General features: G+C 50.3%; 3 protein-coding genes across 8 annotated transcripts in view; 2 read left to right on the forward strand and 1 right to left on the reverse strand.

Annotated features, from left to right (window-relative positions):
* Positions 1-4127: 4127 nt before the first annotated feature.
* Positions 4128-42926, forward strand: CEP250 (centrosomal protein 250). Its single transcript, XM_021689106.1, has 32 exons — positions 4128-4313; positions 4778-4834; positions 5781-5863; positions 6094-6259; positions 6979-7085; positions 7326-7577; positions 9549-9645; positions 11402-11503; positions 12250-12411; positions 12970-13148; positions 13492-13674; positions 15859-16003; positions 16847-16993; positions 17911-18141; positions 19026-19219; positions 19442-19569; positions 19768-19937; positions 23263-23430; positions 23825-23959; positions 25487-25630; positions 26662-26795; positions 28574-28712; positions 29902-30241; positions 30874-30995; positions 31958-32078; positions 33120-33241; positions 33685-36300; positions 38981-39094; positions 39276-39431; positions 39901-40002; positions 41012-41074; positions 42663-42926. The coding sequence occupies exons 1-32, from the start codon at positions 4128-4130 to the stop codon at positions 42924-42926; spliced, it is 7329 nt and encodes a 2442-aa protein (XP_021544781.1).
* A 1575-nt stretch (positions 42927-44501) lies between these two features.
* On the reverse strand, positions 44502-51890 carry C10H20orf173 (chromosome 10 C20orf173 homolog). The gene is made up of 5 exons (XM_021689302.1): positions 51585-51890; positions 51197-51375; positions 50922-51116; positions 45515-45682; positions 44502-44595 (listed from the first exon to the last, which is right to left on the reverse strand). Exons 1-5 carry the CDS (start codon positions 51888-51890, stop codon positions 44502-44504), a joined length of 942 nt encoding a protein of 313 aa, XP_021544977.1.
* A 9308-nt stretch (positions 51891-61198) lies between these two features.
* Positions 61199-68886, forward strand: part of ERGIC3 (ERGIC and golgi 3) — a 14377-nt gene continuing 6689 nt past the window's right edge. The window contains exons 1-7 of one of the 6 annotated variants that reach the window (XM_044918958.1): positions 61199-61338; positions 61476-61546; positions 61652-61739; positions 61953-62072; positions 67309-67365; positions 68300-68370; positions 68498-68555. In XM_044918958.1, the coding sequence (XP_044774893.1) occupies positions 61251-61338; positions 61476-61546; positions 61652-61739; positions 61953-62072; positions 67309-67365; positions 68300-68370; positions 68498-68555 (553 nt within the window). In that variant the 5' untranslated portion in view covers positions 61199-61250. Of the gene's footprint in view, positions 61339-61475; positions 61547-61651; positions 61740-61952; positions 62073-67308; positions 67403-68204; positions 68371-68497; positions 68556-68886 lie in introns of all 6 variants that reach the window. The other 5 variants (XM_021689268.2, XM_044918959.1, XM_044918957.1 and 2 more) reach the window with 5 other exon arrangements.

Below are 68886 nucleotides of genomic sequence, written 5' to 3' on the forward strand. Positions count from 1 at the left end.
GAACTTAAGTTTTATGGGGATTTTGTTTTGTTCTGTTTTGATCGTAAAACACTTCAAATCATTTTTAAGATAAACTATTTTTAGGACAATTTTAGATTTATAGAAAAATTGCATAATACGGAGAGTTCCCATATGCCCTACACCCCATTTCCCCTATTCGTAATATCTTACATTTGTATGGTACATTTGCTACAATTCCAAATCATTTTTTGAGGTAAATGGAGCATATAAATAAAACATGAACAAAATGAAGTTACTGCATTTCTGGAGGCCTCAGTTTCCTTATCTGTAAAACGGGAGGATTGGACTAAATTTTTAAATAGCTCTAAAATTTTTAAGTTATCTGAAGTAAAATAATCATATAATTCTTTTTTTTTTAAGATTTTATTTATTTATTTGAGAGAGAGAATGAGATAGAGAGAGCATGAGAGGGGGGAGGGTCAGAGGGAGAAGCAGACTCCCTGCTGAGCAGGGAGCCCGATGCGGGAATCGATCCCGGGACTCCAGGATCATGACCTGAGCCGAAGGCAGTTGCTTAACCAACTGAGCCACCCAGGCGCCCAATAATCATATAATTCTAATATAATTCCACTTCTTTACTGGAGTATTACTATCACCTTCCCAAATAATGTATACATGTTAATACCAGCCTTTTTTTAAAAAAGATTATTTATTTGAGAGAGAGAGAGCACACATGTACAAGCAGGGGGAAGAGCACAGGGAGAGGGAGAGAGGAAGCCGACTCTGTGCTGAGTGCAGAGTCCAACGTGGGGCTCGATTTCACAACCCATGAGATCATGACCTGAGCTGAAACCAAGAGTCGGACACTTAACTGACTGAGCCACGCAGTCGCCCCTCCATGTTAACAGCGGCCCTAGCCTCATCCTAAGAGATGGTTTAGTATGAGAATTCTGGGGACTGTGGCAGAGCTGCCTGTGGAGATAATAGGTTGAACTATATGACATTATCATTTTTGTAGGTTAAAAAATGGGCAAATATTGGCAATTTTGTATGGTTCAATCAAACATCGGGGGGTAGGAACTCCAAGGAGGGAGAGGGAGCCCTTGGGACCTCTGAGACTCCCAGTGCGTGCAAAAGCCCAGCGCCAGCCCTCACAGTATCCAGAGAGAACGGGCCCATCAGGTCCCCTGAAGCAGCTCAGAGCTACTTCTGCTGCTGGCAGTGTTGGCAGCAAGAGTGGTTTCCCAGCAGGGTTGTGCTACAGCAAATGCTCAGTCTCTCCCTACATAGGGAGAGACTGAGCCAGCATTTCTCAGAGCCACGGTGAGCTGGTTGACACAGCCGTGGCGGAAAGGAAGGGCAGAAAAAGAGGATCTTCAGAGTGTGGGGGAAGACTGCATTCACCCCGGTCAGAGGCTAGGAAGAGGCAGCCCGGGGTTTTGGTGCCACTCTACTCTTGTTGCTTTCTGCATTTTCCTTATGGGCTCCTACAGGCTCTTCTGTTGTCCGGGAGGTAATGTAGGTTAGTAAACAGTTTTCCTCCATAACTCTTACAAGAAAAGCAACAGCACAAGTGCAATGATAAATGACAACTAAAATCTGCTATCAGTGTGAGGGAGAGAATAGGCTGGGGCGGGTGGGGAGGTGAGGGGGATGGAGACCAGTGAACCAGAGAGCATATTGCCCTCTCTAAGGGGGCAAACACTCTTAACTGCAGCTGGTTGTTGCCTTGTAGGAATGCGGGTCACAAGTCACTAGGTATTCTGATTTTCCAAAGGAGTCAGAAATGAGAATTTTTTTTTAAAGATTTATTTATTTATTTGAGAGAGAGAGAGAGTGCACGTGCACGAGTGGGAGGGGCAGGGAAAGGGAAAGAGAATCCAAAGTGGACTCTGCGCTGCACGCAGAGCCGGACTCGGGGCTCAATGCTACGACCCTGAGATCTTGACCTGAGCTGAAACCAAGAGTCAGCCCCTCAACCGTCTGTGCCACCCAGGCACCCCCAGAAATAAGAATTTTGTATGCATTCTCCCAGTGGTAAATATTTGTACCTTATTTGAATTCTTTTTTTTTTTAAGATTTTATTTATTTATTTATTTGACAGAGAGAGAAGACAGCGAGAGAGGGAACACAAGCAGGGGGAGTGAGAGAGGGAGAAGCAGGCTTCCCGCTGAGCAGGGAACCTGATGTGAGGCTCTATCCCAGGACCCTGGGACCATGACCCGAGCCGAAGGCAGACGCTTAACCTAACCCTAACTCTAACTGAGCCACCCAGGCGCCCCCCTAATTTGAATTCTTAAAAGCTTGACATAGGCCACATAATGGTTGAAAAGAACCAGCAGGCCACATTTGTAACCTCTGCTAAGGGTTTAGATCTGCCTGGAGTGAGGCCCACATGCATTTCTTCAACGTACTAATGATGGAAATGAATTAGACAGCTTCTGCTTTTGAGGAATTCACAGATTAGTAGAAAAGATAGACAATAATGATAAAATGTAATGTAGTCATTAGGCTCTCTCTATTATATATATAGTTATGCATACAAATGTTATATATATATATATATATATATGTAGTGTCATACATGTAGCTATAAAAGTGATCAACTCTTCCTGGGTACATCTGGGATGACATGATAGGAGGTGGCATTTGAGCCAGGATGTAGGAAATCAACAGTTTGGTGCATGAAAGGAATTTGGGGCCCCTGAAACTCCCACTGTATATGCAAATGTTAGATTTGCATTTGCTGTATATACTACTTTCTTCAGATGGTCACACTGATGGAATGCTGGCTGGACCAAGAGGGCAGCTCTAATATTCTATTTTCTTGATAGGTAATTGGGAAAACAAATATTCCTTAACCCTTCTGGTGGGTGTCTCATGTTTCAGGGTTAATAAAATAAGAACTCTAACCTACCCACCTCCTCCCAGGTTATCGTGTATTTTAGAGGCCTCAGAAACTCAGAGGTCACGTGGCTGGGAGCCCTCATCTTTGGATGAGGGCCTGAAAGGGAAATGGTATGTCTGAGGTCCCAGAGCCCATTAGAGGCAGAGCTTGAATTGGCACCCCAAACTCTTCCTGACCACCATGCCTCCCCCTCTACTATGCCTCTCCCAAGCTCTCTGCTTAGGCTGGTGTCCCTCCCTCCCCATCTCCCCTCTGCCCCTGTGGGTGGTCCGTTGCCCTGTTTTGGCCCAGCTCCTGCTGCGTGAGGAGGTTTGCTATCCTACTGAAGCTGATTCCTTCCCCCGTGCCGCCCCCCCACACCCCCACTCTCTTAATGGATCCCCGGCCTGAAATGCCTGCTACTGTGTTCCTTTGTCAGAGAGTCAGACTTGCTTGTATTCAAATCCCTAATCAACTGAATGCCAACTATACGAACTTGGACAACTTGTTTAACCTTTTTAATTTCTTAACTGAGGCTTAACCTTTGTAAGCTTCAATTTCTTCATCCAGGTACAAAGGGTTATAATGTTACCTACGCTGAAATGGGATAGGAAGGCATTGGAAGGTTCCAAGATTCTTGTGATGACAAAATGACCTCGTACGGGTAAAGCACTTAACTGACTGACCCGTAGACGTACTTGACAAGGATTAACTGTGGTGATGATGATTCACACAGTTCACAGACCACCGGATTGGGTTAAATGCCCTTCCACTGTTTTCCCTTACTGTCCTGTAACGTCTCTGTTATGATTACACAGACTTCATTGTGTTGTGATTGTGTCTTTCTCCCCTACTAGACTAGAACGCCTTCAGCGATTCCTTCCACAGATGGTTATTAGGCACTGTGCCAGGCACCAGGGATGGGTGGTAAACCAGGCGCTCTTGGTCTAGTGCAGAGTTCCAGAAGGCGTGCCAGAAAACACTGGTCCCTTAGCACCCCCCCGCCTTAGAGATTAGGGTCCATGTTAGTATTTTAAAGGCCCTGATGGGTCCTGTCGTAGAGGAACCCACTTACTTTGCCCAACCCAGCTTTGTGAGACCTAGTGAGTATTTGATGAGTAAATTTGAATCACTTACACATTCCTTTCAACTCTTCTGTGTGCTTTGGTCCCCAGCTCAAGAGGAGGTCCAAGTGGCACAGCAATGATTAGAGACCTTACTGGGAGTGAGCAGCCTCTGGCTGGATAGGGGCCCGTGGGCTTACCTGTCTGGTGCTCCCATGGAGACGGGAGGCCCTGGGGTGAACGATATGAAGCCCCACGGGCTGCAGCTGGTGCTGGAGGAGCAAGTACTAGCGCTGCAGCAACAGATGGCGGAGAACCAAGCAGCCTCCTGGCGGAAGCTGAAGAGCTCCCAGGAGGCCCAGCAGAGGCAAGCAAGCCTCGTGAGGAAGCTGCAGGCCAAGGTGAGGCAGCGGCCTTTGCAGGGAGGCAAAGAGAACACGGCCGAGCGCTAGGTGCTGAGGGGGATAAGGGTTCCAGGAGACAGAGCCCTGTGGTGGGAATGCCCCTAAACAGCCCCTCCTGTGATGCTCACAACTACTCCATGAGAGATCTGTCCTGTTGCTTTTAAAGATGGCGGTCACGAGGGCTAAATGAGCTGTCTGTGTTTGCTCTCCTCGGCTACGGCTAGGACCTGGCCCTGTGTTTTCTGGTTCCAAAGCCTCTAATCTTACCTCTCCAATACCACAGGCATAGAGAGAGTATTATTAACCGACCAAATAGAAACGACAAGATGTTATGGCCTTACCCCACTGTTATCACCCAGACTCTGTTCACAGCAGGTCCGCCCCAGATCCTCCCGGGCGTTTGGTTTGGGCTGTGTGTACCAGCCATGACCGTCACCCACACCCTGCTCTGTTGGCTTCAGGTGTTGCAGTACCGGACCTGGTGCCAAGAGCTGGAGAAGCAGCTGGAAGCCACCGGGGTGAGGGAGGCTGTTTTGTGTTCCCCGGAGTCCTCAGGGACTATACCTGTAAGGAAGGCCTTGTTTGCTGACTGAGGGAGGTTGGGGTATGATAAGGCCGCATTTGGTGGAAGCCTCTCTCTCTCTTCAGCCCCTGGGAGCTTTATCACACAGATACTTTCATTGGATTGGCTATTCCAGGCCTGTCAAGGTGCCAGCCCTTGGCTCTCTGAGGACAAAATGCAGCTTCAGGAGATTTAACCAGACTGGAAAGGGTGTGGAATCAGAGGGAAGAAATGCATTTTTCCTCCAGAAGGTGTCACTGTTTATCTGTCTTAGATGTGGGCCTCAGCAGGCCTAAACATGCCTGTGGCAGAGGATTTATTTGTGCCGTTGGCTGGGTAGAACTGGCTTTGAAAAACCAATCGCCTTTGTTCCAGCTCCCTCTCTGCACCTTCTCACGTTGCCCTCAGAAAAGTTCTCTCAGAGGAAGGGAAGAACCAAAACTTACTGAGCACCATTCTGTGTAGGCCAGGCACCGTTAGGCAGTCGTATATAATGACATCACTCAATCTATGAGGCAACTTTCTGAAAGGAACGGTGTCGCCTTCATTTTGTAGTGAAGACTGACTGTGTGGCTCAGAGAAGTTGAATAACTTCCCGAGGTCCAAAATGTGGGATAGTAGAACTCAAGGCCGTTAGTGAAAGCTCTATCTTACGCTTCTTGGGTTGAAAGCTCTTTTCACTACCCAACGCCATCTTTCAGGAGACGTCACTGGTCCACTTTTGGAGAAGGGGATGCAGTGGATTTACCTTCAGGATGGAGTGACTGAGAAAAGAGGCATATTGCTAACATAGCAGAGGAGGAATAAAAAGATAGCGGGTGGCTGCAGAAGGGGGCATCAGGGAATTGGTCTGAATGGTGTTCTCCTCGGAGGTAAATATGGCTTGTTTCTGTCTGGCTAAGGGACCAACCCCTCAGAGGTGGGAAAGCGTGGAGGAGCCGAACCTGGAGCAGCTGCTGGTCCGATTAGAGGAGGAGCAACAGAGGTGATCAACCCCAGGTTCTCTGGCGGGGGCGATTCTGGTGGCCCGTGGGTCGAGAAGGCGGAGGGAGCACCTACGCCCTGAGCGCTAACAGGGCTCAAACCACAGACCTCAGCCTTAACCCTCCAATTCCTGGCAATGGAAAATTCCAGTGTTTGTCATCTTACTCTGAGAGGTCCAAGGGTTGGATTAAGCCTTTATTTTGCACTTGCTCCTGCCCCTCCCCAGTGCAGGTGTGAGAGTCTAGCAGAGGTGAACACCCAGCTTCGACTGCACATGCAAAAAGCTGACATAGTGAATAAAGCACTTCGGGAAGATGTGGAAAAACTGACAGTGGACTGGAGCCGAGCCCGGGACGAGCTAATGAGGAAGGAGAGCCAGTGGCAGATGGAGCAGGAGGTAGGAGGAACAGGAGGGCTTGCACTCTGGGGCCTGGTCCGCGCTGGAAAAGGGTACCTTCAGGACCTGGATGGAAGCTGATCTGTTGCTAGGGTCCCCGGCCCTCCTCCCCGCTCCTGCTGGTGGCTTTGCCCTGCTTCGGCTCTCAGCTGACTTCTGTCCTTACCTGCCTCGTCGAGGTTTTGCTGGCAGGTGGCATGACACTCAGAGCAGCTCTGTTCCTGCCTGAGGGACTAGCTTCAGTTCTAGAAGGATCTGAAAGCTTACTGACTCCCCTCTTCTGGAGGTCTACATATCTAGATACTAAGGAGGTAGCTGTTGAAACCGAATGGGGAAGAAAGACCGGATACAGACCCTGGGGAATTTTCAGATCCCAGTGCCAGGAAACGAATGTTTCCTGAGCCTTTGCTGGGTGCCAGGTACTATGCTAGTCCTCACTGTAAGTCTGTGGTAATGATCGCGGTAGCAGCTGCTGTTTATCTTTTTCTAATCAGCTCGGAGGAGGGTCATATGCCATCTCAAACCCTTTGACCTCTTGACTACCACTGCTAGCTTTATTAAATGCTTCAGTGTGACCTGAATACAGACACCTGTTCATAAGCTATCTCCCGTAAGTCCCTCCTGCCCTCCCCCGAGTAGTCAGGAGGAATCCAGGACTCCTGTGCTGGCAAAAGACAGCCCTCTGCCCTTCGATATGACCTGGGTTTCTGAATACACAGTTCTTCAAGGGCTACCTGAAAGGGGAGCACGGTCGCCTTCTTGGTCTGTGGCGGGAGGTGGTGACCTTCCGACGTCACTTCCTGGAAATGAAGTCAGCTACTGACAGGTTAGTGTGGGGATAAGAAGGGAGGTTTGCCCCCCCGCCCCGATTCTAGACTTAGGACAGGGGGCTGCTGTGGAAGCAGGGGACAGGGGTGGGGGGGGTGGAGGAGTGGGTGGGGAGGGATGATGTTGTTGGATTCAGATGATTTTCCGCAGACCTGCTTCTCAGGCTTCACTGGGCCTGATCTCCATGCTCCCTTCCCCCATCCCCACTGGAGTCCGCTCTTTCCTTGCTTGTACTCAGAGACCTGACGGAGCTCAAGGCTGAGCATGTGAGGCTTTCAGGGTCCCTGTTGACCTGTTGTCTGCGCTTGACTGTGGGTGCCCAGTCTCGCGAATCCGATGGATCTGGGAGACTGGATGGGAGTGAGCCAACCCAGCTGCTGCTTCTACTAACCAAGACCCAGGAGCTGGAGAAGGAAGCCCATGAAAGGAGCCAGGAGTTAATACAGCTGAAGAGTCAGGGCGATCTGGAGAAGGCTGAGCTGCAGGATCGGTGAGATGGACTGGGGTCCTGGGAAGGGGTTGCTGAGGGAGTTGACTCTCATAGGGAGATAGAGCTGGTGCGGGTCGGGGGTTGTGAAGAGCGTTCCTCCCATCAGAGGGGAAGGAGAGATGCCAGACGGAGTCTGGCTTGGAACCCAGTGCTACATGGGGCCATGTCACTGCCCTCTGCCCTCAGACTATCTTACAGCTCAGTTTCTCTCCTGTGATTTATACAGCTAGCTGTGACTTTCATCTGTCAACACCAAACTACTCCCATTCGCAGAACAGCCAAGCTCTTCCATGCTTCCCTGCCCTGGTACATGCTGACCTTAGGCTGGAACGCTTCCCTCCCTTCTGCCTCCACCTTATCCTTTAAGGCATGGTTCTGAGAAGCCTTCTCTGACCTCAGTAGCCTGTTAAATTTCTGTGCCCTGGTGTAGTCTTTTGACCTGCTTGCTACAGCATTAATCTCACTGTTTCTCTCTGATTATTTAGCTTCTTATTTTTGATTAGGTTCTTTTTTTTTTTTTTGGATTATGACAAAATAGATTTTTTAATAATAATAGTAAGAAGGGCAGGGACCTAAGCAAAGAGCCCCACTTGAATTTCTGGACGGGCTTGGGCTAGGGTTGTGTCACCACCTATTGGTGGTGTATGTAAATAGCAGTTTGTTTTGGTTTGGGTTGGGAAGGCACTGGGAACATAAGGTCAGAGACCATGGCTTAGTAAGCACTTAGTAAGTGCTTTGCGCTTCATCTGCCATATAGTAACATTCAATGAATGTTTGTTGAAAGATACAATGATTAAATGAGTGGCCATACAGTGATGAAGGCTCTTAGAGATGGTACAGAATAAAATTAAGACTTTGAAAAAAAAAAAAAAGAATTTTAACTCCTGAATAACATTCGTTCAAGAAATATTTGTTTAGGGGCCCTGGCTGGCTCGGGAGAGCATGCACCTCTGGATCTTGGGGTCATGTGTTTGAGCCCCACGCTGGGTGTAGAGATTACTTAAAAAAAAAATCTTAGGGGCGCCTGGGTGGCTCAGTCGTTAAGTGTCTGCCTTCGGCTCAGGTCATGATTCCGGGGTCCTGGGACCGAGCCCCGCATCGGGCTCCCTGCTCAGTGGAAAGCCTGCTTCTCCCTCTTCCCCACTTGTGTTCCCTCTCTCGCTGTGTCTCTCTCTGTCAAATAAATAAATAAAATCTTTAAAAAAAAATCTTAAAAAAGAAATATTTATTTAGCTACCCATATAATACCAGGCACTGAGCTCCAGGATATAGCATTAGGTGACAGTTGTATGATGATTTCCCTGAACTTTTTTTTTTTTTTTGAAGATTTTTATTTATTTATTTGACAGAGAGACACAGCGAGAGAGGGAACACAAGCAGGGGGAGAGGGAGAAGCAGGCTTCCTGCTGAGCAGGGAGCCCGATGCGGGGCTCGATCCCAGGACCCTGGGATCATGACCTGAGCCGAAGGCAGACACTTAACGACTGAGCCACCCAGGCGCCCCGATTTCCCTGAACTTTAGTCAATATCATAGAGGTTGACCATAATCTCCCCCAAATTGCCCCTCCATTTTCCTCATCAGAGACCCTTGGGCTGGAGGGACGTTGGGACTGTCCCATTTGGCAACTCTGGTATTCTTATTGGCTTCAGGGTGCTTGACTTCAAGATCAAGCGGGGCCTGGAAGGGCCTGGTCCAGGGCTTTCCTTCAGCTCTCGGGCCCCCAAACACGAGTTCCAGCCTTGAGTTGTGGTAAATCCCTGCATGTGTCTGAGTGGCTTTTGACTCCTCCCCTTGCCCCCAGTTCAAGGCTATAGCATCATGTGGTATTCAGGGAGTGCAGGGGCTGGGGGTGCCCAGGGGTCTCTGGGGGGCTGCAGTGGGAGTGTCTGTTGGGGCTGGGGTGTGCTGCGTAGTAGCTCTGTCCATCTCAGTGGGCCGCCCACATGACAGTGTTGTGCTCTTCTCTTCAGGGTGACCGAGCTCTCTGCTCTGCTGACCCAGGCTCAGAAGCAAAATAAAGATTATGAGAAGATGTTAGAGGCTCTGAGAGAGACAGTGGAGATCCTGGTACATGACCCTTTGTTCTGGAAAGGAGTTGGGAGTGGGCCTATGGGTTCCTTGTCCTTTATGGACAGATGATGCACGATACCAGTTAAATATTCCTTGAATAAAAGCAAAAAAAAAAATGTTGGCTGAATCTCAAAATTAATTAACTCATTCATTTATTCATTCATCAGTAAATACTGTGTACCGTCCCTACTGTATTCCTGGGGAAACTACCATGACGTGCGCGTGCAGTGTGTCCTCATCAGAGAGAGTGGGCCACGCGTTATGAGGCACACTGGCAAAGGATGGGGATGTGTGAGAGATTCAAGACCTAGTCATATGGGAAACAACTGAGGAGTATGGCAACGGTCAGCCTGGAGAGAAAAGGGCTTGAGGAGGACATAATGGCTGCCGTCACAGATCTGCAGGACTGACAGCAGGGGAAAGAGTTGGCTTAGTTAACATTGTCCAGCCAGCACAGGCAGTGTTGGTGACCAGAAGCTGCAGGCTGGTAGAGTTTGTCTAGCAACGAGAGCGGCTCAGTAGCTGAGCAGTCTGTCCTGTGGAAGAGTGAGGTTTGTGTCCCTGGCTTCTCATCTGCCAGAGATGTTACCAAAGGGACTCTGTAAGGTTGGGCTAGTTAAAACCTCTGACTTGATTCCACATTTCCTTTCGTTTCTAAGAATTTTCAGATCTCTCTCTTTAGGCAGATCCTGAATGACCATCTACATGCAAACCTCTAGTCTTCTTATCCAAGCCGGGATCAGCGGGGACTCAGAGTTATTGATACCTTTTTGGTTCCTTTTGGTCAGAAATTTGCAAATTCAAATGTCCACGGTGCCCAGATAATGCCAAAGAGTGCAGTGGGTTCAGTTGTAAGGATTCTGGTTGTCCAGCACTGTCATAGTTAGTTTTGAGTACAGTAGAGGACACTTGATCTCAATATTAAGGAAACGATGAGGCGTCGTAGGGACCATGGGACCCCAAAAAATACATGTCTCCTCTGAAGTTGAACAACCCATTGTTCAACCTCAGGAAATTATTGCTGTGTAGGAATGGGGGCTGGTGTGGCCCATCTGTTAACTTTTTGAGGAAAGCCAGAAAGTCAGCATTTCTCAATTCACAAAATCTCTTGAAATCTCTCAATTTATAAATGTCGGTTCAAGTTTTGTGCAGGCCAAAGAAAACATTGCTGCAGGTCTGTGTCTTCAGGCCTTCACTAACAATATGATCAGAAGGAACTGAGGACATCTTGACTCTTCAGGTTCATTGCCAGCTCCAGGGCTAGGGGTTTCTCTGGTCTAGCCTTAGGTCTCCAGCATTAATTTGCTGTTCGGAGACAACTGCCATCCTCTCTCCTATGATAGCTGACATTGATTATTTTCTTTGTGCCAGGCACTGTGTTCAGTAATTTACAAGCATCTTTTTCATTTAAGCCTCAACACAAACCTGTGAAGTAGTTGCTGTTAATTACTCCTTTTTTTAAGAGAAAAGAAGCTCAAAGAAGCAGTTGCCTAAGGTTGCTAAGCTAGGACGTGATAGAGTAAGAACTCCATTCTAGGCAATCCAGTTTGGAGCTCTGATTCACTTACTCTGAGCTCTTACTCACCACATCACACTGTCCTCAGAGTCCTGGGACAACAGTAGCATTCACGTGTGGTCAGGGAAAAAGTAGGGTTGACCAAAGAGACAGAATGAGATTCTGGTTGATTTGGGGCCTGGAACGGTAAATACTTCCACAAGTTTGGCTCACAGCTCTATCTTGTTCCCTGTTCAGGAGGCAAATCATGCAGAATTAATGGAACGCGAGTCATCTCTCAGCAGGAATGCCCAAGAGGAGAAGCTGTCTTTACAGCAGGTGATCATGGATATAACCCAGGTACTGGTAAGCCTTCTGTTTGTGGAAACCGGGTCATGGCTTACGCCTCCGCAGGCCTCAATGTCCTCTTAGTTGTGCCTAGATTTCCACAATCTGAGACGTTTGGGCTTAGGGTCTTTGAGGAATGAGTTCTCGGGCGCCTGGGTGGCTCAGTTGGTTAAGCGACTGCCTTCGGCTCAGGTCATGATCCTGAAGTCCCAGGATCGAGTCCCATGTCGGGCTCCCTGCTCGGTGGGGAGTCTGCTTCTCCCTCTGACCCTTTCCCCCCTCATGCTCTCTCTCACTCTCTCTCTCTCCAATAAATAAATAAAATCTTTAAAAAAAAAAAAAAAGAGGAATGAGTTCTCTGAGTGTGTCTGAAGACTGGCACCCTAAGGGATAGCTAAGCATTCACATGCTGGCCCCGCCTGCTGGAACAGGCCCTCTTCCTTATTGCCACCTGCAAGTCTCAGGCCAGTGGCTGGATTCTGGTCTCTGTTACGTCAGTATCCTCTCCTTTCTTCATTTCTTCATTTATTATTACCTCAGAGAGTGCTCTAGCCTTGTTGCTAGTCCTAGGTTTGGGTGACCAAAGGTGAGGAGTTGGAGGACGCAATCCTTTTTGCTCTCAGATACCCTCCTCCCACCCGCAAGGGAGAGGATGTGAGAAGGAAAACGTCAAGTTTGTCCAGGATGTAGTGTTAGTCTTCCGTGTGGACTCTAGGCCTTGGTCAGTAGGGTAGCGACTCTGCTGTATTGGGTTTCAGGTCATGGTGGAAGAACGGGACAATATGGCCCAAGGCTGTGGTCAAGATTGCTCCTTGGAGTTGGACGCTCGTGGCTTCTCCTCGCAGTTTGATTCCCAGGACCCAGACAAGGCCCTTACTCTGGTGCGTTCAGTGGTGACTCGAAGACGCCAGGCTGTGCAGGTGAGGACCCCACATTCCTCCTCAGCCACGGGTGTGGGTGTCTGAACTGATCTGTGCCCCAGGTACCCTCCTCTCCTGGACTGCCCCTTTCACTATGTTGACCAGTTATGAGGTGTTTGGTCAACACTCCCGAAGTGCTCTTTAGAATCTCCATGTCTGCCCAGTTGTGCTTGTGGCTAATGGGCACACTCTGTGTGCCCAGTGGTACGCTTCACTTTGCATGCCATCTTCGTATAGCACTACACAAAGATAGGCAACCAGAGCCCTGGGAGACCATAGGTAAGTGTCCCCGACTCTGAGGGTCCCAGCCACACTTAACCATCTCCGTGACGGCCCCTTACCGCACATCTGAAGATGATGGACCCTGAGACTCCAGGCACCACAGAAGTCCAGTAATCTCTGATCCTCTGTCTTCTCGACTGGCCACATCTCTATTCTTAGCTCACCCTTGTACCAGCCCTCAGCCCCGTCGCCCAGCCCCACTCTCAGGCTTCTGACACCCCTCCTTCACTCTGCCCTCTTGCTCACCATCTCACTTCTGTCACTCTCCCTCCACAGGACCTGAGGCAGCAGCTTTTGGGCTGTCAGGAAGCTGTGAGCTCCTTGCGGCAGCAGCATAATCAGTGGGAGGAGGAGGGCGAGGCCTTGAGACAGCGGCTGCAGAAGCTCACCGGGGAGCGTGACACTCTGGCAGGGCAGACCGTGGACCTCCAGGGAGAGGTGGAGTCTCTTAGCAAGTGAGCAGCGGGCTGTTCATCCCCCCCACCTCCTCCCCGGCTCAGTCCTCCTCCAGCCATTTACCCACTCCCTGCACGTTTCTGGTTGCCTAACCCTGCTGTCCCTGACACCCAGGGCTATCTTGCTTTGTGTTCTGCTTATTCCTGCTCACTCACTTTGGGGTCTTTTGATGATTAAAAAACAGCAACAACAACAACAACAACAAAGCAGTTTCCTGCTCTAAAGGGAAGATGAGATTTTTAAAAGAAACAGACACCTCTCTCCTTTGATCCTGTGATGTCTGCTTCCAGGAAGGATTTGAGGCTCCAAGGTTTCTGCTCATCTGTGGTCTCCTTGTTCCAGGGAGCGAGAGCTCCTGCAGAAGGCCAGGGAGGAGCTGCGGCAGCAGCTGGAGGTGCTGGAGCAGGAGGCGTGGCGGCTGCGGAGGACAAACGTGGAGCTTCAGCTGCAGGGGGACTCTGCTCAGGGTGAGAAGGAGGAGCGGCAGGAAGAGCTACACCTGGCCATCCGTGAAAGGGAGCGCCTGTAAGTGGGCCCAGCCCCCTCCTCCCTGGGGCTTGGTTTTCCCTGCAATCCCACACCCTCCTCCACCCATTCCCAACTCGAAGAAAGTGGAGTAAATTGAAGCCTGGCGTGCAGTGGGTTCACATTAGCTTCCTGCCCCTTCTTTCGCAGAAAGATGAATACAGGAGGTTCAGCCTGGCTTTTCTGAGCACTGCTAAGGGCTGAGACACCGCGGGGGTACAGAAACAAATAAGACACAGGCCCTGATCTCAAGCAGTTTGTAGTCTAATGGGGAAAACAGACAAACAGCAAACTGTGGCATGAGGCCAAGTGAAGTATGAGTGAAACAGAGCTTCCAGCTACGGCCTTTGGGAGCATGGGAGTGACAGTTAATAATTGAAAGTCTCATGGAGGAGAGAGGGTGGCCTTTGAGCTGGGCCTTGACATATTTTGATTGGTAGAGAGTGGAAGAGGGGCGAAAGGGGCAGATTAGCAAAGAAAAGGAGGTTCATGGCATGGTCAGAGTAGGCTAGGCTGGCTGAAGGGTAGGATTTATCCCAGGTGGTAATGGGAAATGAGTTGGTCAAGAAAGGGAATTTCAGAATCAAGAGACCTAGCGAATCTATGAATTCCTCTATATAATGTCATAGAAAAAACAAGGACTTTCGAGCTGGCGAAAGCTTGGTTAAAATTATGGCTCCGCCACTTGGGCAGATTATTTTAGTTGTGAAATGGGGATGTTAGTATTTACCTTGAAGGATCACTGGGAAGGCTAGAGCGCTGTTTTGCAAAATGCTGGCATAGAGCCTGGCATGTGGTAGGTCTTCAGTAACTGGTAGCAGGGACTGTGTTCTTCACCTCTGGTAGATCCCCATCCTCTCCTGCACTCTTGCTCCTTGCAGCCGGTAGGCACGAATAATGGAATCTTGGAGGACTGCTATAAGGATCATGACTCATGCAAGGAATGGTCTCCCCTGTACCAAGGAGAAGAATAGACAACCCACAAAGATAATTATATGTTAAATTTAATTAGTGTGAATTGAGCACACATTTATCAATATTTATTATGATCTGAAAGTCAAAACTATTTAAAAAACTATTAAACTATTAACTATTTAAACTATTTAAAAAGACGAACACAGGGGTGCCTGGGTGGCTCAGTCGGTTAAAGCACCTTTTCGGCTCAGGTCATGATTTCAGGATTGTGAGATCGGGCCTTGCGTCGGGCTCTGCGCTGGGCATTGGAGCCTGCTTAAGAGTCTCTCTGTCCCTCTCCTTCTGCTCCTCCCCTTCCTTCCTTTCTCTAAAAACTAAATAAATAAATAATAGACAAACACAGAGATCCTCCTCTCTGTTTCATCCATCCCATTTCCCTTCCTTCTGTAGGCAACCACTTAAATTGCTTTTTTTTTTTTTTTTTAAGATTTTATTTATTTATTTGACAGAGAGATCGAGAGAGAGTACAAGTGGGCAGAGAGGCAGGCAGAGGGAGAGGGAGAAGCAGGCTCCCCGCTGAGCAGGGAGCCCGACGCCGGGGCTCGATCCCAGGACCCTGGGACCACGACCTGAGCCGAAGGCAGCCGCTTAACCGACTGAGCCACCCAGCCGCCCCTTAAATTGCTTTCTTGTTTATCTTTCCAGGTGCTTCATGCAAATACTTGCATATATTCTTTTTTATAACTAAATTTTATTTTTTTTATTTTAAGTGAGCTCCACCTCAACATGGGGCTTGAACTCATGACCCTGAGATTAAGAGTTTCATGCTCAACCGACAGAGCCAGCCAGGCACCCCTATGCATATTCTTATTTCTCCCAACGTCTGGCTTTTTTCACTTAGTATATCGTGGAGGGCTGGTTGGTTTTTATTTTTTTTATTATTTATTATTTTTTTTTAAAGATTTTATTTATTTATTTGAGAGAGAGAATGAGAGAGAGAGAGAGCATGAGAAGGGGGAGGGTTAGAGGGAGAAGCAGACTCCCTGCTGAGTAGGGAGTCCGAGGCGGGACTCAATCCTGGGACTCCAGGATCATGACCTGAGCCGAAGGCAGTCGCTTAACCAACTGAGCCACCCAGGTGCCCGGCTGGTTGTTTTTTAGAGACCTTCTTCATTCTTTTGCATGGCAAAGGTAATCACACTCCTGTTACCTTTTGGAGTGTGGCCACTCCCTGAGATTGCCCCCAGCCTCCTCTCCTTCCTATCCTAGTCAGGAGTCGCTGGCGGGCCTGGAAGCCAAACAGTCAGAATCGCTCAGTGAGCTGATCACTCTTCGGGAGGCCCTGGAGGCAAGTCGCCTGGAAGGAGAGCTGCTGAGGCAGGAGCAAACAGAAGTGACTGCGGCGCTGGCCAGGGTGCGTGGGCCTCCACCCCTCGCTTGCTGGGGGTGGGGAGGGGGGCTTAGAAAGTTGTGTTTCTAGGCAAGGGGCATGCAGCCTGCTTCATTCTTCACCTTCCCAGCCACGACCCTTCGTATTCCCTGCATCACTTACTCACCTCTGCTTTTGGCTTCTGTCCCTCCTAATGTACTCTCTACGTTGGGGTCAGAATGGTTTTTGAAAGTGTAAATCCGGTGACATTGGTCTCCTTCCTGTAACCGTTCAGTGGCTTCCGAGCTGCTTGGGGACACGTTCAAAGCCCTTTGCATCTGCCCCAAACTGCTTCCAGCCTCCTCCTCTCTCCATATCCTGTGCTAACTCCCTGTTCCACCTCAGCTCCTGCCACCCAGCACTGATTACATCCTCAGCTTCGCCCTGCTCTTTCATGACTCCGCTGCTTCTGGAGTCCTCCTCCCTTTGCCTGGACTGCGTCTTTCCTCTCCCTCTAAGCACAAATTCTTCCTCCTCTCTCAATACCCACCTTCATTGCCAGCTCTTCTACCAAGCACTTTTGATTCCCCCAAACTGAATAAACGCTTTCTTTGAGTTTCCAGAGCACTGGGTGCTTACATTGTCTACGAAGTCATTGCAGTTCTAGTTGTTTGTACATCCTGGTGTCTGGTGCTTCTGTACTGTGAGCTCTGCTCCTACTTCTCGATGATTGAATGAGTGAATGAATGAGGGAAAACTTGTTTCGAATGTAAGGGAAAGAATGGTCTGATCTCTGTACCAGGACAGCAGCAGGTGCTGGGGACGTGAGCTGCTCACCGTGGTGAGGGAGCTGGCACAAGACAGTCCTTTAACTCTCTTTGTTTTTAGGCAGAACAGTCCGTTGCAGAGCTGTCGAGTTCTGAGAACAGCCTGAAGGCTGAGGTCGCCGATCTTCGGGCTGCCGCTGTCAAGCTCAGTGCCTTAAATGAGGCTTTGGCCCTAGATAAACTTGGATTGAACGAGCAGCTTCTCCAGGTGAGCAAAGACTTCTCTGATCCAGGGCGCCTGGGTGGCTCAGTTGGTTAAGCGACTGCCTTCTGCTCAGGTCATGATCCTGGAGTTCCCGGATCGAGTCCCGCATCAGGCTCCCTGCTCGGCAGGGAGTCTGCTTCTCCCTCTGACCCTCCCCCCTCTCATGTGCTCTCTCTCATTCTCTCTCTCTCAAATAAATAAATAAAATCTTTAAAAAAAAAAAAAAAAAGACTTCTCTGATCCACAGGGTAGGTCTGTGCCCTGACAGAAGGCAAGCCAGTGACTGATAAAGCTGATGCCTATGACAGGGGAGAGTCTGTAAGAGATTAGCCCAAGACAGATCAGCTCCCACATATGGTCCCGAAATGAGCAAAAGGAACATTGGTGGTGCAGAGGACAGCCAAGACTATAAGGCCTGAGCTTAGCCATTAAAAATAGTCCTGTTTCACACCTCCGGCAGAACCACCTTTGGGCTGTAGAGTAAAATCACCAGGGCCCATGTCCTCTGGAAGGAAGACTAGGTGTTTAATCCCATTGCATGAGATAACAGCAATCACCAGAAAAGGATCTGCTGAAGAGCCTACATCTCAAAGAATCTTCTCTAGAGGTTGCAAATTTAACATGTCTCTTCACTACTCCTGTTACCTTGAGCCCTAGAAATGTTTCAGATTCCCTTTATTCTGAATTCTATGAGAGTAGGGTTTTTGCCTTTTTAATCACCATGCCCAGCATCAACCCATCCAGTACCTAGAATACGACAGGCACCAGAGCAAATGAACGCATGGTCCCCCTCTCGTATAAGGCCCTCCTGTGTTCCTCTTTGGAGAATAGAGTCTCATCTCACTTGGATTTCTGTCTTAGCACTTGATCCATAAACTGTAACCATTTGTCCTTGACGCCTTTCCCATTTTGACCAGTAGTTAGAACAGGAGAACCAGTGTGTGTGCAGCAGAATGGAAGCAGCAGAGCAAGCGGGAAACGCTTTGCAGCTGGGCCTGGCAGAGGCCAAGAGGAGCAGGGAAGCCCTTCAGGAAAGGAACACTCACCTGGAGGCTCAGCTGCAGAAGGCGGAGGAGAGCGGGGCTGAGCTGCAGGCCGATCTCAGGGGCATCCAAGAAGAGAAGGAAGAAATTCAAGAGAAACTAAGTGAGGTGAGAAGACAAAACTGATTCCATCACACTAAGGTATCGAACGTACTCATCATAAAAAATGAGAACTCTAGGGGCGCCTGGGTGACTTAGTCATTAAGCGTCTGCCTTCGGCTCAGGTCATGGTCCCATGGTCCTGGGATCAAGCCCCGCATTGGGCTCCCTGCTCCACAGGAAGCCTGCTTCTCCCTCTCCCACTTCCCCTGCTTGTGTTCCTGCTCTCACTGTGTCTTTCTCTGTCAAATAAATAAATAAAATCTTTTAAAAAATAAAAAATAAAAAAAAAAGAAGGGTCAGAGAGAGAGGGAGAGAGACACTTAAGCAGACTCCGCACTGAGCCCGGAGCCAATGTGGGGCTCAGTCTCACAACCCTGAGATCATGACCTGAGGCGAAACCAAGAGTCAGACACTTAACCGACTGAGCCACCCAGGCGCCCCTATTCCTCCATCTTTTACCAAAATGTCTAACACATAGCAACAACTCAGTAAATTTTTTTCTGAACCAGTGACTCAGCTCAAAGGTCATCTTTCTCCTCTACCAAACTTCTCCCTGCCCTAAAAATGATAATCTTCCTTCCCAGAGTCTCTTTCTCAGAGACTGATCAGTTTCTTCCTGTTTTGTGTGTCTTACTACTTAGGACTAAAAGCTCCTTGAGGTAGTTCTCTTGCAGCCCTAACACACAGGGTCTTGCACAAAGGAGAGCATGCTTCCTGGGCTGGAAGTTCTATAGGTTGATGCAGGAAGTAGTATTTGTATGAGCAAGCAATCATCAGGACTCACAGAGCTGGGTCCAGAAACTCTGAAGGGCCAGTGGCCCTAACGTGGTGATAGCAACCCGGGGGAGATCCTGCCTCCGCTCTGTATCTTGCCTATTTCTTCCTCTCAGGCACGTCATCAGCAGGAGGCAGCCTTAGCTCAGCTGGAGCAGCTGCATCAGGAGACAAAGCGACAGGAAGAAGTGCTTGCCCGGGAAGTCCAGGAGAAGGAGGCCCTAGTACGGGAGAGAGCAGCCCTTGAGGTGCGGCTGCAGGCTGTGGAGCGAGACCGGCAGGACCTCTCTGAACAACTACTGGGGCTCAGGTAGGGCCCAGACCCAGTTCGGCCAAGGGCAGAGGGAGCATTGTGAGGCAAGGGGTAGCCAAACTAAGTTCCCTGCCCAAAGTATATGGGTCCTAAATGAGTTATGAGTGTATAATTGCCCCCTAATTTCTCTGAGTAGTCAGTACTTAGAACCCAACTCCTCTTAAGGAAAGTTAAAGGGCTTGATGGGTAAGAACTCTTCCTGATTCCTGAACCTGACAGCTCAGCCAAGGAGCAACTGGAGAGCAGTCTGTTTGAGGCCCAACAACAAAATTCTCTGATAGAGGTCACCAAGGGGCAGCTGGAGGTCCAGATTCAAACGGTCACTCGCGCCAAGGAAGTCATTCAAGGTGAGACCCCAACTGGGATGGGGACACTTCATTCCATGGGGATGTGGAAAGCCAGGAAGGCAGTGGGAAGTTATCTGAGGTCCTTCCCTAGCCAGGCCCAGGGCCTCCGCAATGGGAGTTGTTCCTGAGATCTGGGGAGAGGGGTGAAAGGAGGAGGGCAGAGGCCTAGTGCGAGATCACCTGTGTCTGGCATCTCAGGGGAAGTGAGGTGCCTGAAGCTGGAACTGGACACCGAGCGGAGCCGGGCAGAGCAGGAGCGGGAGACAGCATCCAGTCGGCTGGCCCAGGCTGAGCAAGAGGGGCAGACTGCCCTGCAGCAGCAGAAGTCCGCCCATGAGGAGGAGGTGAACCGGCTCCAGGAGAAATGGGTGGGTCATGGATGTGGCTGGGGACAGGAGAGGCAGACATGGCCTCCCTCCCGTGAGTACTCCACCTGCTGACTCTTGGGCCAGATATTGCTGCTTTTAAGAGTGAAATCTGAATAGGACTAACCTAGTCACCAAGATGCAAAAATCCAGTTTCTAGCTGTAAATGAGTAATATATGGAGAACCCTGAGAACAATTTCTGACATAGAGCAAGCTCTATATTTGTGTTAGCTGTTATTGTTGTTGTTTTGCTATGTACAGAGAATTAAGCATGGATTCTGGGATTTAGGATTGTTAAACTGGCCCCAGGATGTAAAGGGAGCAGAGGAATGCCTTGGACCCCTTCTTGCCCAATTCAGAACTGTATTTCTTTTGTCTTTTAATTATGTAATTTAGTCCATTTGCTTTGATTGTCACTATAGGTATATTTGGATTTATTTCCACCATCCTTTGCTATTTTTCCTGCCTTTTTATATCTTTTTGGGGTGGGGAAGTCACCTTTCTTAACTTCTTTTAGAGAGTTCAATTGGATGATTAAGTTGTAGTCTTTTCTCAGTTCTTTTTTTCTATTACTTTGGATGGTATATTCTCTAATTTTAAATTTTTTTTAGTTGTTTCTTTTAATATTTAAAAATATGTACTTAAGGGGCGCACGGACGGCTCAGTTCCCAGGGTCCTAGGATCGAGCTCCGTGTCGGGCTCCTTGCTCTGTGGGAAGCCTGCTTCTCCCTCTCTCTCTGCCTGCCACTCCCCCTGCTTGTGTGCTCTCTCTTTCTCTGTCAAATAAATAAAATCTTTACAAAAAAATACGTACTTAATAAAATCTCAAGTTAATCGGTATGTTTACCATTTTCCTGAATGACACAGGGACCTCAGAACATTTTACCTACATTCGCTCCTCCTGACCCATATACTCTTTTATGCAATGTGTTTTAACTAGTTTTTTAACACCATAAATTATTTTGACTTTTTGTTTTATACAGTCAATATTTGTTTAGATACACTGAAAAAATGACGTTTTTTTACACTCATCATTCCTCCTTGCATATCAGACTTTCTATTTAGATTTATTTTCCTCCTTGAAATAGAATTTCTTTGGTGAGGGTCTGTTGGTAGTTCATTGTCTGAAAACATTCCATTTTACTTTTATTCTTGAAGGATAGTTTCACTGGGTATAAAATTTAGGATTATTGTTATTTTCTCTTAACATATTGATTATTCATTTGTTGGTATCAAGAAGACCCTGATTAGTTGTGTGTCAGACCTTCTTACGGTAACCTCCGTGTATCTTAACTCTTACATTTTTCATGTTCATTTTTCTTTTTCTATATTGTGTTGGAGATGATTTTTTCAGATCTCTTCTCACTAACTCACCTTTCAGCCATGTCTAATCTGCTATGTAGTCTTTTTGCCAAGTTTTAAATTTCACTTACTAAATTTTTTTTTTATTTCTAGACATTCTATTTGGTTATTTTTTCAAATCTTCTTGGTCATGTTTTAATCTCTTTTCCCTATTTTATATCTTCATCCTCTCTTTTATTCTTTCAACACATGAAACATTTTTATGCTGTCTAATAATACCAATAACTAAAATCTTTTTGGGCCTGACTCTGTTGTATGTTGTTTCCATTGGTTCTCACTCATGTGTTTTGTGATTCTTGACTCTGAGCTCGTGTTCCTTAGAAATTTTTCTAAGGCCTAAGAACTTTTCATTTTCTAAGGCCTCAGAATCCTTTTAGGCCTAAGGTGAAGGAGTTTTTCTTCAGAAGATTTGCTTGCATTTCTGTTAGGAATTTCCTAGAATAAGAGGAGGACACTGTTGTTATCCCCATTTTTATAGATGAGGAAACTGAGGCATAGAAATATGATAGAAATTAACTCAGGTCACTTATACTAGTAGTGTTGGATTAAAGGTTCTAGCATCCCAGAACTACCTTAAAATAAAATTTTAAAATAAAATGAAGTAAAATTTCTGTTGAAAGTGTTTGGGGTCACATTTAGGCCCTGCACCCACATGAAGACCAGGTTGTGGTTGACTTCTTGAGGGAGATTTTTTTTTTTTTTACCCTGTGCCAACGTTGAAACAAACAAATGTTCTTGCTGTTTCCTTCTGTGGGGTTTATTGTTTTGTTTTCTCTCCTACTTTCTCTCCTTTTTTCTTCCCCATTTCTCTCCTCTTTCATCTCTCTCTCTCTCAAGTTTATCCTTCTACTGAGAGCACTATAGCCCAGAGATAGGCAAGTTTTTTGTAAAGGGCCCCGTGCTAGGCTTTGTGGACCTTATGGTCTCTGCTGTTGTACAAAAGCAGCCGTAGACAATATGTAAGCAAATGAGCATGTTTGTGTTCAAATAAAACTTTAAGTGTGGACACTGAAACTTGAGTTCCATATAATTTTCACATGTCACAAAGTCTTTTTTTTTTTGTTTCCACTTCTTTTTAACCATTAAAAATGTAAAAACCACTATTAGCTCACAGGCCATGCAGCAACAGGAGGCTGGCCAGATTTGGCCCACATGCCATAGTTTGTTGACCCATGGTTAGCCCTTCGGGGGTCCAGCTTTATGTGGGAATCTTCTACTGGACTCCCCACCCTTGTCTTCTGTTTTCTTTTCCCCACGTAGCATTAAGGTGAATTTTCAAGGTTATTAGGTATAGCAGATGCCTCCAGGAGAAACCCAGTTCTGTGCTCATTTACCTCTTTGGGTCACAAGTCTTGCTTTGATTTTTAACTCCTGTGAAATTCCTGCTGGCTCACTTATACATTAAAACATATATTTAATATTTTATCCAGTATTTTTTGCCATTTTGCAGCCAGAGGGTTCAGAGATCTTGTTTGTCAAGTTTCTAGAAATGGAAGTTGACTTGTGCCTTGTGCGTATTTGTGATTTGACTCTTTATTACAAGGCAGACTTGCTGGAAAGATGGCGGCCGGAAGTTTGCTTGTTTGGGAATTATGTGCCTAAAGTAGGGGAGAATGGGCAGCAGAGAACCAATCTGCTTCCTCAGTTCATAGTTATAACATCAACTGTGGTGTGATTGATTTAAAATAACAGATATTTGTAACTTATCTTAGGGAGAATTGCACTTGAGAAAAGACTTTTTAATGTATCATTTGATTTTTTTTTTTATAAATCTCATTTGATTCTCATGATATTTGATGAGATAGGTAAGGCAGGAGTTAGCAACCTCCCTTTATCGATGGGGAGACAGGCCAAGAGAGGTACCAAAGACTCAGCTGGGGAGTGTGGACCTTCTCTGCTCCAGCCCCTCTCCTGCCTCTTCTCCTCACCCACCGGGTTCTAACAGTGCTTCCTTCACGTGACCAGGAGAAGGAGCGCTCCTGGCACCAGCAGGAACTGGACAAGGCCCTGGAGAGCCTAAAGAGGGAGAAAACAGAGCTGGAAACGAGGCTGCGGGAACAGCGGGCAGAAGCCGAGGCCATCCGGATGCAGAGGGAGGAAGAACGGGCAGAGGCGGAGAGCGCCCTCTGCCAGGTGGGAAGCTGGGGAGGTTGGAGCTGCGACTCCCTGTACCTCTGACCACTTCCTTTTCCACTCCCAGGGGTGCTGCTGCAGGGGGCTTCCAGAAGAGAAGTGCCTGCTCCCTTTGCTGCTAGTGAACAGGGTGGCCCCCGCGTTAGCTGCAGGGCAGACAGCATGTCACACTTCCTGAGGGAGGGCCGGTGCTCGCCACATCCTGTCAGCTCACAAACCAGGGACAATCTTGGCACTTCCTGGTTCTTAACAAGCAGGTCCAGACCTTCTTTGGCCCTCACCACCCTCCCCATTTGCTGGAGGAGCCCAGAGCAGCTAGAATGTGTTTGCGGCCTAGTGGGTGAGCATGGTGACCCCGGAGGCAGCAAGCCCTTGCCTCCCTGCCCCTCCACAGATGCAGCTCGAAACAGAGAAGGAGAGGGTGTCCCTCCTGGAGACGCTGCTGCAGACCCAGAAGGAGCTGGCAGATGCCAGCCAACAGCTGGAGCGGCTGAGGCAGGACATGAAGGTTCAGAAGTTAAAGGAGCAGGTATGGAGGGCGGTCCCGGGCAGGGAGGAAGGGTGGCGTGACCAGCCCTCTGGTGCTTCTGTGCACCAGGTTCTGGGCGAGGTGCCACGCCAGGACAAACATCAAGGTGTGCACAGCAGGGAACGTGACACCCGTGGTCCCTGTCCTCAGAGAGCCTGCGTTCTAGTGGCAGAGCAGACGAAAACACGCAGATAGAGAATACATGAGCTAATCGCAGGTGGTAAGAGGTGCTGTGAGGGAGATGGGTAGGGTGAAGTAATAGAGAGTGAGTCACAGGAGGCCACTTTGAACAAGGTGGTCGGGGGTGGGGCTCACTGAGAAAGTGACATTTGGGCCGAGACATGAAGGTTGACGAGCCAGCTGCAGGCAGCAGTAGAGATGAGCTCTGACAGCATTATGCTTCAACGGGTGAGTTGTGTGATACTTGAACTGTATCTCAGTAAAGCCCTTTTATTTTTATTTTTTTAAGATTGATTTGAGGGCGCCTGGGTGGCTCAGTCGTTAAGCGTCTGCCTTCGGCTCAGGTCATGATCCCAGGGTCCTGGGATCGAGTCCCACATCGGGCTCCCTGCTCGGCAGGAAGCCCGCTTCTCCCTCTCCCACTCCCCCTGCTTGTGTTCCTGCTCTCGCTATCTCTCTGTCAAATAAATAAATAAAATCTTTTAAAAAAAAAAAGATTTATTTGAGAGAGAGAGAGAGAGAGAGAGAGAGAGCATGAGCGGGGGCTGGGGGGCAGAGGGAGAAAGAGAAGCAGACTCCTCACTGAGCGGGGAGCCCGATGTGGGGCTGGATCCTAGGACCCTGGGATCATGACCTGAGCCAAAGGCAGATGTTTAACCAACTGAGCCTCCCAGGTGCCCCTTAGGAAAGCCCTTAAAAAAAAAAAAAAAAAGAAGCCAACTATTTGAAGAACAGTTTCAGCAGGGGAAAGAGCCATCGTAAGGGCAGTGGGACAGACAGAAGGGTCTCGGGGGGTGCCAGGACAGAAAGGAGGCTACATGGCTCCAGCGGGAGAGGCTCAGGGGCGAGTGGAGAGGGATGCAGGAGCCCAGGAACCCTTGGTCAGCCATGGGAGGAGCTTGGAATTTGTTCGAAGGGCATTGGGAAGCTGTTGGATGGTATTTAAAAAGCAGAGTGGGACGTGATTTACTACATGTATTTTAAAAAATACTTTAGCTGCTGAGTGGAGAAGTGTGTGTGTTGGGGGGGGCATGCGTGCAGGGGCTGGTGGCATGGAGTGGGAGTAGGGATACGCAATGGGAGCCTGCTGCAGTGGTCTGGGTGAGGGACTGCTACTCAGGGGCCCTGATGGAGAGAGTCGGGGTGAGCCAGCACGCTTTGGGAGGGAGGAGATGGAATAGGAGGTAAGGGTTGAGGTGGCATCGTGGAAACGGGGTGGATTGCTGGGTCCTGCCTCAGCTTTTGCCGCCAACCCCGTTGAAAAGCCAGTACTTACATGACAAGACTTTAAGATGCAGGCCCTAGTGGGAGCTTTCTTCTGCTCACTGTGGTCTTCTCCCTTTGCAGGAGACCACCGAGATGCTGCAGACCCGGCTCCGGGAGGCTCGGCGGGAGCTGGAGCAGGCAGGCCAGCGGAACAGAGACGCCCTTGCTGCCCTCCAAGAAGAGTGCGGGGCCCTGCAGCAGGCTAAGATGGACCTGCAGGAGCAGGTGCCTCCTTCTCTCTCCCAGCCCTGCAGCCCTCCCCGCAGCATAGCCAGGCTCTCCCGCTCCTTCTGTAGGAAAGGGGAGTCCTGGCCCTGCTTGGGAAGGAGAGGAAAACGGAAGGGTGGTTAGAGTAGAGCACATGCCCTTGGAGCCCCGGGATAGTTCTCTCTCCCTGTGTGACCACAGAACTTAGATTTTTCTTAGGCAGCCCCGGTGCCCATCATTCTCCCCACCCTCCCCAGAGACCCAGGTTGCTTTTCCTACTCTCATGGCTTTTCCTTCTCAGAATCCCATATCAGCTGGTGTTCTGATTGGTTTTTTTTTTTAAGATTTTATTTATTTATTTGACAGAAAGAGAGAGCACAAGCAGGGGGAGCAGCAGGCAAAGGGAAAAGCAGGCTCCCCGCTGAGCAGGGAACCCAATGCGGGGCTCGATCCTAGGACCCTAGGATCATGACCTGAGCTGAACACAGACGTTCGACCGCCTGAGCCCCCCAGGCGCCCCTCTGATTGTTTATTTTAAAAAATACAATTACTGGGGCACCTGGGTGGCTCAGTCGTTAAGCGTCTGCCTTCGGCTCTGGTCATGATCCCAGGGTCCTGGGATCGAGCCCCACATCGGGCTCCCTGCTCCGCGGGAAGCCTGTTTCTCCTTCTCCCACTCCCCCTGCTTGTGTTCCCTCTCTCGCTGTGTCTCTCTCTGTCAAATAAATAAATAAAATCTTTAAAAAAAAAAAAAATACAATTACTATCCACTTGCCCATCACTTATCACTTTGCCTTTGGGTGGTTATATGCAGCCAAGATTTTGATTTGTTCCTGCCTTTACCCAGCAGGCGTGAGACTGGGAGACAAGGGTGAGGCTGAATGGTACTGGGGACGGGGTGCTAAGAATAGTGTGTAAGCGTTGGCGGAAACCCCTGGAGCACTGGAAATGGGCCAGTGACTGGGACCTCAAAGGACCCTGGAGCCCTGGGTGAGAAGCCTCCCCGCCGCGGGCCCCCTGTCCTTGACCCTCGTGCGTTATCTTTCCAGGTGGAGGACTTGAAGTCTCAGCTGGTTTCCAGGGATGAATCCAGGAGGCTGGTGGAGCAGGAGGTTCAGGAGAAGCTGAGGGAGGCCCAGGAGTATAGCCGAATGCAGAAGGAGCTGGAGAGAGAGAAAGCCAGGTAGGCTGGACAGGCCGTGGAGTAGGCTTTTTTGCCTGTCTAGCTACTGTGGTCACTGTGAGGTGGACAGTTCTTTGCTCAGGTAACCAAGCCTCTCATGTCTCCAACCCTGGACAGTACAGGTGGCTGTGTGGAGAGGATGTGGTCCCCGTAGCTTACACTTCATCCATGTAGTATATAAATACTTAGAGAACACATGTTAGGCACCTGGCAGTATGCCAGGGGTTGGGGATGGCCCCCCCGCCTTGGCAGAACTTATGGTTTTGTGGGGAAGACATTAATTAAGTAATCCCCCAGAGAAATCATTGCAGGTTATGTTACATGGTGTGGAGGGAAGAAACAGGATGCTGAAGTCAAAATGCAGAGTGGGGTTGTACTTTATTTTTATTTATTTTTTTTAAAGATTTTATTCATTTGTCAGAGAGAGAGGAAGAGAGAGAGCACAAGCAGGGGGAGGGGCAGAGGGAGAAGCAGGCTCCCCGCTGAGCAAGGAGCCCGATGCAGGACTCGATCCCAGGACTCTGGGATCATGACCTGAGCCAAACGCAGACACTTAACTGACTGAGCCACCCAGACATCCCATGGGGTTGTACTTTAGATAAGATTTTAGGGAAGGCCTTTCTCAAGGAGGTTGCATTTAAAATGATCACTGAAGATGAACTGGAGCCAGCCAGGCAAAGGGGTGAGGGAGAGCTCTGTGGCAGGAGCAGGAATCTCAGTGGGCCAGAGGCGGATCAGAACTCAGGGTATTTGGGGACACTGGAAGCACTGTGTGACCAGAGCCTGGTGAATGAGGACGGGTGTGTGACCTGGGCAAGTCTGTGTCATTCAGGGTTTGTGGGGCACGGCCAGGAGTACGTAGTTTAGTTTAGGTTTAGTAGGAAACCACTGGAGGGTTTTAAGCAGGGAAATTGACACGATCCAGTTTATGATGTATCAGAAGAGGTAGTGATGGGCAAGAAACCTCAGGAGTGAGGGCGCCTGGGTGGCTCAGTCGGTTAAGCGACTGCCTTCGGCTCAGGTCATGATCCTGGAGTCCTGGGATCGAGTCCCACGTCGGGCTCCCCTGCTTAGCGGGGAGTCTGCTTCTCCCTCTCCCGCTCCCCCCCTTGTGCTCTCTCTCAAATAAATAAATAAAATCTTTAAAAAAAAAAAAAAAGAAACCTCAGGAGTGAGATACGGCCATCCAGGTGAAGCATGGCGTGTCTTCTCAGTGATATAAGAGCTTAAAGAGGGACAGATCCTCTTGTTGATGCAACCATAGGCAGCAAGACATGTTAGGAGGTGGGTGCAGTTGTCTGCCTGAGAAATACTAAGGCTGCACCAGGGTAGGGGGAGGAGGGAAGGAGCTCAAGGGACGTTGAAAGAGTTGGAGTCTATTATATATGTCATCACTGATTGGACATAGGTGGGGTAAAGGGAGAACTCTGTGATGTGGTCAAGGCTGCCAAGTTGGAGCACTGGGTGGATAAGGGTGCCGTTCGCTGAGCTAGGGAGCATAGTAGTGATGGCTGGGGGGAGGGAGGAGCAGAAGGGATGGGAAGCATTGGACATGTTGAATTTGAGGTATTGCATACGTATTTCTGGAATCTGCCAGAGAAGAAGAAACTGAAGCTGAAAGGAGGTATCACGTGCATGAAGTACCTGGGAGCACTTTCATTGTTATGCTGTCATGTTATTTTACTATTTCTCTCTTAAGTATTAATGCAGTGTTTAGCATGAGAAAGTAGTTCTTCATTCCCTGAGAGAATGACCTTAGCCCTCTGGCCTCTCTTTAGCCTGACTCAGTCGCTGATGGAAAAGGAACAGAGGCTCCTTGTTTTACAAGAAGCTGACTCTGTTCGACAACAAGAGCTGAGCTCCCTGCGCCAGGACATGCAGGAGGCCCAGGGAGGGCAGAAAGAGCTCAGTGCCCAGGTACTCCCCACGCCGCTCATGGGCCCCGTTCCTCGGTGGAAGCTTGCTCCTGGAGTAGAGAAGCCAGTTGCTCAGGATCCTCCCGTAAAGAGGACCGTTCTCTTATTGCGTATTACAGGGTGTGCTGGGGCTTCAGCAGCCCTGGCAGGAGGCGCAAGTCAGAACTGGGTAGGGTGGGGGCTTGGGAACCTGACCCAGAGTTGAGAACAGCCCCTGTGAGGGGCCTGACAGCCCAGAACATGGTGCCTAGAGGGGCGGAGCTCACACGGGCCTGGGTCAAGCATGGCCACGTCTAAGTGTGCTTGGTCAGCCTGGCAAGACACAGCAGCGGGACAGGTCATTACACAGATCAGGTAGGCAGCAGCAAGAAAACTTCAGGACCCCGTCTGCTCACAGCAGGACCCCAGACCTTGGGCACAGAGGAAAGCCAGAATTGGGAGGGGCAGAGAGAGCCGGTCAGAGCTGGAAGGGAGACTAGCGTGGAGAAGGACCAGGTGCAGTCATTAGACAGTGCTGGATTTGGCTCCCAGCAATCCCGCTTCCAGGTTGCGTGAGCATCAGTTTCTTCATCCATAAGACAAGGATGACAGTTCTTAGCCATTATAGGAACATATAAAGTGTCAGAACACAGCGGGTATTCTCTATATGGTAGCCATTATCGTGACGGGTCTTACGCAGGCTCAGTGTCAGCGTTTCGATTTCTGAGTTCGAGTTCTGATGGAAGCAGGGGGCTGGCATTGCTGCCAGGGGGACTAGGGCTACAGCCCATTTGCATCTCCTAGGCCCATGTGACAGGAGTCAGTTGGGCATGCAGGTCAGATTGAGGGTAACACTCCTTCCAGAGCCCTCCTTTCTTTTTTAAAGATTTTATTTATTTGACAGAGACACAGTGAGAGAGGGAACACAAGCAGGGGGGGTGGGAGAGGGAGAAGCAGGCCTCCTGCCGAGCAGGGAGCCCGATGTGGGGCTCGATCCCAGGACCCTGGGACCATGACCTGAGCCGAAGGCAGACGACTAACGACTAAGCCACCCAGGTGCCCCCTTCCAGAGCTCTCCTTACCCGCTAGAGAGCTGAGCCTCCCGGCCCTGATCAAGATGGGCCCAGGGCTTGATTGGGGTGAGGCCGGGGAGGGTCCAACGAGAAGGTGTCCACTCCTGGCTCGGAATGACAACACCACCTTCCCGGCAGGTGGAGGTCCTGAAGCAGGAGGTGAAGGAGAAGGAGGCTGACTTTCTGGCTCAGGAAGCACAGCTGCTGGAGGAGCTGGAGGCGTCTCGAGTAACAGAGCAGGAGCTGCAAGCTTCCCTGCGGGCCCTGGAAGACAGGGCAGCCCAAGTCCAGCTCCGACTGCACAGCACAGAGAAGCAGCTAGAGGCGCTGGTGGCAGAGCGGCGGTCTGGGCACCAGGCCCAGGCCCAGCTGGCCAGCCTCTGTTCTGTCCTGCAGCAGGCCTTGGGGTTCGCTTGGGACAGCCAGCCTGAGCTGCGCGGCGGGGGAGACTCTGCTTCCCTCTGGGGCCCTGAGCCAGGTACGGCGGCCACCCATGGACTCGGGCCTTTGGGCCGAAGCCAGGCCTGGCTCCCTCGGGGAGAGAAGGCGGGGGCCTGCGGGGACTAGGGATTATTGCCTCAAGGCTAAGGCCACAGACCCTGGAATTAATTCAGTCCTCTCTGAGCTTGATTTTTTGTTCTTAGAAAGAAAGAGCGTGCATGCACAAGCAGGGGAAGGGCAGAGAGAAAGGGAGAGAGAATCTTAAGCAGACTCCCCACTGAGCGCGGAGCCCGACATGGGGCTCGATCTCATGACCCTGAGATCACGCCCTGAGCTGAAATCAAGAGTGAGACACTTAACTAACTGAGCCACCCAGGTGCCTCATCTCTCAGGATTTTTCTAAGGAATTAATGAGATTACATAAGTAAAATAGGTCACACAGTTCCTGGCATTTACAAAATGCCTAACAAATGACAGCTAGTATTACCTAATGCCCGCCATAGCTCCTGGCACATAGGAATGCAGAAAGTTCATGACGAATGAACTGCTCAGAAGGGGTTCTTTGGGGAGAGGAGGGATCCGTGGGAAGGCCAAGGCCATATCTGGGGAGGTTTGGCTATTTCCTTTCATAGTGCAGCCAAGTGAGGAGGTGTTTCCTCATTTTTTCAGACCAGAATGGAGCTAGGCTCCTCCTTAAGAAAGGGCCCCTCCTGACAGCCCTGTCAGCTGAGGCGGTGGCATCTGCCCTCCAGAAGCTTCACCAAGACCTGTGGAAGACTCAGCAGGCCCGGGTACAATGCTCCGCTCTCCTTCCTTGAACTCTTCACTCCCCAGAAGAGGACTCATGAAGCAGTTTGAGCTGTTTTATTCCCAAGTTGGGATGAGTTCCATCCCCATCCTTTCCTACCTGGGCAAGCATGAGCACAGCATTTGGTTTCTTAGGCCTGTGTTTCACTAGTCAACTGAGGCAAACCATGCCTGCCTTGGGGTTGTGAGGATTGAGTGGGTGAGGGATTCGAGTGGGCTCTGAACTACAGAAGCCTGCACAGATGGGGGATATTGTTTTGTACCGTTTTCCTCTCAGCTGCAAATTACTTATCCTTGGTGCCAATACCTCCAAGAACAACCCGACAAACAGGGACCACTGAGATGTGAGGTTGCCATTTATAGGAACATTCCAGGCCTAAGACTGAGCTAAATATCCCATAAATTCCACCTCTCGGTGTACCTATCATTCAGTAAAAATTGAACACCACCTCTATGCCAGCCACTGTGAGCTGATGGTACAGAAGGGAGAAAGACCAGATCTCCACCCTCAAGAAGGCTGAGGAAAGAAACTGCATTCTAAAATAAGCAGAACTGATAGAATTAATTGGATCAGTAACAGATGCAACTGATGATAATAGAAGGAAGGGACAATTCATTCCTCCTTGGGGAGGGTCACAGGGAAGGAAGAAGGGACCTTTGAGTTGATCTTTGAAGTAGGAGTTTGGGCAGAAGAGAGGTGACCCCGGGCTAAGACTCCAGCAAGTCGTGTTTCAAAAGGCATACAGGGGTCAGACAGGGATTCTAGGCTCCAGTCAGTTGGAGCAGAGCGTGTCATGGTTCTGGGGAGCGATCTGGGAGTAGATCCGCAGGGACAGACCCCACAGAGGCTGAGAGGAAGTGGGAGGGGTGGCGCTTGGGTCTGGGGCCGGGATAGCTTTGTGGAAGATGAGGAGGTTGGAGTTTAGCCTCACCCTTCCTTTCCCAGGACGACCTGAGTGAGCAGGCTCTGAAGCTGGAACAGCGTCTCGCTGATGCAGAGGCCAAAAAAAGTCAGGTCTGCACAGAATTGCAGGATTTGCAGAGACAGCTCTCCCAGAACCAGGAAGGTGAGAAGCGCAAGGCAGGTAGGGAGATTGGAGGGAAGAGAGAGGAGAGGCCGGAAGCCCAGAAGGGGCAGCCACTCTACACTGCTCACTCCCAACTATAGGTAGCTACCTAGAGACCTCTCCAAAGGGGTGATGACCCCTGTGAACTGTTTTTCTGCTTTGCTTGGCCTTTGAGGGCCATCCTAGAAGAAGGAATTCAGGGGGACAGAGTGGGTGAACCGAGAGAAGTTCCTGCCTAGGCTTCCCCCTTCTCTGTCTGTGTATTAAAAAACTGGCAATCTAGGGCCAGGACTGTGAGAATGTTATAAAATTCTGTGTCTTTTGTCATTTATCCATGTTACTTATTTTTGTCATCTCCAGCTATGTTGTCAAAATTATTCACCTTTAACAGCAGAAGGATCATGGGCTTGTTTGGGAGACAGCAAAGTGGGGGGACCTGGGGAGAATGCCCGCCCCGCCACAGCCAAGGGCATGGGTGGTGACTACTTGCAAAAGAAAGGAGAGGGCGGGTCTTGGGGGCCAAGGCTCTGTGGTAGAAGAGAAGAGGACAACTTGGGGAGGGGGATCTGGGTCTTGAAAGTATCCCAGAGGGCTCCCTGAGAGCCACACGCACAGACCTGGGTTCTGGTGCATTTTGCAGAAATGGGGGGCAGCCAGCAGAGCAACAGTGGTCTCTGGGAACCTCCGCAAGCCATAGAATTAGAGACTAGAAAGGCCCTCCAGCGTCATCTGGCTCCCCCCGGTCGGGAATCCGGGGTCGGAGATCTCCACGTGGTCAGGATGGGGCAGTGTTGTGAGGACAGTCAGGCAAGCGCTAGCACCAGGTGGCGGCTCTGGACGGGAGTGTGGGAGTCGCAGGAGCCCCGACAACCAGGAATAGTTGGCAGATGGGTGGCGTGGCTGTGAGACTGGATGTAATTCTCTCCTTCCTGGCCTTCTTCCCCTTTGATTCTGTTCCTCACCCTCCATCTGCCTCCATGTCCCTCTTTTCCTCCGCCCTCCACCCCGGGCCTTGCTCTGCCACCTCCCCTCTTCCCAAAGAGAAGTGCAAGTGGGAAGGAAAGCAGAACTCGCTGGAATCCGAGCTGACGGAGCTGCACGAAGCTGTGGCATCATTGCAGGGTCGTCTGCGGCAAGCAGAGCTGCAGGGACTGGAAGCCCAGGTGAGGTGGCCCTGCTCCGGGGCAGGAGGAGGAGGCCTCAGGGCCCAGGCTGTAACTCCAAAGCCACCTGGGCCTGTGGTCATACCCCATCCACGGGTAGTGCCCAACATCCTTCAGCAAGGGGCTGTTTCCCCGGCTGTCTCGCTGTCCTTGAGGGCCATTAGGAAGGCCCCAGCGAGTTTTCCTGAAGGGAGGCAGAAAAGTTTGTCCCTTGCCCTGAAGGACCGAAGTCTGGGATTTCTCATTTGTCTCAGGCTTTCTCCTCTGGGCCCTAGTGGAGCTGTGGAACGCAGTAGGGACGATCTTTTACTGGATCAGCTTAAGTGGAAGGAACCAGTTCTCTTTGTCCCTCCTTGACGGGGTTGGCGCTACCGAAGGGCCTGCACTGGGGTGATAGTATCCGGGAAGTGTAGCCTAAGGTGGTTTTTCGTCTTCTTTTCCAGAAGGAGCGAGGGCTCCTGCAGGCAGCCAAGGAGAACCTGACAGCACAGGTGGAACGTCTGCAGGCATCTGTGGCGGAAGCCAGGGCTCAGGCCAATGCTGCCGGGGCTCTGGAGGAGGACCTGAGAACGGCTCGCTCAGCCCTGAAACTCAAGAGCGAGGAAGTGGAGACTGAGCGTGAGCGAGCCCAGGCTCTGCAGGAACAGGGCGAGCTGAAGGTGGCCCATGGGAAGGCTCTGCAGGAGAATTTAGCTATCCTGGCCCAGACCCTATCTGAAAGGGAAGGGGAGATGGAGGCTCTGCGGGGAAATATCCAGGAACTGGAGAAGCAACGGGAGATGCAGAAGGCTGCTTTGGAAGTGCTATCTCTGGACCTGAAGAAGAGGAACCAGGAGGTAGGCGTGCAACAAGAACAGATCCAGGAGCTGGAGAAGTGCAGGTCCGTCTTAGAGCACCTGCCCCTGGCCGTCCAAGAGCAGGAACAGAAGCTGGTCGTGCAGAGGGAGCAAATCAAAGAGCTCGAGAAGGATCGAGAGACCCAGAGGAGCATCTTGGAGCATCAGCTTCTCGAACTTGAGAAGAAGGCCCAAGTGATAGAGTCCCAGAAAGGACAGATTCAGGATCTGAAGAAGCAGCTGGTTACTCTGGAATGCCTGGCCCTGGAACTGGAGGAAAACCATCACCAAATGGAGTGCCAACAAAAGGCCATCGAGGAGCTGGAGGGCCAGAGGGAAATGCAGAGGGTGGCTCTGACCCACCTGACGCTGGACCTGGAGGAGAGGAGCCAGGAGCTGCAGGCCCAGAGCAGTCAGATCAACGAGCTGGAGAGCCACGGCACCCTGCTGGCACGAGAGCTGCAGGACAAGGACCAGGAGCTAAAGTGCCAGCGACAACAGATCGAGGAGCTGCAGAGGCAGAAGGAGCGTCTGGCTCAGGACCTGGAGAGGAGGGACCAGGACATGCTGCTCCAGACGGAGAGGATCCGGGCCCTGGAAGACCAGAGGACGCTGCAGACCAAGATCCTGGAGGAGGACCTGGGACAGATCAAGCTGTCGTTGAGGGAGCGAGGCCGGGAGCTGGCCTCCCAGAGGCCGCCAACGCCGGAGCGGGCAGAGGAGGGGAAGGGCCCGGGTAAAGCACAGCGTGGAAGCCTCGAGCACATGAAGCTGATCCTGCGGGATAAGGAGAAGGAAGTGGAGTGCCAGCAGGAGCGCCTCGGAGAGCTGAGGGAGCGCAAGGACCAGCTGGAGCAGGAGCTCCAGGACCTACACAGGAAGGCGGGTGAGACCAGCGCCCTCCTGAGCCAGCGAGAGCGGGAGCTGGTGGTCGTGCAGCAGCGTCTGCAGGACGCCAGGGAACGGGCGGAGCTGAAAGAGCAGTCGCTTCAGGGTCACCTGGAAGAGGCGCAGAGGGCCCTGGCTCAGAGGGACCAGGAGCTCGAGGCCCTGCGGCACCAGCAGCAGCAGGCTCGGGAGCAAGAGGAGACGACGAAGGAGAAGGCAAGCGCGCTGCGGAGCGCCCTGGAGCGGGCCCACGCCGACCTGCGGGAGTGCCAGGGAGAGCTCGAGGGCCACAGGGAGCATGTGCGAAGGCTCCAGGATGAGCTCGCTGCGGAGGGACAGCGCGGGCAGGCCCTGGAGGAGGTGTTGGGTGCCCTCAGGGCTGAGTCTCAGGAGCAGGGGGAGGATCTGCTGGCCCTCCAGCAACAGTGTGCTGAGCGGGCCCAGGAGCACGAGGCGGAGGTCAGGGGCCTGCGGGACCGCTTGCTGTGGGCGGAGGCCATGCTCAAGGAACGGGACCAGGAGCTGGAGGCCCTGCAGGCAGCCGGCCGCTCCTCCCAGCGGCGGGAGGAGACTGCCCGGGACCAGGCCGAGGCTCTGCAGGAGGCCCTGACCAAGGCTCAGGCCGCCCTGCAGGAGAAGGAGCAGCGGCTGCTGGGGCAGGCGGAATTGAGCCGCAGCCTGGAGGCCAGCACGGCCACTTTGCAGGCTGCCCTGGACTCCTGCCAGGCGCAGGCCCGGCAGCTGGAGGAGGCCCTGCGGAGGCGGGAAGGCGAGATCCAGGACCGGGATCTCCAGCACCAGGAGGCCGTGCAGCAGCTCCAGTGGGCACTGGCCCAGAGGGACGAAGAGCTGAGCCATCAGAAGAGGCAGGGGCAGCTGCTAGAGCAGTCTCTGGCCCAGAGGGCCCGAGAAGATGCCATCCAAGAGAAGCAGGCTCTGGGCCGGGAGAGAGAAGAGGAAGAGACGCGGGGCCTTCGTGAAAGCCTGAGGGAGTTGCAGCTGACTCTAGCCCAAAAGGAAGAGGAGATTGTGGGGCTGAGGGAGGCCCAGCAAAGGAAGAATCTGGAGGACTCACCCCACAACCACACAGCCTCCCCAGCGGAGGAGCCCTCTACAAACTTTGACACTTTAGGACCCCGGCTGCAGCATGAGCTGGAGCGACTGCAGGCAGCACTGAGGCAGACAGAGGCCAGGGAGATCGAGTGGAGGGAGAAGGCCCAGGACTTGGCGCTGTCCCTGGCCCAGAGCAAGGCTAGCGTCAGCAGCCTGCAGGAGGTAGCCATGTTCTTACAGGCCTCTGTTCTGGAGCGGGACTCAGAACAGCAGAAGCTGCAGGTGAGTCACTCCACGGGTAGTACCGGCCAAGGGGGGCAGAGCCTGTCTGGCTGAGCTCAGGGGCCTCGTGCCACCCTGGGCTTGTGACTCCTCAGGGTGCCAGAGGGTAGAGATAGGTGGAATCCAGGGTATTGTGCTGATCTGAGGAGATATGGAGAGAATAAGACAGCTACAGTTCCTGCCCTCATAAAGCTTATAGTCTAGCAGATAAGCAATTAGAGTGCAATGTCTGGTTCTAATTAGAGCCTCATTAGGGAAGTTTAATGTGCTCTGAGCACAGAGAGGGCACCCAGCCGGCCTTTCCTAGTAGTAAATCCTGGAAGGCTTACCAGTAAAAGCAGGGTTTAAGATTAGATCTGATTCGACCAGTAAGGAATTAGCCAAGCCCAAGTCTGGGAGGAGCTTTCTGGGGAAGAGGAAAGAGGGAGGAGAGCACGGGGCATCTGTACAAGGACTTCGGGCTGAATGGGACACAGAGGGGCAATTGGCAACAGACAAGGCAGCAGGGGCCCCATCGTTCAGGGCTTCTGAGTCGTGTCAAGGACCTGGGTGACCAGTGGGACCTGGATGAAGTGTTTGGGGCAGTGGGGGAGGGTGACACATCCGATGCAACAGTAGATCTGGGGAGACTAACAAGGACGCAGTCATCAAAGTCCCGGGACAGATGGTGACCTAAGACAGTAAGGGTGGACGGTGACGTGGGGGTAGGCCTAGAAGCTCACAGGACTCCTGGCAGTTGACTGGCTAAGAGACAGGGGAGTGAAGAAAGGGCAGAAGGAAACCAAACCCCCAGGTTTCTGCTCAATGGCAGGTTTCGGGAATACTATGGAATGGCAGTGGAGTGAGGGGCTTACGGGACCTGCAGGGGGTGACGTCCAGGGGGCAGGTCTGTAAAGTAATCTAAAGGAGAAGGATGATGCTAGGGATAGAGACTTGGGGTCCTCAGCAGTTAAGGACAGGTGCACTCCTCTGGGCGGAATATTGAGTGAGAAGAGAAGTGGACCTTAGGGTACAGCATTCAACCTTAAGGTCAGGGGCCATGTGTTAGTTAGTCCCCTTTGCTTCTCCAGCTGGGCACAAGGCCTGCACAGAGTAGGCAGTCAGGAAAGCAAGGTTGACTTTTGGCCATAGAGAGGCATTGTCTCTTTTGCCAGGAGGAACCCAGCCCATTTTTCCCAGGAAACTGACTCCACATCATGGGGCCTTGACCAGGGTTGAGCCCCAGAGAACCCCCCTCCGTCATCTGAGACACACAGTGCTGCAGGGACTTAACTTCTGGGAGCAATATGCAGAGAACGGGATCCATGAGTGAACTTTGGAGTCAAGTTCCTGGGTTTACAATACCATCCTACAGTCTATGGGCTGTGTGACCCTAGATAAGTGCCTTCACTTCTCTGACTCTTGGTTTCTTCTTCCATAAAATAGGGAATGACAGGGGCGCCTGAGTGGCTCAGTCGGTTAAGCGTCTGCCTTCGGCTCAGGTCATGATCCCGGGGTCCTGGGATTGAGCCCCGCATCGGGCTCCTTGCTCCGCGGGAAGCCTGCTTCTCCCTCTCCCACTCCCCCTGCTTGTGTTCCCTCTCTGACTGTGTCTCTCTCTGTCAAAAAAATAAATAAAATCTTTAAAAAAAAAAAAATAGGGAATGACAGTACCAGCCCCATAGGGCCATTTGAGTATGAAATGAGATGATACATATAAAGTGCATAGGAAGGAAGCATTCGATAAGTAGAATTCCTTTCCTATTTCTAGGCTCATTCTTATAGGCACAGAACAAGCAAGGTCTGTTGCTGGGCAGGAGGGTTACCGAGCAGTATCGTAGCTTGGGTCAAGGTCCCCCTGCACTCCCCCCCAAACACTCAAGAACATCTTTCAGATGCAGCCCTTCATCGCAGTGCTATCATTTCTTATTTTAAGCATTTTCCCTGCCATGCACGGTTACTCTTGCTTCCTTCCACAACAACCCTGAGAAGTAGGAATTATTATCTCCAGTTTATAGTTCAGAGAGGCCAAGTAACTTGTCCAAGGTCATATGGCCAGTCAGTGGCAGAACTAGATCTAGGGAGTCTGACTCCAGAACACAGCCTGTTGACTGCTGGGCACTCCCTGTCTCCCAGACGACCTAAACCCATGTACACTCCCTTCCTCTTATCTGTCTCTTTTCTTGACCATTATCATTTATGAGACATACGGTGCCTAGAAAATATCTAGCGCTGGGGTCCCCACTCATCAGGAGGGATTTAACCCCAGAGGCTTGATCTGTGCTTCATGGAGCATGTGGTCATTTTACAAATGAGGAAATTAGGTTTTGGAGCGAGCTCATATCTTGACCCAGGTCATATAGCCAGTAAGTAGTGACAGAATGCCCAGCTCTGTGATCCCAGAGTCCATGCTCTTTCTACAACACCTCAGTGCCCCAGGTTGGTGCTTAGCTTATGGAAGATCTCAAACGAGTCAGGTTTTAGTCCTAGCCCACCATGTATTTTTGAATAGACCCCTCTCTGCTTCTTTGCTTTGTCCATCTGTAAAATAAAGATTCTGCACTAGAATAGCTCAGTGTATCCAGGAACAATGACTATAACCTGATGAGAAAATTAACTGATTTTTATGAGGATGGAAGGTAGTGTGGGTCTGGATATGAGGTTGCCATGGTGTGATTTGCTCCACACCTTGATATCCCAGGATGAGTTGGAGCTCACCAAGCAGGCTCTAGAGAAGGAGCGGCTCCTCAGCCCTAGCTCAACCAGCAGAGCGGAACGGGGGCCCAGAGAAGAGGTAGGTGCACAGCTGGAAGAGGTGACCTGGGGGCCTGGCGGGAACCGTGGCCAGAAGGAAGCTTCTTTCCAGGGGCTTGTTCCCCTCCTTTGGGAATTGGGTCCCTGAAGCTCAGACCTGCCAGATTGGTCCCTTTGTCCTCTATCGATTCCCCATCCGTCTAAGGGGCTGGCCAGGTGAGAGTCCCAGGTCTGTCCTGCAGGTGTCAGGAGTAGAGGCTGAGCCTGGTCTCAGCACGGAGGAGAGGCAGCTCTGGGGACAAAGGCTGGAACACCTGCAGGAAGCCGTGGCGCAGCTGGAGATTGACCGGAGCAGGCTCCAGCGCCACAACGTCCAGCTGCGGGTCACCTTGGAGCAGGTGAGTCCTCTCTCCTGTCCCCAGCTCCCGCGTCTGGGGTCCGGTGCGCAGGCATCTCCACTTCTCATGTAGCCCCCAGAGCAGAGTGCTGACCTGTAGCCCAGTGGCCACGTCCAGCACTGCCTTTTGCTGAAAAGCAATGTTCGTGAGAGACTGCAACAGTGCAGTTGAATAGTTGTGCCAGAGATTTGGTGGCCTGCAAAGCCCAAAATACTACAGAAAGCATTTGCTACGCCTGCTCAGAAGGCCTGAGAGGCGGGCCCTACCTCTTCCGCCCCAGCAGCGTCTCTGCTCTCAGGGCTGCTCTGGCCTGCGCCCTGCTCCTCCCAGTTTAGCTTCTCGTGGTTGCTGTCCCCTGCTCACACCTACACCCGCAGCCGAGCCCACACCGGCCTTCTCTCGCAAAAGGCAGTTCTGCTCCAGCCCCAGAGCCAAGCCAAACCCTGACTTCTCACCTGCATCCTGGCAGGTGGAGCGCGAGCGCAGGAAGCTGAAGAGGGACTCCATGCGCGCATCGAGGCCCAGCGTCCCGGAGGTCGGGGAAGCCACAGCTTCACCCCCCACACAGCAGGTTTGCCTCTTTTGCTTAACTGTAGCCTCCAGAGAGCCCACATCCAGCCACCAGAAACAGCCCCCTGCAGTGCCTGTCCCAGGCTACCTCACAGGGGGAGACGGCCATGTGAGCCGATCCGGGGAGCCCCCTCCTGGCTGGCTTCTGCAAAGCTCAGTCTGTCCCTGACCCAGGAAGGAGGCCCATCCTCAGTGGGTGGGGATGGAGTCACGGCTTGCAGCCCTACCTTCTCAGGAGCTCAGAAGGCCTTCCCTGATGTGTAACCTCCCTGCTTCCAGACCAGGGCCTCAGGCTCATCCAGGAGCGGGGCTCATCAGGCTTCTGGTCAGAATCCCAGGCGAATGGGTGTTGGGTGGTGCTTGCCAGAACCTAATGTGCCTACGATCCTGATAGCAGCTTTGTGGGCCTCTCGGATCTCCTCCCTTGTAGTACTGAATTTACAAGATTAGAGTCCATGGTATTTCCTGGGACTAGACTCCCTTTTTGGGGTAAGGAATTGGGGGAAGACTCCCCAAACCAGCACTCTTTTAGCTGGGTTATGCCCATCAATAAGCAGTGCTGCAGCTTGTCTGGGAGAGACTGCTTCTTGTGGCTGAGCATCTCCCAGCTCTCCGTTCCCCTTCCTTTATGAAAGCTTCCCAAGGGCAGGCACCTTGTCTTACTTCCTTTCTGCATCCCTAGCTCACAGCCCAGGGCTGGCACAAGGCAGATGTGTGGCATACTTCTGTAAATGAAAAGGTGACTCAAAGAAGCCAATGCCAAAAGCCAAGCCTTTTGGATGTTCAGCATCAGGTCTCCATGGGCATCATCCACTAGGCTGGCTTGGGCCCTCCTGGGCTTCCTTGCCCAAGGGTCAAGGTACCCTATGGAGTCCAGTCTGGTTTCGGGCACTTCTGGCCCATAGCCCTTACCTTGGCCTCCAGGATTGGGATGAGCTGGCTGAAGATGCCTATAGAACCCCCAGGGCGGGAAGGCCTATTCCAATAGGAATGGCATTTGTCTTCCATAGGATGGAAGGGGAGGACAGAAGGGCTCCTCAGATGCCAAGCACATCGCTGAACTACAGAAAGAGGTATGTTCTAGAAGGATCAGCTTTCTAAGCCCCTTTTCCCTCCCTTGCAGTCAGGCAACAAGGCGTGAGTGTCTGCTGTGTGCTTGACCCCTTGTGCCCTTCCAGCGGGGAGACGGGAAATAGTTCCTCCCTCAGAGAACTTCAGTCTGTGTGGGAGGCAAGAAGAGCCCAGTCCCAACTCAACCTCCCATCTGCTTAGGGTAGGAGCGAGGAAGAAAGCATGCTTTAGACCCCAGACTGCCAGGTTCCTACCTAGGAAGGAAAAGGAGAAGGAAGAGGGTTGAGGGGCAGACGGAAGATTCTGGGAGGTCAGAGGAAAGCAGACACAAGCATCCGGCCTCCTCTGCCCTCACATGCACCCTGCACGCAGGACTGTTGCCAACACACCAGGCAGGGTAGCCTGGCGCCAACACCAAGATCCATACCTCAGAGCTCGGCTCCAGCTGCCCCCCCGAGAAAGCCAGGATCAAGGGCCTTCTTGCCTCATAAGCCTCACCTGAAGGCTCACCCTGTCTCCCAAGGCCCGGGAGTCATAAGAACTGTGGAATTTCTATTTCTGAGCCCGTTTCAGAAACTAACAGTCACTGCTGGCAGAGCCTGACTATGCAGCTAGACTCGGCTATTAATTTGAATTCATACGAAGCAGCCTTGAGATGGGGCCCGGACTAGGGTGAGGCAAGGGAGGCACACAGGGTGAGAATTTAAGGAGATGCTCGCTGTCGACCTGGAGTCGCTCCTTAAATTTTACACCCCAGGCTCCTCTCTGCCTCACCTTAGTCCTGGCCCTGCCCTGAGCGCCCAGTAACCACCTCCTGGTAGTCTCAGTGTACTCATCCAAGAAACAAGGGCTCATCACTGATTCTCAACCCTGGCTGCACATGAGAACCACCTGGGGAGCTTTGAAAAAATACTGATGCCCAGGCCTCACCGCAGTCTAATTAAGTCAGAGTATTTATCGGGCGCCTGGGTGGCTCAGATGGTTAAGCGTCTGCCTTCGGCTCAGGTCATGATCCCAGGGTCCTGGGATCGAGTCCCACATCGGGCTCCCAGCTCAGCGGGGAGCCTGCTTCTCCCTCTGACCCTCTCCCCTCTCATGCTGTTTCTCTCTCGCTCGCTCTCTAAAAAATAAATAAAATCTTAAAAAAAAAAAAAAAAGTCAGAGTATTTATCAAAAGCTCCCAGAGGGGCACAGTAGAGCTTCCTGCAGTGATTAAAATATTCTGTATCTTGATCGGAATAGCGGTTATAAGTGCGTATGTACATGATCAAACTCATCACAATGTGCACTTGAAATCCCGGCATTTTATTACATATAAATGACCCCTCAGTAAAGTGGATGAGTAGTTCTGTTGTTGCTGTTGTTTTTAAGGTCCCTACTTGAGTCTCCTATGCAGCCAGGGTGGAGAATCACTGGATTTCCAGTGACTCCCAAGGGCCCTCGCCCCAAACACCCTAGAGCCTGATCCTGAGATTTGTGTGTGGTAGTTGATTCAAATGCTCTCTCCCAAGAGCCCCAAGAGCCGAGCAGGGGGGGACTTGGGGCAGCTTCAAGGCCCTTAATTACTCTTGGTTCCCCCCCCCGCCCCAGGTGGCCCTGCTGCGAGCCCAGCTGGCCTTGGAGCGGAAGCAGAGGCAGGACTACATTGCTCGCTCGGTGCAGACCAGCCGTGAGCTAGCGGGCCTGCACCACAGCCTCTCCCACTCACTGCTGGCCGTGGCCCAGGCCCCTGAGGCCACCGTCCTGGAAGCCGAGACCCGCAAGTTGGACGAGTCCCTGACTCAAAGTCTGACATCCCCAGGGCCAGTCCCGCTGTGCCCCAGCCCCAGCACTACCCAAGCCATCTCCAGATAGCAGCCACAGTCAGGGCAGGATCCGGGCCAGCCTGGGACTACACGGACGGACAAATGGTTGTCGTGGCCCAAGGAGGAGGGAAGGAAACCTGCAAGGCTGGGGAAAGGCCCCGGCTCACATGGGAATGAGGCAAGTCACAGCTGCCTGTGGCCCACAGAGTCACCTAGAGGAGTTTCGCTCTGGCCAAGGGGCGTCTGCTGCCTCTTGTCTCGAATATATTATCCCAGCACCTCACCGAATCTTCCTCCTCCCCGCCAACAATAAACCCCGCATCTCTGCCTTTGTTCCCTGCTGCTGTCTCCACTTCGTCACTGGGCCGCCGCAGCACAGCAGGGCATCTGCGAAGGAAGGATTTGCTAAAGATTCCTGTCAGGTGGCATGAATTTGCTGTCTGCCTGCATTCTGACAGAAGGCAACAAGACAAAGCCCCCATCCACAGGGAGCTTGAGTCCAGTTGGCAAGAACACTCATCGATGAGTCACAGACCGTTCTCTGTGCTGACAAGAAGTGCATAGAAATTCCGGGGTCCGAGGAAGGAAGGCATGAGCTGACCATTGAAGGATGGAGGAGTCCGGCGGGGTTGCTCATCTTGTTGGTGAGATGGGTCGGCCTGTGGCAGAGCGTGCTGGGGCTGAGGTTGGATGGGGAGGCAGGGAGATTATAGAGGGCCTTGGAATCTAGATTTGAACTCATGGATAATGAGAACCATCGTATGTTCTTGACTTAAAACAAGTTCTAGGGCTTCAAAAACACTGAGTTGACCTTTGGCTAGTCGGTCTCTGGAGTTCAGACACTCCATCTGGCTTCATCCCCCTTCTGCTCTGGGTGAATGCCCTTGGCGTCCCTTCCTGGGCATACCAACGGGGACCAACTGTGGTCCCCTGTAATCCAGCCACGTGTCAAGCCAATAAAGAGGATAGACAATGGCAGAATTCCTCACTTATGGGCTGACCCTGGTGGAGGCACCCTGGACTGAACCTCGTTCACTGGCTTAAGACATTGTTGGCAACTTCTTCGAAGCCTAAGAGAACAGTTTTCTTTAAAGAAGCTGGGCTTGGCCTTCCTCTGGCCCTTCAACTGTAATCTGGAATTTCCTAAGCCTGAGGATGGAGCTAAGGCCCAGTTAAGAATGTGGGGGTTTGAGAGCAGCACTCCACTCCCCCAAACCTACTTACTCAGAGTTCAGGCCCCTCGTATTCCATCGCATCACACAGAGCGCATGGGGGTGCTGTTCACCACAGCCGAAGCTTTGTTCCAAAAACTCATGGTATGGGACTCTGCAACAGATGCTTAGTAAAAAGTTGCAGTTTAGAACCCCCTGCCCCAGAACTAGATCTGGGGCCCCAGAGATGCTGGGCTCTGGGCACCACCTCTAGTCAGTTTCTCTGTGACTGAGAATCCTCACCTGGCCTTTTCTGTGCTCGGAGTTCTCAAGGACAAACAGGACTTCTCTTGGTTCCTTACTTTTTGGTCCTTCGCCTCCAGTTCTTTAGCTTAGAGAAGAGTGTGGACCTTCCAGACAGGACCCAACCTTGCCTAAGGGCATTGGGCCAGAGCTTCCTCTCCTTCTCCTCATCACATGCCACAGCGAGTCGGTGGTTGGGAAATGTCCCTGACCAAGTAGGTCTTGTGGATGTACTTGAGGACGGTGAAGTTGGTCACTAGAACCCTGAGGGAAAAGGTCAGAGCTGAGCGCAGAGGTCTCCTTTCACAAAATTTTCTCCTCCCACCTCCTCCTCATCTGTTTTGCTAGAGGCTGGTACAGGCCAGAAAGTCCTGAGAGTAGGAGGGGACAAGAGCTGAGCCAGAGTCTGGGCCACGTTCTTGTTCCTGGGGAGTGCCTGGGTCTGGTGGGAGCAGCACCCCATTCTCTCAACAAGTCTCCGAACTTGGCGTGTTAGAACAAGGATCACCAGAGCACAACCTAATTACCTTGCCTCCTCTGCTTCCCTACTTGGGACTAGCAGCACCTTAAAGGTAGAAAAGCTGCCTAGCATGAGGTAGGGAAGGAAAAATTGGTTGTATGTTAGCAAGGGTGGTGGGGAGCACACAATCACAGGCGGTAGAGTGACGGCAAGATCAACATTTACACCAAAAAGCCAAGGGCTGTCCTCTCCAGGCCTGGGGCCTCCGCCAATCACACCACCTGATGAAAGTTGCCCTTGTCCGCCTTGGCTCAAGACCCCTGCAGTCCACACTACATCTGGAGGCTTCAGCAGCGCCTGGATATTCTTGCCAGCTCACGGGCGTTCTCGGGTCCTTTATGTGCCCGTAGGCTCTTTTTGTTGCCCGTGTTCCCTGAACCTAAAAATGGGGCCTGGTTCATTCTGCAGAGATAGGAAGTCAGGAGGGCACTGGGGCTCACAGGCCAGCCCTGCTCACCACCCTCACCCCCCCACCCCGGGACACAGTGTGGTGCTCATCGGTGGAGGTCCCATGGGCTCGAAGACTGCAGACTCCCCGAGTCCCGCACTGTTCAGTGCAGGACTGGCGTGGGCAGGTCTTGGAATTTTGCTGCGGCCTGGGGATCAGCTGAAATAGTTCCTCCTTGGCCTGCTGGCCTGGGTTGGGTCTCCCAGCGTCAGTACCTGTGGAGAAGAGCACAGACCACTAGCCGCTTGACCTCCATGTTCTCACACAGAGGAGGCTGGACTTCATCCGAGTAGAGAAAGGAGTCAGGGAGGAGATAGAGCCCAGGAGCTCTGGAGATGGTGGTCTCCAGCTTCATGAGGAGCTTCGGGGCCCGTCTGGAAGCACTGGTCAAACGAGGCAAACAGCCTGCCGGTGAAAGCAGGCTATGCAGATGCAGCGCCCTGGTGAGCAACCTCAGAGCCTCTCCAGCTCCGGGGCCCCTGAGAAGCACCTGTGGGGGTGGGGAATACTTCACCCACAAAAGCATCAGGGCAACTCCCAGGCTAAGACTTTGCATGCAGGCCTCCTCTCAGCCCATGAATAGGTCCCTTTTCAGCCAGCTGGTTGTTGAATTGGTCTTTGGACAGGGGACACCTTCATGCGTTGTGTCCCCCCACCCCCAGCCCGCAATACCTCACCTCCTACCCCGTGACCACTGACCACCTGTTCACTCCCCAGGCCCGGGGAAGGGAGCAGCTGAGCTCCGTGCAAACGCTAGCCCTGAAGAGCGGGGGTTTGTGGCACAAGGAGGCAGGGGCGCACGGAGGTGGGGGGCCGGAAGAGCGGGGGCAGTGGCGGGCGGGGGCGAGGGGTCGAAAGAGCAGGGGCAGTGGCGCGTGGAGGCGGGGGATCGGAAGAACAGGCAGGGGGTGGGAAGAGCAGGGGCAGTGGCGCGCGGAGGCGGAGGGTTGGAAGAGCAGGGCTGTCTGTGCCTCAAGCAGCGACGTCCCCTGTGTGATCCTCCAGCACAGTGGGGAAGGAGTGCAAGCTCAGCTCTGCTCACCACACTTAGAACATGAAGAACATAGGGTCTTATTTGGGGCCCTGGAATTTCCTCCCGTCTACCCTGCTGGAACCCGGGTTTGCCTAGACCCCGATGGAGGGGAGGCTCAGAAGGGAGGCTCCTCCAGAGAAGGTAGAGCTGTGCTCCCGGGTCCCATGGGTCTCACCCAGTTCGTTTATATGGGTAACCTGTCACGGTGTGGACATGGTGATCTTCCTTCTTAGTCCTTTGTTAACCAATGTTAGCAGCTTCTTATATGCCTCCGTGAGGCCCGAAGCTTGACACAGGTGGGAAGGCTTGGAGGTAAAAAGGTGAATGAGTCAGGGGTCCGAGGAGAGTGCGTTTCCCCGCTAGCCCGGTGCATCGTGTCCCACTGAGAGTGGCTGCTCTCTGATCTCAGCACATGGCCTTGTGTGTGGAGGCGGGGAGGGAGATGAGAACTTGTATTCAACTTTGGTTCTTCCTAATTACTGCTAGTTGTTGAGGTGAGGGAATCAGGGAAGGCTTTTATCCGGTGCCTGATAATCCATACATCACTCTTATACCTCCTATCTTGGTTTCCTGTCATAATCTCTCCTAGATCTGAGTATTCCAGCCCTACCCGGCAGCTCCAAGAGTCTAAGGCTCGTGGCAGGCCAAGACTAGCGTCACATTCTAGCTGGCTGATTCCCTGGCCTTCTGCTGTCGCACTGTGGCTTAACAAGTTGTACTGGAGTGGATGTAACTCCCTTCTCTGTGTAAGGGCCCACCTCTTGTCTGACCAACTCCAAATATAGAAACCTTGTGGAGAAAATGGGCTGCTTGCTGCCCCTGCCCCTAATCCAGCTCTTCATTCACCTGGCAAATACTCGTTAAACCTGCGTGTCACAAAGCTGCACAATGAGCACTGAAAAGAGGAGCTCTTCTCCAGGGAAGGCACGCCTGGACATATACAAACACTCGCAGAATGACCTGGAGGTCCAGAAGAGACTCACTGGCCGCTCGTTGAAGCCAGAGAAAGTGTCACAGAACATCTTGGTGGACGAGAGGGCTGGAGAGCCCTTTCAAAGTGTTTCCAAGCTGATTGGATGGATACCCTGGGTTTATGGGGTCCAGGGGTGCACCTGTGGGTCCCAAGAACAATGGCAGGCTCTTGGAGCTCTAACCAGCTAAACCACTGAAGTCAGACCTTCCTGACCAGAGCAGAAGCATCAGCCACAGGTGAACATCAAGGCAGCCCATGAGCCTAAAATCCACCATGAAGTCTTCATTACTGTCCCACGCTCAAGGCCAAGTGGCCGGCTGACTCAGACACCAAACACTGGGAAAGGTAGGAAGCTGTGGTCACCGACTTCACCAGCACCCCACTGCGCTGGCCACCTCCTTCACGGTCACCTGCTAAGCTCTACAGGATTCGCCCCTGGAGGCTGAGGGGAGGGAGGGGAGAGGCAACATTTGATGTATCCTGTGGCCTCCCTGGAGGAGAAGGGGCTGACGCCCCATGGGGTTCTTCATGCCAGCCCGGTATCAGGGACCCCACTACACAAGTCACATTGTGAATTCCTGCATGGAGGCCTTGTGGATAACCGCCTTCCCCTTGGCATTCAGCCCAGGGCCCAGCAGACAAGGGAGGGCTTGGAAATCAAGTGTAATGGGGACGGGAATAAAACAGGCAAGACTGTGTGCCAAGGCCGGTGTGGGGCACCTCTCTGAGATGGGGGCCTCTCTTGCCGGTGCAGCGTTGCTGGGCAGGAGGCAGACAGGGGAAACGAAGAGCCTCCTGGCCCCTCGTGAGAAAACAATCTACAGGAAAACTTCATGATGTGGTTAAAAGTACATTTCTGTCCACTCAAACTTTTTTTTTTCTCCACAGATTTTGGTTTCATTTTTTTAAAATGAAACCAGTGCATGCACCTGGTTACAAAATTAAGTAGAAAAGAAGGTAGCAGTTTCCCATCCAATTCTTTTCCAACCTCTCTCTGGGGACAGCCAATGCTTGAAGACTCTATTTTTGTAGTGGATAATGTTATTCCTCTAAATAATATGTTTATATGATGTCATGATGGGTCCAGTACCTAGAATAACATGACGATGGGCTGGGGCACTGCTCTCACCTTTGGGGATTTTTGGACTATGGCTCCACGCTAGACCAGCTGGTATGCTGCAGCAACCTTGGGGAGGCGGGTACGTGTGTGCCTGGTCATATGAGGGTATATGCATTTTGTTAGTGTCTGTGTGCTTATTGGGCAGACAGGGAGGTCGAATGTAGTGGATATTTGTTTTACACACCCAGCAACCGCACACCCTCATTGACTGAGGCTATTTAATTGCCTTGAACCACCTTTCTACAAAGAAAGCAGGATAAATGCTTCCCCCTCCCCAGTTGATGTAATAGTCTCCGCCAACAAATTGTTTTATTTCTGAGTCTCATTATGGACTCGGGATTTTTAATGTATTCCCTGTGAGTCCATCACGACAAGTGCTATTTTTGATGATCAGATCTTCCCAACTTTGAGGTCTGGGTTTTCCTTCTACTTTTCCTGTCCAGACTTGGAATCTTTCCATGGGAAAGAAGTGTTTAGAAAACAAAATCTGGGGCGCCTGGGTGGCTCAGTCGTTAAGCGTCTGCCTTCGGCTCAGGTCATGATCCCGGAGTCCCGGGATCGAGTCCCACATCAGGCTCCCTGCTCGGCGGGAAGCCTGCTTCTCCCTCTCCCACTCCCCCTGCTTGTGTTCCTGCTCTCGCTATCTCTCTCTCTGTCAAATAAATAAAATATTTAAAAAAAAAAAAACAGAAAACAAAATCTGAGTTCCGGGATTGATCATTGCTACTGGTATGTTCAGGCTTTTAGACCGTTCAGATGCCAGAGCAGAAAATGTATTTGGAAAATCGTGAGTTCACGGTGGTGTTGGTTGCACAACAGTGTGTACTTAATGCCCTTGAACTGCACGCTTTAAAATGGTTAAAATGGCAAATGTTATGTATATTTTGCCACAATAAAAAATAACTTAAAAATTGAGCTTTAATGATATTTCCAGTTTGAATTTAATGTCACAGGGTTTTTACTCTACCTGTCTGACTTTGTATTTGGCTCCTAATAATATTAATATAATTACTTATTTACTTTATTCCATGATAGTCATCATACAGTTTCAAAAATAATACCAATATTATAATCTACTGAATGACGTTTAAAATTTCTCTGTAGGTCTTTTTGTACACAGAATATATCCTGCAAAGGATACACAGTGTACTGAGTTCCAAAGGAACTTGAAATAATTCTTTTCTCTGGTGCTTGTGTTATTAATTTTATATACGGTTAGATCCATTTGATTTGTTCTCAACTTTAGGGTTGGCTTGTTTCCCCTTTTCATTTGATTATATTTATTGGTTATATATATATTTATTGGTGATATATATATATAGTGCTCTTAAGAATCTGGAATAGAATGTAGCCCTCTAATACCACCAGGAATCCAATGAGAGAAATAAGCTATAGTTTTATTTAGCAGCAGATCTATATCTGGGGTCCCCTTTCTGACGCTCCATGGTCCCCTTGACTACCTGTCAGCTCCCGGGGCCTCCAGGGGGCTGAACAGGTTGGAAAACATGCCAGCAGTGGATAACAACCTTCCCCTCACACTGCAGCTTGAGGATGACCTTCTGTTCTTCTTTGAAACTGTGCATGTTATTCTCGAACCACTATTTATCATACCAGTAATGGGACCACCTCGTGAGCTGGTCTGTCCCCAAACCAAATAAGGCACCTGGGAAAGAGGATAAGACAGGAGAGAGCCACAGGGTCACAGGCTGGATCCTGTCCTGCCCCCATGTCCGCCAGTCACCCTTCAGCACTCATTTAACATCTAGTGTGATAGGCTTCCTCTTAGAGCTGGGAGAGCAGAGCTCACCTTCTCCAGGGAAGACACACTCTGAACACACAGTGTGACCCCGGAGCCCAGCAAAGAGAGCATCAACTAGCTGCTCCTCATATTGGAGGAAGAGAGGACTCCCCAGGGAGATAAGAGAAGGGCATTCCAGGCTGAGGCAGCAGTGTGTGAGAAGCAGGAGGCAGCTGGTGTTTGGGGAACACCAAGAAGCCCAGTGTGTGAGCCTGGGAGACAGGAGGGGAGGGGAGGGGGTCAGATGATGCAGGGTCTTGAAATTTTTAAACTCTATACTTGTGTGAGAAATAGACCAGAATCTTTCCTAACCTGGTCACGGGTGTGCAAGGCACAGAACAGAGCCATGAGCCCCAGCAATACATACTGACCCTGATCAGCCAGCCAGTTGCCCTGGTTATACCTGAGGAAGGTGGGGCTAATCACCAGGAGGTGGGGAAGAAGGGAGAGGGGGCCGACCTGGGCCCCGCAGCCTACAACCCCGTCTTACTCCCTCCTGTCCCCTTACCTGGTCTTTGCTGCCTTCCATTCCACTAGGGAACAGGACCACCTTCCAGAATCTAAGAGAATTGGGAGGTGGGAGAGTTCCAGCAGTCTGAGACCTGGGAAGGTTCTGCAGGTGCCCCTAATAAACCAGCAGAGGGTCTCCCTGGAGCCCCTCTGTCCTCCCCTGCAGTGACCTCCCCTGACCCCCACACCAAGAACGTCTGGGTTCCCAGACCATCACCTCCTCACTCGGGGCATCTGAAGTCCACGCCAGACCAGAAAGCTTCAGCAGCAGCAGCACCAGCTGTCTCCAGGAGCCCCGGATGCTGGCGTTCCAGGGATAGACGAAGCGTCTTGTGGTTTGGTTCCCCACTGTCTCAAAGCCCTGGGCATGGCCCTGGCTCATCCTGGGAGGGAGAGCAGGAACTGCCAGCACTCTGAGGGCAGCCCTGACCTTCCCATGCCCTGCCCTCTCCCCAGCACCCACCTGAAGGCTGCGGTGCACTGGTTGATGTTGTGGCTGAGGCCAGAGGCCCGCAGGGTCGTGGGGTACCCCACCAAAGCACAGGTCCCACAGTAGAGATGGAAATGGCTCACTGAGGGCCTGGGAATCACCTTGAACAGCTTCTCCCACATTTGGCCAAGCCCACTTGCTGAGTTCATGCCCTGGAAACAGCAGAAGGGAGATTGGGGGCTGGGACCTGGGTATCACCTGGTAGCGGGCGAGGCCCCGTGCTGGCGGTCGGGGTCGAGGCCGTGAAGATGAGAGGTGCGCTAAGCCAGGGCCAAGGGCAGGGGCTTGGGTGGGAAAGTGGGACATGGGCTAGGCCTTGGAAGGACAAGGGGTGGGACTGGGCTCGGGGTTCACCACTGACCAACCACCAGAGCACAGGGGTCAGGGACTCTGTCGCCCCAGTCAGGTACTCCACGGTCTTCCCATAGCATGCAGCAAACCCGTTCCCCTCTCCAACTCTGTGGTGCCGGAGGGAGGAGTTTAGCATCTCAGATGGGCAGCCACTTGTCCTGAGTTTGAGCCAAGGGCAGTTGCAATGCAGTGGTACCAAGACCATCAGTTTCTCCTGGGGGGCCAGTTCAGGTCTAGGATCCAGACACGGGGCCATCAGCCACAAGAGGAGCACCCAGAAGACCCACAGGACAAAAATCTGCCACAAGTGCTTCATGTTCGGCCACATGATGGGTCCCGTGGCAGGCAGCACACCGACTTCTCTACCTGGGACTGGGAAGGAGGAGGAACTGAGGCCCCAGCATCTCTGTCCCATCGGCCCCCAGGGCTCCCCAACCCTCCACACCACACCGCCTCCCAGCCCCTCATCTCCTGCCTCCCTAACCACTTGCTCACCTCCAAAGAGGACTGTGGCTGGCCCTGGGATGGAAGGTGCTAGGGCAGAGAGATAACATATGGTGGGTCCCGTATCCTCCCCACAGGAGGACGGCTTAGCTCTCAGGGTGCTCCTCCGCCAGTTATACCATAGACCTCATCACAAAGTACACATTGTGACCTCCATCCTGTAGCCTGCCTGGGCATAGCCGCCACCCTATCCGGTCTGCGATACACCAGCGTCTACACTGAATGTAAGACCCACAAGGACAGGCACAAACCTGTCTGTCTTTTTTAGCTCTGCATCCCTAAGACTTAGAATCATTTAGTAAGTATGTATGGGATACACGAGCAGAGTTGAGAGGGAACTTAAATACTAGTTAGTGTAAGTGTGATGCCCCCTCTCCAATGGTGTGACTTCGGCTCAGACCTCTCTTCTGTTCTCCAGACCTCATACCCAACAACCCAGTGGTCTTCCGCTTAGATGTCTCAGAGACCTCTCCTGCAGAACAAGCCTGAGGCTAAACTCATGATTTTCCCTTTAAACCAATCCCTTCCCAAGACTCCTCCATCTCAATAAACGTCCCGCCAGTCACCGAGTTGCTGAAGCCAGAAACCCACGTGCTCTCCTGGAGTTCTCCTTCTCCTAGGATTTGAAAGCCATTTTCCATCCAGTTGTTCCTGTCTCCACCTTCTTCTTACCACCTTCTTCACCTCCACTGCCACCCGCTTAATTCAGTCTTCACCGGCGGAAGATATTAAAAAACAAAATGACAGGGATCCTGGGTGGCTCAGTTGGTTGAGCATCCGACTCTTGATTTCAGCTCAGGGCATGATCTCAGGGCCATGAGATCAAGCTCCACGTCGGGCTCCATGCCCAGCTTAAGATTCTCTCTCTCCCTCTCCTTCTGCCCCTCCCTCCTCTCTCCCTCTCACACACACACACACACACACACACACAAAAGGCAAATTTTGAGTTGTTTTTAAGGTTTTAGAAAAAAAAGTTCAGAAACCATTTTTTTTTTAATCAAAATGTTTTCTTCCATGGGATGAGAACAACAAAACAGTTCAATCTCAACTAATGGAAATCTGCACTGGGTATTTTATAACTTTTAAAACAATTCGTCGGGCGCCTGGGTGGCTCAGTTGGTTAAGCAACTGCCTTCAGCTCAGGTCATGATCCCAGGGTCCTGGGATTGAGCCCCGCATCGGGCTCCCTGCTCAGCGGGAAGCCTGCTTCTCCCTCTCCCACTCCCCCTGCTTGTGTTCCCTCTCTCGCTGTCTCTTTCTGTGTCAAATAAATAAATAAAATCTTTAAAAAAAAAAATTCGTCAAAAAATTTTGAGTAAGGCCTGTAGTTTAATTAATTGTATTGTACCAATGCCAGTTTCCTGGATTGGACAATGTACTGCTGGTACAATATGGTAAGATGCTACCATTAAGGGAAACTGGGTGACAGGTACATAGGACTTCTCCTATTTTTGCGATTTCTTATGTGCCTATAGTTACGTAAAAATAAAAAGTTGTGTTTTTTTTTTTTTAAAGATTTATTTACTTATTTTAGAGAGACAGAGACAGAGAGCAGGGGAGGGACAGAGGGAGAGAAAGTCCTAAGCCGACTCCTCGCTGAGTGCAGAGCCAGACTCGGGCTGGATCTCACAACCCTGAGATCATGACCTGAGTCAAAACCAAGTCAGACACTCAACCGACCGCGCCACCCAGGCACCCCTCAAGATGAAAAGTTTTTTAAAACCCTCCAGAAAAAGATGCACAGTAAGCTTTATTGCAGTTTCCTTTATAACCAGTCATATCTTCTTTATTCTGCTAAAACACTCAAAAAATTACCTTTGCAACCCTTTTAAAGCGTACAATTCCATGACATTTAGTACATTCCCAGTGCTGTGCAGCCACCACCTCCATCTAGTTCTAGAACGTATTCATCCCCACGAAAGGCAGCTCCATTCCCATTAAGCAATCAATCCCCATTTTCCTCTTCTCCAGCTGCTAGCAAGGTAGGACTTTTTTTTTTTTAAGATTTTATTTATTTATTTGAGAGAGAGAATGAGAGAGAGAGTGAGCATGAAAGGGGATGAGTCAGAGGGAGAAGCAGACTCCCCGCTGAGCAGGGAGCCCGATGCGGGACTCAATCCCGGGACTACAGGATCATGACCTGAGCCGAAGGCAGTCGCTTAACCAACTGAGCCACCCAGGTGCCCAAGGTAGGACTTTTTTAAAAGTTAAAACATCTTGAACCATTAGCTTTGCTTCTCTTTTTAACAACTTTGTTGAGGCACAATTTACGTGTCATAAAATTCACACATTTTAAGTTCAGTGATTTTCTAGTAAATTTGTACAGTTGTGCAAGCATCACCACAACCCGGTTTAAAACATTTCCATCAGAGACACCTCATTCATATTTACTGTCAATCCCGCTCCTCATTCCAAGCAACCTCTCACCCACTTCCTCTATAGATTTGCCTTGTTTGATCATCTCATATAAATAGAATCACACAGTGTGTAGTTTCTTAGATCTGACTTCTTTTTCTAGCATAATGTTTTTGAGATTTATATTGTAGCAATATTACCTATCATTAATTCTGGCTAATTCTTAGCCATACCTTTCAAATATTGCCTCTCCTTCCTTCCTTCTTACTACTTTCTCCTACTGGAACTCCTATTAGTCAGATGCTGTATTTCTTCAGTCTGAATCTCTCATAGTTATGATTTCATTTCTCTATACTATATTCAGCTCTTTCAGTTTAATATTCCTCTCTTCGACTGTCTAATTGGCTGTTTAACTCTCCCCCTGATTTTCTAATTTAAATTACTGTATTTTTCATTTCTAGAAATTCTTTTAAATTTTAATTTCTTTTCCTGTTTTTGTTTGTTTGTTTTTAAGAGAAGTGAGAGAGGGGCAGAGGGAGAGAATCTGAAGCAGGCTCCATGATGTAGGGCTCAATCTTACAACCCTGAAATCATGACCTGAGCTGAAATCAAGAGTCAGACGCTTAACCGACTGAGCCACCCAGGTGCCCCAAATTTTAATTTATTTTCAAGTCTTCCTGGATACCATTTTTACATCTTTATTGTTTCTTATATGTTGTTAATTATTCTAAACATAGTGGGGTTTTTTGTTTTTGTTTTTGTGGTTTGGGTTTTTTGGGGTTTTTCTGTCAGAGAGAGAGAGCATAAGCAGGGGGAATAGGCAGAGGGAGAAGCAGGCCCCACCCCCTGCTGAGCAAAGAGCTAGATGTGGGACTTGAGCCCAGGACCCTGGGATCATGACCTGAGCTGAAGGCAGACGCTTAACTGACTGAGCCAGCTAGGCGTCCCTCTAAACATAGTTTTTATCTGAAAGATCCATTATCTCAAGTTCACAGGAGTCTAATCATGCTGATGATGGTGTCTATTGACTCTTGCTCATGAGGGATTGTGTCCTTATATATTTTGGAAGATTAGGTCAGTTGCTCATCTTTAGCCGTGTTTTATCCTTGAGAATGCTATGTGGCTTATGTTGAGGTGTGTTTCCTCAAAGCAGTTTCATGCGTGCTTCTGCCAGACACCCTCAACTATAAGTTGATTTCTCCACTTTGAAGCTTCCAGACTAAGCAGAGAAAATAAATCCAAACCCCAAACTTACATATGAGGACAGGCCTGTGATTACAACGTCCCAGCAATACTTTGTTTTTATGTTTTTGTCTTCCTATCAAGGACAGAAGTTGAAACAACTTCAAGCATTCTCTTTCTCTTCCTGTACAAGTGGATGCTTTGTTTTGTTTTTTCTGGCCAACCCTTTTTCTATGGGCCTAGCTCTGTTAAGAAGCCATTTTTTATTGGGGCCTGGAGGTATCATCTCCTTCCCCTATATAGGTATTTATAGCCAATACCCAAAAAGGACATCCCCCATCTATTTTTGACAATGATTGTAAAGCAAGTACAATATGGTCATGGGAAGTTCAGGCCACACCGACTAAAAAATATTTTATGAAACCGTTATCTTCCCATCTATTTGATTGCAATAAAAAATATTCAGTTCCTTCCAAAGCCTTCCTAAATTAATGTAGCATCTTACCACATGATAGCTACCAACACATTACTCTCCAATGTATAAGATCTTTTGTATGAAAATGCTTTGTGAGCTGTAAATGTCTATGTTACTATGAATTATTATGTGCTAAGAACAAAAGAAGAAAACCCAAGCTTGTAGATTACTGACACCCAGTCCCTTAGCCTCTCCCTGTCCCATCCCCAGATTCATAAAGTCAGCTCACAAGTTTATTGCTTTTTTCAACTCTTTCACTTCTAGCCCCTGGGAATTTCTCTTACTTTTTCATGAGTCAGCTGTATGTTCCAAAGGATAATTGTTATTTAGCATTTCAAGATGTTTTTCAGCAGGAAGGTTTCCAGGATTAAGTCTACATATTATTGGAACTAGAATCTTTATAATTAGCTTGCTCACTGGTCATTGTTTTATGATTTATGTAATTATTTTTTAAAGATTTTATTTATTATTTATTTATTTATTTGAGAGAGAGAGAGATAGCACAAGCTGGGGGAGCTGCAGGCAGAGGGAGAGGGAGAAGCAGACTCCCCGCTGACTGACTGAGCGCTGACCTGACCGACTGAGCCACCCAGGCACCCCTGATTTATGTAATTACTTAAATAATGTTTTACAAACATTGAAAGAAGATCCTTCCTTATGTGGGTTGCACCACAGTGCATATAAAAAGTATTTGCTTGAGACTCTTAGCCCAGTGCTTTCCAAACAAGAGTACGCCTCAGAATCACCTGGAAAGCTTAATAAAAGAATGCTGAGCCTCATCCCCAGAGTTTCTGACTTTGTTTTTCTGGCGTGTGCCTGAGAATTGGCATTTCTTTCTTTTTTTTTTTTTTAAAGATTTTATTTATTTATTTGAGACGGAGAGAATGAGAGAGAGAGAGCACATGAGATGGGGGGAGGGTCAGAGGCAGAAGCAGGCTCCCTGCCGAGCAGGGAGCCCGATACGGGACTCGATCCAGGGACTCCAGGATCATGACCTGAGCCGAAGGCAGTCGCTTAACCAACTGAGCCACCCAGGCGCCCGAGAATTGGCATTTCTAACAAGTTCTCAGGTGATGACAATGCTGTTGGTCCAGGGGACCACACTTTAAGAACCACTGTCTTGGCTTAATAGATCTATCACGAAAAGAATTTTACAGAAAAAAAAAATGATTCCTTTATAGGGGACGCCTGGGTGGCTCAGTCAGTTAAGCGCCTGCCTTAGGCTCAGGTCATGATCCTGGGGTCCTGGGATTGAGCCCCACTTTGGGCTCCCTGCTCAGCAGGGAGTCTGCTTCTCCCTCTGCCTGCTGCTCAGCCTGCTTGTGCTCTCTCTGTGTGTGTCAAATAAATAAATAAATCTTTAAAAAAAAAAGATTCCTTGGGCGCCTGGGTGGCTCAGTCGGTTAAGCGACTGCCTTCGGCTCAGGTCATGATCCTGGAGTCCCGGGATCGAGTCCCGCATCGGGCTCCCTGCTCGGCGAGGAGCCTGCTTCTCCCTCTGACCCTCCCCCCCTCTCATGCTCTCTCTCTCTCTCATTCTCTCTCTCTCAAATAAAAATAAATAAAATCTTTAAAAAAAAAAAGTAAAAAAAATGATTCCTTGATTAAAATGGAAGCTCATATTCTAATTATATTTTTGCTTTCTAAAGAGAAGCTTATGTTTTCCTTCCAAACCTGCAATAGCATCCTAACTGGTATATCTACTTCTGTTCTACCCATCCCTTATCTGTTCTTCACCTAGCAACTGGCATGATCTTAAATTAATTTCCTGCTTAAATCCTTAAAATGGCATCCCATTGCATGCAGAATAAAATCCAAAATCCTCACTCATCTCACATTTTCCAGCCATTCTGGCTTTTCCTTGTTCCTAGAACTTTCCAAGTTCTATCTTGCCCCAGGACCTTTGCACTTGTAATTCCTCTTCCTAGAACACATTACTCCCTCCCACTCAGTACTTCACCTCTCTGGTTCCTTCCTTTTCTTCAAGTGTCATTTTAAATGTCATTTAAATGGACCTTGGGGTCCATTCCCTGACCCTAGTATTATCAAAGTCTGTAAGAAGCTCTCTTAATTGGACTCTGAGACACATTGACACAGCTGTGTTATGATTCTTCCTTCTCAGGGGAAGCAGTGGGATTTCTACACTGTGACTATTGTTTTCTTATTTTTTTTTTAAAGATTTTATTTATTTATTTGAGACAGAGAGAATGAGAGAGACAGAGAGCACATGAGAGGGGGGAGGGTCAGAGGGAGAAGCAGACTCCCTGCCGAGCAGGGAGCCCGATGCGGGACTCGATCCAGGGACTCCAGGATCATGACCTGAGCCGAAGGCAGTCGCTTAACCAACTGAGCCACCCAGGCGCCCAATGACTATTGTTTTCAAACCAGATACACCGAGGTCTCCATATTTCTCCCAAGAGAAAAATGGTCGATCTGCACTGGGGAAGGAGAACATGTAACATCTGCAAATGCATTTATTTATTTAACAATTAGGAAAAGTTCATTTATCAGTGTGAAAATAAAGCGAAAGAAGGCTGTGACGGGGCAGAAGGAGCCAACACAAGGGACTGAAACCCTCTTCTCTGGCTGGGCTTGTAAGCTGCAGCTACAGGGACCAGTGACCCCCTCTGCTGGCAGCCCCATGTGCAGAGCGAACCAGTCCTGTGCAGGCCCCACCTGCACAAAGGTTGAAGGATCCCACCCTGACGGAGAAGGTTGAAGCATTGGTATAAAGCCTGACATTATGAAGGATGAAGTCTCTAACTAGTAAGCGTCTTGGTCTCCTGTCATGGCCACCTAAAAGAATTCTGGAAAGGGAAGGACCATCTAATTCTGGAATTCCTAAAACAGAAAGTCCCCCACCCCTATTGTCACTATTACAGTTCCCTGATTATTGAACTCACGACCCTGAGATCAAGACCTGAGCTGAGATCAAGAGTCAGATGCTTGGGGCGCCTGGGTGGCTCAGTTGTTAAGCGTCTGCCTTCGGCTCAAGTCATGGTCCCAGGGTCCTGGGATCCAGCCCCACATCGGGCTCCCTGCTTGGCGGGAGGGAGAAGCCTGCTTCTCCCTCTCCCACTCCCCCTGCTTGTGTTCCCTCTCTCACTATGTCTCTATCGTCAAATAAATAAATAAAATCTTAAAAAAAAAATCAGATGCTTAACTGACTGAGCCACCCAGGCGCCCCTGCTTTTTTTTTTTTTTTAAAGATTTTGTTTATTTATTTGACAGAGAGAGACACAGCGAGAGAGGGAACACAAGCAGGGGGAGTGGGAGAGGGAGAAGCAGGCCTCCCGCCGAGCAGGGAGCCCGATGCGGGGCTCGATCCCAGGACCCTGGGATCATGACCTGAGCCGAAGGCAGACCCTTAACGACTGAGCCACCCAGGCGCCCGCCCCTGCTTTTTAATCATTATTTTTTTCCCAATTGTGTATATGGTAAAATACACATAACATAAAATTTAACATCTTAACCATTTTTAAGTGGAATATATATACATTTCTTATTTACCTCTTTCTCTTTCTACCCCCTACTAAAAGCTTTTTGAGGGTAGACATGAGCCCAGTCTGTTTTATTCACCATGGTATTCCCATAACCCAGGGGAAATATGGGAAACAATAAATATGTGTTGAAGGAGTGAATGGGGTCATTAAGCCTGGAGCCCCTCTAAGTAGAGAGGGTTAGGAAGAGCACCAACTGGGCACAGGCCAGAGAGTAGAGGACAATTTCAGCTAACTTTCCTGGGTGACACCGAGAATACATGCTACTCACACTTGGTGGTGGTAGCGAAAGTGCAGAAAGGACCCAGGCTCTGGAGCCAGAAAAACCAGGCCTTGAACCCCAGCTTTGCCCCATTAACCTTAGGCAAAGTCAATTCACTTCTTGGCTTCCTCATCTATAAGTGGGGTTTGAAATAGCACATACCTCCCAGGGTAGAATTGATTACAGCAGTTGGCATATTGTCAGTTTCCAGTTAACATGAGCTCGTTCTTTCTTTCCCCCACATCCCTAGCAAACTGCAGCCTGAGGGCAAAAAGGGGACTGACATCACTCAGCTTCTCCAGAGTCACATCGCCACAGGTCACCCAGCTCCAGTGTCCCTTCTCTTCCTGGAAGCCTTCCCTAACCCAGCACATCAATTTCTCCTACGGACTACAACAGTCCTCTGTGCCACCTTTTATCAAAGTTCTGGTCTTACATCCCTGAAATGATTTGAGCCAAGCACCTTCATGAGCCATGCTCAGAAGCACTGAGAGGCTCCCAGGGTACTTTAAGGTCCAGAAGAAATGGGCTGGAATCAACCCAACCACAACCCAGGGTATAACAGAGCAGAGTCAAGGTTGATCCCAAGGTTTTGGCCTGAGCAAATGAATGACTTGCAATAGGCATGACTAGAGAGGAGAAAGAGGATTTGTGTGTGTGAAAGACAGGAATATTATGTATCTGCTGCTGTGTTAACAAATTATCCTCAAAATTAATGGCTTAATAGAACAAAAATTTGTTTTTTCAGTTTCTGTGGGTTAGGAATTCAAGAGTGGTGTGGTGGGGTTGCCCTGCCATTTACTGGCTGTGATCTAGGGCAAGTTACTTAGCTTCTCCAGGGCAGTTTCTCTTTCAGAAAATGGAGATAAAAGTCCCACATACTTTCTACAGCAGTGATTCTCAAACTAACTGCAGGGAATCACCTGGGACCAACCCTAGAGTTTCTGATTCAGCAGGTCTGTGATGGGGCCCAATACGCATTTTTAACCAAGTGCCCAGGTGATGACGAGGATGCTAGTTGGAAGACACTTTGAAAGCTACTGTGCTAGGAGGTTCCATGTTGTTCCAGGCCTCTGATGTGAAACTCTTGGCGCAGTTCCTAGGTCAAGGCAAGCGAATGCTATTACTGTTTCTGCCCCGCAGTGTCGTCTCCGGGCGCCCTGTCCACAAGACAAAACCGCCCGGGCTGAGGGAGCGGTTCCCGCCACGGTGTTTAGACTCTGCAGTCCCCAGCACCCGTGCGCGCTGCGGCCGGAGTGAGAATGCGAGTGCGGGGAGGGACCCAGCGTGCGCATGGCTGCGCCTGCGTGCGGACGGGAGGGCGTGGCTCAAGCTCCGAGCCGGAAGCAGGAGGCTGCAGGGGCGGGTCGGCTGGCGTCCCCTTTCCGGCTGGTCCCCATGGAGGCGCTGGGGAAGCTCAAGCAGTTCGATGCCTACCCCAAGACTCTGGAGGACTTCCGGGTCAAGACCTGCGGGGGCGCCACGGGTAGGTCGCGGCGGGGCCGGGTTCGCGGGGACGTGGGTGTCCGAGAGCTTGGCTGGGGCGCCTTGACCCTGCCGGGCCTACGGAGGGCTTGAGAGAGTGGAGCAGAGGCCCTCTGACCCTCGCTCCCTTCCCCGCAGTGACCATTGTCAGTGGCCTTCTCATGCTGCTACTGTTTCTGTCCGAGCTGCAGTATTACCTCACCACTGAGGTAAGGGGCGGAGCCTAGTATGTGGGCGGGGCTCGGCATTCTAGGGATGGGAGTGGGGAATGAGAGGCATAGGGCCCAGGTCTTACTGAGGTGGTGCTGCTCCAGGTGCATCCTGAACTCTACGTGGACAAGTCACGGGGAGATAAACTGAAGATCAACATCGACGTATTTTTTCCGCACATGCCTTGTGCCTGTGAGTACCCACTAGGGGTGGGAGTTGCAGGTTCTCAGGTGGGCTTCCAGATTCACACCTCCAGCCTTAGGTTCTGGCCGGACCCCAGGACAGCCTCTTTCCCCTAGTCCACTGCTGCCCCCAGACAATCCCAGCATCCCCTCACCCTCCAAAACCCAGATTCTCCCCTTGCCCGTAGGTTCCCAGTACCTTACCCTGACTTCCTGCTTCCAGATCTGAGCATCGATGCCATGGATGTGGCTGGGGAGCAGCAGCTGGATGTGGAACACAACCTGTTTAAGCAACGGCTAGATAAGGATGGCATCCCCGTGAGCTCAGAGGCGGAGCGTCATGGTAACTGTGGGGAGGAGGCCAGATCTCAGATCCCAGAGCTGGACATGCCCAAGCCCTTCCTTCTGGCAAGTGGGATGTGGCTGGCCAAATGACAAATGAAGCAGCTAAGACCCAGAGAAGTCAAGTAGCTTGCTTAGGGTCCCCCAGTTATTAAGAATCAGAGTGGCCTGAAATCCAGGCTTCTGGCCTATGTATTGAGTAGAGTACTCTAGTTGGCTATCATTCTCAGAGGTCTCCAATCCCTGCCTATCACAGATGAGTAGCAGAAGTTTGAGGATGGGACTTATGTGCTGTTGCCTTGGTAGAACTCCTCTAGATGGACCCACATTTCTCTGGATGTTTGCTTCCCCGTCCCGTTAGCTGAATTCAGCCCTAGTGCTCTTCCCCTTTGGAATGCAGGGTGGCTTAAGGTTAAGAGTTTACATTCTTGAGTTAGATTGCCCGAATTCAGATGTAACTGTGTCTCTTGCAGTCTACGACCTCAGCTATAGAGTGGTGATAAACAGTAGTACCCACCACATGGAATTACAGGATCAAATGAAGTCTTATGTGTATGATGCCTGGTACAGAGTGGCTGTTCACCCTAACTCCGTTTCCTGTCCCTAGGCGGCCTCCCAGTGCTTGCATTAACTGTTTCCCACCATAGCAAAACCCTCCTCAAAGCTATGATTTCTCACACCTTAGAGATTGCTGTTTTCTGAGCTTTATCAGTTGTTTGTTCAACAGCTATATGTTGAACACCAGTAAAACCAGAGAATTTGCTGTAGGATTGGATATAGGGTATAAGAGAGCAGAGTCAAGGTTGATGCCAAGGTTTTGGGCCTGAGCAAATAAATGACTTGCAATAGGCATGACTAGAGAGGAGAAAGAGGATTTGTGTGTGAGAGAGACAGGGGAATATTATATATTTGCTGCTGTGTAATAGATTATCCTCAAAATTAGTGGCTTAATAGAACAAAAATTTTTTTTCAGTTTCTGTGAGTTAGGAATTCAAGAGTGGTGTGGTTGGGTGGTTCTGGCTTAGGGTCTCTCATGAGATTGCCGTCAAGCTGTTGGCTGGGGCTGCAGTCATCTGAAGGCTTGACTGGAGCTGGAGGATCTGCTTCTAAGATAGCTCACACGTATGGCTGTTGGCAGGATGCCTCAGTGCCTTCACCACATGGGCCTCTCAGTAGAGCTGCTTGAGTGTCCTCACAGCATGGCATCTGGCTTCTCCCTGTGCGTGTGATCTGGGAGAACACAAGGTAGAAACTACAGCATCTTTTATGACCTAGCCTCAGAAGTTGGACACCATCATTTCTGCATTATACAAGTGGTTACACAGATCAGCCCTATTCATTATGGGAGGTGGGGACTACATAAGGATGTGAATACCAGGAGGTGGTGATCACTGGGGACTTGGGGACTCGTCCCACAAGGAAGGATGAGTATTGGGAAATAGATCTCAGGTTTGAGGCATGTTAAACTTGGGATGCCCATTTTATACCCTAATGATGTTAAGGAGGCAGTTAGATGTACCAGTCTAGACATTAGAGAAGGACTGGAGATATAAATGTAGAAATTATCAGCATGCAGATGGCATTAAAGCCATTGGACTAAAAGGGAAAACCTAGGGAGTAAATGTAAGTAGAGGAGAGGTCTAGGAACTATACCCTGAGTTCCTCCAATATTTAGAAGTCAGGAAATGAGGATCCAGGAAGGAAGATTGAGAACCATTAAGGTAGAAGAGAAATGGGAGATGATGCAAAAGCCAAGTGGAGGAAGAGTTTCAAGAAGAGAGAGTGAGCAACTGTCAAAAGCCACTGATGGTCCTGTAAAATGAGTAAGAGTTGACCATTGCAATTGGCAACATGGAGGCCACTGGGGACTTTACAAAATAGTTTCGATGCTGTTGAGGATGAAAATCTGATTAAAGAACAGAAAAAGAAAGAGAGACATTGAGTGAAAATAACGCTTTCAGGTGTTTTGCCATAAGAGAGAGCAGAGAAGGGGGGTGAGGGCTGGCGGAGAATGCAGGTGGTGTGGTGGATTTGGTGGGGAGATTAAGTGGGCTCGGTTGCTTTTCTGTTCTTCGTGGAAATTGAAAGCAGGGTCATTAGCTAAGAGTGAAGAAAGGGAAGGGGATTTTGGGAGCCTAAGATGAGAGGAAAAGCTATAAATTAGTCATCTCAAGGGGCACCTGGGTGGCTCAGTCGGTTAAGCATCTGCCTTCGGCTCAGGTCATGATCCCGGGGTCCTGGGATCGAGTCCCACGTCGGGCTCGCTGCTCGGCGGGGGGTCTGCTTCTCCCTCTGATCCTCCCCCCTCTCATGCTCTCTCTCTCTGTAATAAATAAAATCTTTAAAAAAAATTTTTTTTTTAGTAAGTCATCTCAGAGAATAGGAAAGTGAGCTGATTAGTGAAATGAAGTAGGATTGCCAGTCTTAAGGGAGGCACAGGCAAGAAGTAGGCACAGGGAGTTGAATTTAACCAGGGTTTGGGTTTTGCTAGGCTTGCACAACAAAGAGAGCGAGGAATAGATGGGTTCTGGTTATGTGCAAGAGAATAATTAGAGCAGTGGACCGTGGAATTTATTTTCCAGCTTTGTCAAGATATAATTGAAATATAACATTATGGGGGCGCCTGGGTGGTTCAGTTGGTTAAGCATCCGACTCTTGGTCTCAGCTCAGGCCTTTATCTCAGGGTTGTGGGTTCAGGTCCCACATTGGGCTCCATGCTGGATGTGGAGCCTACTTAAAAAAAAAAAAAGAAAGTAGAACATTGTGTAAATTTAAGGTGTATCATGTGATTCGATTACATATGTGTTAGGAAATGATTACCACAATATGGTTAGCTAACAGATCCATCACTTCACATACTTACCTTGTGTGTGTGGTGAGAACATTTAAGATCTACTCTCTTAGCGACTTTCAAGTATACAATACAGTATTGTTAACTATAGTCACCATCCTATACGTTAGATCCCAGAACTTACTCATCTTATAACTGGAAGTTTGTACGCTTTGACCAACATCTCCCCATTTCCCCCACCTCCCAGCCCTTGGCAACCACCATTCTATTCTCTGTTTCTATGAGTTAGGCTTTTTTAGATTCCACATATAAGTGAGATCATAAAGTTGTCTTTCTCTGACTTATTTTACTTAGCATAATGTCCTCAAGGTTTATCCATGTTGTTGCAAATAAAGGATTTCCTTCTTTTTATGGCTGAATGATACTCCATTATGTATATATACACCATATTTTCTTTATCCATTCATGTGTTGACGGACACTTAGATTGTTTCCATGTCTTGGCTTGTAAGTAATGCTGCAAAGAATATGGGACTGCAGACACCTATACGAGATGCGATTTTTTTTTGGTCGGGGGGATATATACCCAGAAGTGGGATTGCTAGAACATATGGTAGTTTTCCTTTTAATTTTTCAAGGAACTTCCATACTGTTCCATAGTGGCTGCACCAATTTACATTCCCACCAACAGTGCACAAGGGTTCTCTTTTCTCGACATCTTTGTCAATACTAGTTATTTCTTGTTCCTTTTTTTTTTTAAGTAGGCCCTACACCTAATGTAGGGATCAAATTCACAACCCCGAGATCAAGAGTTGCATTCTCTACTGACTGAGTCAGCCAGGCACCCCAATACTAGTTATTTCTTGTTTGTACTTACTTATTTCTGAATGGTAATAGCCATTCTAACAGGTGTGAGGTGACAGGGTTTTGATTTGCATTTCCCTGATGATTAATGATGTTGAGCTCTTTTCCATTTACCTGTTGGTCATTTGTATGTGTTCTTTTGAAAAATGTTTATTCAGGTCCTTTGTCCATTTTTAATTAGATCGTTTGCATGTTTGTTTGTTTTGCTATTGAGTTGTATGAGTTACTTACATATTTTGGCTGTTAACCGCTTATCAGACATATTATTTGTGAGTATTTTCTTGTATTCCATAGGTTGCCCTGTCATTTTGTTAATTGTTCCTTTTGCTGTGCCGAAGCCTTTTATTGTGATGTAGTCGCACTTATTTTTGCTTTTGTTGCCTATACTTCTGGTGTCGTAACCAAAAAACTGTTGCCAAGACCAATGTCAGGGAGCTCTTTCCTTATTTTCTTTTAGGAGTTTTACAGAATTAAGTCTTACATTTAAGTCTTTAATCATTTTGAGTTAATTTGGGTGAGTTGTGTAAGCTAGGGGTCCACTTTCATTTTTTGCATATGAATATCCAGTTTTCCCAGCAGCATTTATTGAAGACCGACAGTCCCTTCCCCATTTGGACCATGGAACTTAAATAAGGAGGGAAGCAAGGGCATGAGGGAGTGATAGTGTTAGTGTTGTCAAAGAATTGGTGGTTTCTGGGTACCAGAGGTATTTCCCAGATGAGCTGGGAAAATAAGGATAAGTACTCGAGATTGGGATACTCGAAAGTGTGGAAGGTTTGCAGTCATTGGAAATAAGGTCTAGGAGTGCGTGTGGAAATGAAGTGCGATGAGGCTGAGATGAGATGATAAAATACAACTGTGGGAAGACAGGAGGTCGGGGTATTAAATATTGAAGTCTGCGGTTAGGAGGAGGTAGTTACAGGCAGGGAATCGGGCGCGGAGAGAGAGGCCTGAGGTGTAGCTCCAAGGTGAGGGGGTTAAAGGCACACACTTTGGAACTGGGGCTGAAATCTGCTGCTTACTGTGTCGCATTGGACAGAGCCACTTCTCATCTCTGAGTCTCCAAGTCTTTGCAAGTATGATGTGGATAATAATAATCCCCGCCTTCCTAGGGTCCGCGTGCAGGTGAGAGACATTCTGTGCACAGTGACCTATAGTCAGCTAACACTTAGCATTTGCGGTTATTGTTTCATTATTAGTACTTTTATTTAGAGAAATAATAGATGTGTGGAAGTGCTTAGCGTCTGACACATAGTGTGCACCACATAAATATTGGCTATTTTTTTTAAGATTTTATTGGAGAGAGAGAGAACGAGTGAGGGGGAGGGCAGAGGGAGAGGGACAAGCAGACTCCCCACTGAGCAAGGATCCTGATGCGGGGCTCAATCCCAGGACCCTGGGATCATGACCTGAGCCAAAGGCAGATGCTTAACCAACTGAGCCACCCAGGCGTCCCAGTATGAGCTATATTATAGCTTTTATTATTCCCAGGCCACAGGCCAAAGGGCCTGTGAGGGGGCCAGGGGTGCAGATTTCACTCTCTCTGCTCCCAGCTGATGCCCCTGCCTCTGTCCTCCCCTTAGAGCTCGGGAAGGTGGAGGTAAAGGTGTTTGACCCTGACTCCCTGGACCCTGATCGCTGTGAGAGTTGTTATGGTGCCGAGACGGAAGACATCAGGTGAGCCGGAGCCAGGGGGCTGGGTGGGGGGCTCCCGCCGGGCACTCTGTGTCAGCCATCCTCAGCCTGTGTCGGACTCCGCAGCAGGTGGGTGAAGTTGGACCAAGAGTTGAGTGGGGATGGGGTGCGTGCCTCAGTCACTGCTCCTGCTGCAAGTGACTGGGGCTCTGTGGCCAGGCCCTGCGTGGGGCCACAGCGGGGGGGCGAGGCTGGAGTGGTGCCCGCTCTGGTTCAGAAGTGGCCTCTGGAGTCCAGCTGCCTGGGTTCCACCCCTGTGTCCTTGGGCAAAGCCACATAACCTGTCTGGTGAAGGGGGTGATGGGAACACGTTTCCCGTAAACAGGCACATCAGGATTAGATGTATCCTGTATAAAAAGCACTGAGATTGAAGGCCCAGCCCTGGTAATTAGGCCTGTGATATGTGGCCACTGCTCTTACGTTCCTCGGGCCCTGGCCCCTGAGAAGCTGATTCAGCGGGTCTAGGGTAGGGCCTGGGGATACCTATTTAATATTTTTTGCACTGTGGTAAAATATACGTAACTTTTAAAGCTTACCGTTTTAACCGTTTTCTCGTGTACCATTCAGTGTTGTGCAGCCGTCACTGCTCTCTGTCATCCCAAACGGAAGGGAAATACATATTTTTAAGTCCTGCTGCCTCTGAGGGAATAGAGTTTGGGAACAGTTGGTGGCCAGGGATGAGGCCGGCAGAGGCTTCGTTAGTGGACAGAACTGCTCTGTCCCCTAAGCTGCGAGCTCTGGGTCCGTGCTGTGTTGCTCTCGCCCCGCACCCCCTCTCCCGCAGGTGCTGTAACACCTGTGAGGATGTGAGGGAGGCCTACCGCCGCCGGGGCTGGGCCTTCAAGAACCCAGACACTATTGAGCAGTGCCGGCGAGAAGGCTTCAGCCAGAAGATGCAGGAGCAGAAGAACGAAGGCTGCCAAGTATACGGCTTCTTAGAAGTCAACAAGGTACGGGAGGGACTGAGGTGAGCAGGAGCAGCGCCGCTCCGCGGTGAACCGAGGGCCCACTCAGGCCCTCAGGAGACCAGAGGAAGAGGAGAGACGGCTAGAGAATGAGACGGAATGTCCCCTACAGGTGGCCGGAAACTTCCACTTTGCTCCCGGGAAGAGCTTCCAGCAGTCCCACGTGCACGGTGAGTGGGCCTGCGTCCTCCAGGGAGTTTTAGACCCCAGGTGCCCTGGCGAGTTTGAGCGCCCCTCCACCTGCCCAGGGGAGCCCCCCATCTCGGGGCAGCAGTTCGGTCCGTGGTTAAGAGCATGGGCTGGGGAGCCAGACTGCCTGGGTTCAGAGTTCAGTGTCACACCTTACTGGCTGTGTGGAACTTGGAGGAACTCTCTTAATCTTTTTGGGCTTGTTTCCTCCTTTGTAAAATGGAGAGGCTGGTCCTTCTGTCCCAGGGTGCTCGTGCAGGTGACGCCCGCAGCACAGAGCCCGGCTGTCTAATAGGTGAGCCGCATGGGAGG

The sequence above is a fragment of the Neomonachus schauinslandi genome, chromosome 10 (genome assembly GCF_002201575.2).
Source record: "Neomonachus schauinslandi chromosome 10, ASM220157v2, whole genome shotgun sequence".
Lineage (NCBI taxonomy): Eukaryota > Metazoa > Chordata > Mammalia > Carnivora > Phocidae > Neomonachus > Neomonachus schauinslandi.

Bases quoted from the DNA above. Each gene is read 5' to 3' on its own strand.
- CEP250 (XM_021689106.1), top strand. From the start codon at position 4,128: ATGGAGACGGGAGGCCCTGGGGTGAACGATATGAAGCCCCACGGGCTG. The intron at 23,960-25,486 runs GTATGGAGGGCG...CTCCCTTTGCAG, and splicing joins TTCAGAAGTTAAAGGAGCAG to GAGACCACCGAGATGCTGCA. The intron at 30,996-31,957 runs GTACAATGCTCC...TTCCTTTCCCAG, and splicing joins GGAAGACTCAGCAGGCCCGG to GACGACCTGAGTGAGCAGGC.
- C10H20orf173 (XM_021689302.1), bottom strand. From the start codon at position 51,890: ATGAAGCACTTGTGGCAGATTTTTGTCCTGTGGGTCTTCTGGGTGCTC. The intron at 45,683-50,921 runs GTGTGGGGGTCA...TCGTTTGACCAG, and splicing joins TGGGAACCCAGACGTTCTTG to TGCTTCCAGACGGGCCCCGA. The intron at 44,596-45,514 runs GTACTGACGCTG...CTTTTCCCTCAG, and splicing joins GTCTGTGCTCTTCTCCACAG to GGTTCTAGTGACCAACTTCA.